The following is a 70,704-nucleotide window of genomic DNA, read 5'->3' as shown; positions in this document are numbered from 1 at the left end:
CTGCGTTTGTTTACGTCGAGTCGTTACGCAGCAGCAGCGGTACTTGTCTTAACCTGTTCGCGCCGCGTGAAACAGCAGCAATGAAGGAGCTAGAGGAACCGCGTGTGTGCGTGAAGTTTTGTTTCAAACTTGGCAAAAGTGCTACGGAGACATTTGGAATGATTCAGCAAGCCTTTGCTAATGAAGCTACGAGTCGAAGCCAGTGTTTTTAGTGGTACAGTCGTGTTAAATCGGGCAGAACCTAGACATTTTGATTCGCGAACGGGGCGGTCTTCCACTTCGGCAGACCCCAACCATGTCAAATTGGTGAGCGATTTGGTACGGGAAAATCGCCGTTTAACTGTTATGGAGATAGCCGAGGAAGTGAACATTAGTTTTGGACCCTGTCAGACAATTTCGACGGCCATATTGGGCATGACGCGCGTCGTATCAAAATTCGTCCCGCGGGTGCTGACTGATGAACAGAGACAAAAACGTGTGGATATTTGTCAGGAACTCTTGGATCGAGCCAATGCCGACCCAGTGTGTCTTAAAACCATCGCAACAGGGGAAGAAACCTCTGTTTACGGTTATGATGTTGAGACAAAGGCCCAGTCTTCTCAGTGGAAAGGTCCTCATTTTCCGCGACCAAAGAAAGCTCGCATGTCCCGGTCCAATGTGAAGGCCATGCTGGTGTGCATCTTCGATTGGCAAGGGCTGACTCATTAGGAATACGTCCCTCAAGGTCAAACCGTCAACATAGGTTTCTACTTTAAGGCTATGAAGAGGATGAGGGTCGCAGTGAGCCGAAAGGGGCCGGACATGTGGAGAAACAATGCATGGCGTTTCCACCACGATAACACGCTGGCTCACACGGCGCTGATCGTGACAGTTTTTCGCCAGAACCGGAACTTCCGTGATCCCTCAGCCAACCTACTCTCCAGACGTGGCTCCATCAGACTTTTTTGTTTCCAAAGGTAAAATCAACCTTGAAAGGGCGCCGATTCCACTCTCTTGCGGACATGAAAACTAATTGTACAGCGGACCTAAAGAGGATCCCCGAGGCGGCTTACCAGGCAGGGTTCGAGAACTGGAAGAAACATTGGTAAAGGTATGTCGTCAGCCAAGGTATGTGCTTGAAGAGCGATAAGTTAGATTAAGCTGTATCCATCGAAATAAGCAAATTATAAAGTCAGTCCTGTCCTTTTTGATCACACCTTGTTTATGCCTATCATCCTGTATCAATGACCATATTTTTCACATAACCACGCTAAATATCAAAGTTTTGATGAGAATTTCCCAAACATCCTTACTCAACGTCCCTGTCATCAATTCTCTCCTTCTTTTGAAAGTTTCTTTTCCTAATGCAATTCTTCTTCTTAGGCTCCCAATACATCGGCCATTTTGGTCCAGAACACTTCCAAAAAAGAATTCTACTTCAGCTATTATCTATTTTGATTAATTATACGCTGAATTTGGTTATTACTTCGGGTATTTCATGTTGAAACAGTTTCTAAAATAAGTGAATTGTGGCTGTTCTCATTTTTGTCCCAGCCCCTCATTGCAACTTCAACGTTGAATTTTGACTTTAAATCGTTTATGTCATTACTATGGTTTCAAAAGGCTAAGGAAAACGAAAACTCATTGCGAGCAGCGTGAAAATCGAAATAAAACAGCCGTGGTGTGGTGCAAAACTTAGTTTTTCCCTAACCAAATTCGTTTAAAAATAATTCTCAGCTGTTAAAAAATAAAAGCCTAACATAGGTTCGGGAGAAGGATTCATCAGGGTTGACAATACATCACTCCATTCCTTGGACACCCCTCGTCTTCCTCTATCTCCCCCCCCCCCCCCCGCTCCACAGGAAGCGTTGCCCTGGTTACGAGAAAACGAGGCCGTTCGATGAAATTACGTCGGAGAAAAAGAGGTCAAGGCCGTCTTCAATGGGGTCATCAGATTAGGGCACGAAAAGGTTAATGGCCAGCCCAAGTGGTCACCGAGGCGTAAACGATTTGAACCGAAGATCTATCGATTGATGACGGTGTAAATGGAGTTATTCTTTTTTTAGTGTAATATCATTAACTTATTTAAAAAGCTGTGACTTTATTTTGTTAGAGTTAGTTGTACTCTTCGGTTTGGCTCGTATAACTTCTTATTCAGTAAACGTATTTTCATCAACAAACAATTGGCTCCATATTTAAACAACTAGGTCCATAAAAAGTCGTCATCTCGGAACTGCTCTCGTATATTATCTACTAACATGGTTTTTACTTTACGTGGTGTCAAAGGTGTGTCGTCAGCCAAGACATGTGCTTTGAGGGCGAAAAGTTCCATTAAGCTGTATACGTCGAAATGAACAAGTCATAAAATCAGTCCTGTCTTTTTTTTCTTTCTGTCTTAAACACCGGATCTTTCCACTTGCCGGGCGGAGCATCACGTTGAAAGATCCGTGGCTCAAGTCCCGGTCAAGGAAATATTTTTGCGCTTGTGATTTGGTAGATTCCTCCTTCCCAACCTCTCCTGTATTCGTCCTCTTTGTGTTCCTACCCTTTTTCTTATATCTATGTCCATGTGAATGAATATTTGTTCGCCATACGGCGGGATTCCGTATTTGAATGTGTGTGTCTATATATATATGTGTGTGTATGTATGTGCACGTGTGTGTGTATATATATATATATATATATATATATATATATATATATATATATGTATGTACATATTCGTGCACATACATACAGGGTCGCACCCAAAAGTGGTAGGACTGATTTTCTCTGGCGCGAACGGAGCGGTGGAGGGGGATCTGCCTGGCAGGGTAAGGTAGAGGGGGCTCTTAGCAACAGACCGACACCAACCTCAGTCGCCTGCGGGCTGTCGTTGAGTGAGGACACCGTTTTTAGTGAAGCAAGTTTTTTGTCCTCGTCGAAAAACAAAATGAATCTGAATTTAGAGCAACGTTATTCTGTGAAGTTTTGTGCGAAACTCCGGAAGACGGCAACTGAGACCCTCGATTTGATCAAGCAGGCTTATGGGGACCCTGCCTTAAGCCGTTCCACAGTATTTGAGTGGCACAAGTTGTTTAAAGAGGGTAGGGAGCTCGTTGAAGACGACCATCGCTCCGGACGGCCGTCGGCGGCAAGAACCGACACGAATGTGGACAGAGTGAGGACACTGCTGAACACAGACCGACGCTTAACCAGTGAAGAAATTGCAGACCAGTTGGGTCTGTCTGCATCCAACTTCCAACGCATTATTTCACAGGATTTGGCCATGCGCAAGGTGTGCGCCAAGATGATGCCGAAAATTCTGCCATGGCGCGCTCGTCGTCAGACAGCTCCTGGCACCTGCCCTGTTCTCCCGATCTGCCACCACCGGACTTCTTCTTCTTCCCCCTGATGAAAAGACAGCTCAAGGGACGACGTTTTGACTCGATAAAGGCCGTTCAAGAGTCTTCGACGAGGGTCATCAACGGCATCCCCGAAGAAAATTTCCAGCGGGCGTAAGGGGAATGGGAGCAACGTTATACTAAGTGTGCAGCAGCTCAAGGAGCATACTTTGAAGATTATTAAGTCGATGTAAGTATATCGTCAATAAAATTCTTGTAAAAAAATCAGTCCTACCACTTTTGGGTGCGACCCTGTACACACATACAAGCTACATACTACTTGTACAAACATGTTACCACTAATACTGTGAAAACCAAGGCAAGGTTCTCAGATAATATGAAGAATATAGTAATGGAATATTATGTGTTGTAAGAAATAATCGATGACAGCAGTCATTCTGTAATAAAAAACTAACCGCGGATGAAGTGTGTCCGGCACCGGGTGGGTTCCGGGTATAACCTATCCACGACCAAATCTGGTCGTGGATAACGTCGCTCCGGTCGCAGCTCGACCCCGGGCGACGAGTGCTTCGCCGCATCCCGGGACGCCTCGTCAGGCAGGTCGACGAGCGAGGGCGCGGCATGTCGTCGCATCACCCCCCCCGACATCGTCCGAAGAGTAAGAGCCAGCCGTGGTCTCCATGAAGAGCGGGTAATTCGGCAGCATTCCACGAGGGGCTTATTCTAGAGATCACCAATGGGGGCCGTCACGGGGCAGGAGGTGGCCTCTGGGGGTGAGAGTCGGAGGGGGGGCTGGAGGTCATCTGCCGAAGGGGTGTGTTCGGGAAAAATCAGGTGAGATAGTCCGATGAGTTCCGCCTCTTGACGAGCGTTAGGAAGAATCGTCGACACCTTGGCTGTCCTCAATGCTGAAGGTCGATGGGGTATCTGGGATTTTTGACATAGGGAAACTTGTACTCGTATGTGTGTCGACTTCCGGGGTCGGTGACGCTTCCTTTATGGTCAATGCTAAACTGGTCCAGGGACGTACTGTTTCGGACGGGAAACAATCGCAATCAGATGCATCCTCCTCACCTGTCACTGGAGGTTCTCTGGGTGTTGGAAGCCCGTGATGCAATGATTGCGAGGAGAGGGTATCGATGATGTGGGCAGGGAAAAGAGGGGTGAAAGATGATCCCTCCTCACTTGTGTGATCACGGAGACGGGGGTCGGAGGTCTTATGAAACTAGGCAAGGTGGTAGGGACTTGAGCTACTTTCAGATTGGTATTCAAGACCAGGAGCTTTGGGTCGTCTGTCCTCTTCTTTTACGGATCCCTTTCTTCCGTTGACGATTTTCACTCCTGTTGACATTTTCCCTCCAAGTGGAGGGGGATGCGGGGGAACAACGGGAGCAGCCGGGGCCATCGCCAGGAGAGGGGAAGAGACAATGTGTAGGAAGGAGAGGATTATGGAGGAAGGGCGAGGGTAAACAAGGAGGTTACGAATGCAATTTGTTCAAGGACGAAGAAACTTCCAAAAGAGATCTCTCAAAGACATTTTCGTTGACCAAATGTCCAGTGATGCACTCTATTCTTATCTCTAATTCCTCCGGTGTGCCCATTTTACGTCCCTATTTCTCGAGTTGAATTCTGTCCGGAAAAAAGTCACTGCCATGGTCCATCTCCAAAAAGGGTTTGGCGGAAAGGGATTGGGTGACATTCCCGTTCCAGATATTTTTCTTGTGTTCCTCCACGCCTCGCTTGAATAATCTTCCCTTTTGTCCTGTGTAGACTGCGCTGGATAAAGATATCATCTTAAAAGGAACATCATTTAATTTGGTAAATGAAACTTTTTTTTTCAAATTTGTCCTCGGTCGTATTCAAAAAAAGTTCGCGAGTTACTTTTGCTGCAGTATGCAATCCTAAATTTGTTTAAAAAAACAGATTTTCGGAGATGTTTCCGTAATATGGAATTTTACATTAACGATATTTTTCCACCTCATTTCCTTGGAATGAATACATTAAATTTCTTGCTCTGGTGGAGCTTTTTTTTATTAATAATTCTTTCAATTAAGTCGTGACGGTAACCGTTTTCATCCAATTTTTCGGTGACGACAGCTGTGGAAAAACTTGTGTGTAATATAATCAAAGTTTCTCTACATCTCATCTACTCACTCTTTAAGGTCAATGTAATGAGTAAGCTTGCAAAATTTAATGAACTTCTTAGATATCATTTGAGGAAAATCCCACGAGCTCGAGACAGTTTTGTCCATAAGCAATTGTTTGCTTTTCTTCTTACCAGGATAATGTGATACTTTTATTGCTTTTGTGCGTAGTACATTGCAAAACATATATGCAAATTAAATATATTTTTGCGCCATGTGCGAAAACTGATAAAGCAAATGATTTCTACTTGGCCGCTCAGATGTGACTCATCTGGTTGACCACTCGGGAATTGCCAGTACGTATTCTTACCTTTGTGTTCGTGCAGATCTTATTAAGGCGCGAATAAGGAGATATTGAGTTCAAATCATATTCTTCACGGTATTTTCAATTATATTTCGGTTACATTCGTTCAGTAGACTTTCTTAGGTATGTTAAAGTAATTTTTCGTATAACCGCAGACATGAAATGAACCTACGGATTCTTGAAGTATCCTTAATGATATGCAATTTTACAAGTCATTTATGAAAGCAGGGTTACATATGCACAAGGATACATTCAACGTAAGAACGAAAACTATCGAAACGCGTCGTTGCCGGGCTTTACTTCCCGGAAGGATATCCAAGAAATGTTTATCCATTTAATTTTATTATCTGAAGCTGTGGTTTACATTATTTTAAGTTCCTACTACTGTTATATCATGTGTGTACTTCTATTAATTACCTGCATTTATTTTTAACATCCCGTATACACTCATGCCTGCATACTCAATTTCATAATTTAAAACTGCATACCAACCCTACAAAATATTTCCTCCAAAAGACTTTACTTCCACGGTCATCCCAGACGATATTGCCACTAGTACCCTATATCGTAGTTATTACTTTCCCCTCGCCTTTTTCATCAGTTGTCAAATTACTCCCCCTTGTTTCCTTCGAAGTCGATATATGTACATTTTGTTGCTTCTAAAACGTGTTTTTTCATCTATTTCTTTTTGGGCAGTATTGCTTTGCTCATATTCTTTTAGTAATGCCATATTTTTGGATCATTAAAGTCATAGGGTGACCTCTGGACTTTTACGAGTTCTCTTCTACACTTAACCTCTCTAATTTTATTGACATGATCACTCCTGCCGTAGTTCGATGGAGGTAATAATGACTTCATTGCCACATCGACATCCTTCCAATTTATGCAAGAGATTTAATCTGTAATTTCACCTTCACTCCGTGAGTGATTCCCAGACAAGCTTCTCCAATAATTTGGATACTCTCCTTAAGTTTATCACAACAACGTTTTACAAATCTAGCTCCTCTACTCTGTACGCGATCAAATTCGGCAATTAATCCATAAGGGAATCCAGGATAGGGAAAAAGTGGAAGTTAAAACTCTCTTTCGATAGCAAAACAATCTTCATCAGGCTAAGTATGTTTGTGGAATGATCGCACAACAATTCGCGTGGAAGTAAGACGGATGTGGAAACATGGGATATGTGCGGACATAACATGTGTATGCTACTTCGCATCGGACAAAATCTGATGGTAGTATTTCATATTTGTAAGTATTCATATTCATAAGTTATTCATATTTGTAAGTATTATATACAAAATAATGTTAAAATGTGAAGAATGCATTCAAAATCTAAATGTAATTAATTGAGAAAAAATGGGGATTAAATATCCGAAAGTCTATCCAGCAAATATTATTCCAATTTCTAAGTTATTGCGGGGGATGCCGCAACAAAATCTTTAAACTGAGCTGTCCATTAAATTGAAAATTGATGCATTGAAAATATTACTCCGTTATTATGCACAACACGTTTTTGGACAAGGTCATCAACTGAATTGTAATAGGATCATCTTTGGGCAAATTGGTAATGGTTTGATTTGAACGGAAATTCTTTGGGCACTGTTTAAATATGGGATAAGATAATGATTCCTCTTTTTTACATCCCAGCATATCAGAATTTATTGGAAATTATTTCTCTACCATCAAAGCTAAATGAATGATTTCAGCCATAGCTCCTTGATGGGATGAGGTATTTATGAGAAATTTGAATACAGAATTGCAGCTTGAGGAAGGAAACTCCAAATATGTTTTGAGAAGACAAAATTTCAATTCACTTTAAGATAAAATATGTTCTATGGCCCAAAATTGAGTGTAAACAGTCAACAATTGAATTACTACTAAAGGTCATTGATAAGTTATCGGGCTATATCATTTACAATTACTCCAGAGTCAATTCATATCAAGTCCTTGAATTTATATAAATAAAATAATTTGGACTTAAAATTGGAATAAATATTACAGTCTACGTACGCCAATTGCAAGATATAATAGTTTTGATTAAATTCATTTGGTAGCTCAATAAACATTGTCGTTGTTCATGCTTTATTGACTCCTGCACTAATTATTTTAAATGAGAAAATTCTATCAGATCAAACCTACGATTACAATTAATCCATAAGGGAATCCAGGCACAGATTTTAAACATTTCATTAACTTTGCATGGCCCATCCGGTCCAAATCACACTTCGCAAGGGGGTGTATGCAAAGACACTAAACGCAGTTTAAAAAGGACGAATGTGTCACTGAAATTGTGTAGTCTTATAAAAATTTCTAATTTTTTTTCGTTTTCCTACCTATTCACTGTTTTTATACACAGCATTACTATATATGTCAACGGCCCATCCGATCCAAATCATACTTTGCCACGAATCACAGTTAGAAACTCTTGATTTAAATGTATCACTTAAACGGTTTAGTCTTCTGAAAATTTCTTGTTTCTCTCGCTTTCTTACTAATGCGCAGTGTTCTACCATTCTCATAAATTTTAAACGATGAATCCAATCCAAATCTTACTTCGCCACGAATTTGAAGTTAAAAACCCTAAAAACAGTGTAAAAATGTAAAATGTGCCACACAAACGGTGTAGCTTTCTAGAAAACCCTTTGTTTATTTTTGGTTTTCTAATTTTTCACAGATTTAAACATTTTTAAGGCTCTTTCGATTCAAATCATAGTACACTTTGAGTTTCAATTATTATATATATAAACACAGTAAAAAAAGTGACAAACGTATTCCTCAAACAGTTTAGATTTCCGAAAACTTCTTTATTCTTTCGCTTTCCAACTTTCGCACAGTTCACTACCATTATGATAAAATTTAAAAGTCCTATCCGATCCAAATAATACTTCACAACGATTTACGGATAATAACTCTCAACGCAGTGTAAAAATGACCCATGGTTTATCTTCTGAAATCGTCTTGTTTCTTTCGCTTTCATATTTTTACATAGTTTTAACCATGCCATAAAAATTCAAACGGCTCACCCGGTCCAATTCATACTTCGCCAATAGTTGCAGTTAAAAATATGTCTATAAACATTTGAAAATGATAAATATGTCAAATAAACGGTTTACTCGTTCGAAAACATCTTGTTATTCGCTTTCCTCTTTTTGCATAGATTTCTACCGATCTCATAAAATTTAAACAGCACATTCAATCTAAATTTTTCATCAAAATTAGTTGCGACTGGAAACTCTCAACGCAGTGCAATAATGAAAAACGTGTCACTCAAACTGTTTAGTCGTTTGAAACCATCTTGTTTCTTTCACTTTCCTGCACCTGCAAAGATTTTATCTGTTTTGCAAACCATAAACGGTGCATCCTAACCAAATCTTAGTTCAACCCGAGTTAAAGTTAAAAATTCTAAATACAATGCAAAAACGACAAATGTGTAACAGAAACAGTTTAGCCCGCTGGACATTTCTTGTTTTTTTCGCAATTTTTCACAGATTTTTAACAAACTTTAAATTGAAAATACAGCGCAAATGATACTTCAAAATGAGTTTTAATTAAATCTCTCAACGTAGTGTAAAAAGAACAAAAGAGTCACACAAACGGTGTAGTCTCCTGAAATCACCTCACTTTCCTACTTTTGCACACATTTGAACCATTTCTTAAGATATTAATCGGCCTATTCGGTCCGATATATACTTTGTAACGAGTTGCAGTTAAAAACCTTAAACGAAGTGTGAAAATGGAAAATAAGTCTCAAAAACAATTTGTTCTCTGACTGACTTCTTTTCTTTCGCTTTGCTACATTTACACGGATTTCTACGATTCTAATAAAGTTGAAACTGCGCATCCGATTTAGACCTTTCTTTTACAACAACTTGCAGTTAAAAACTCTCAACGCAGTGTAAAAAGGATGTGCCACTGACGGTTTAATCTTCTCAAAGCGTGTTTTTTCTTTCGTTTTCTTACTTTTTCGCCATTTTTCCTACCGTTGCCATACAATTTAAACGGCGCGTCCAATCTTAACCATACTCTAGATCGAATTGAAGCTAAAAACCCAAAGCAGAGTTTTCCTACATTTGCACATATTTTAACAGTTCTCCTAAAGTTTAAGCGGTGCCTCATAAAGTTTAAACATTCGATCTAAATCATACTTCACAATTAGTTGTAGTTAAAAACTCTCAGCGTAGTGTAAAAACGGAAAATGTATCGCTTTAACGGTTTGGTCTCCTGAAATCGTATTTTTTACTTCTCTTTCCTATTTTTGCACAGATTTTATCCATCAAAAATTTTTGAACGGCCCATCCGTACCAATTAATAGTTCGCCTAGAATTCCATTTTAGCACTCTAAAAGAAGTGTAAAAATGACTAATGTGTCGCACAAGCGGTTTTCTCGTTAAAAACAACTTCTCTTCTTCGTGAATAAAAGTTATACCAACCACTTACCAGGTCATTACACACACGTTCCCTTCAAAATCACAAAGGAGAATCATGTTTGCACAATGATCGTCATTGTTTATCTCAGGGAAAATCATTTCGGCAACTTAAGAGGAATTTTGACCTGTGAAAATATACAGTACATATGAATTTCATATCACTAGACTCTATGTATAATGAGATAATAAGAAGGGTGTCTTGTGGCAATTAATTTACAGGCTCAACCGTCCGTTGACACTATTGGACAAGGTTTTGTATACTCATTTGGAAGATCCAACTGGTCAAGAAATAAAGCAAGGTACCAGATACCTGAGACTACGGCCTGATCGTGTAGCTATGCAGGACGATACAGGACAAACAAAGATGCTGCTAAAATATGAGTTGCCTTGATTTTTTATGGCCATCTATGAGAAATTTTGTGAAATTACAATTAATGCTGGCAGTGTTTGTGTTCTCATTGCATAAAGCATTCTGGCAAATGATGTATGGTATTTGATTCAAACAGAATGGAAACAAACATTATTTACAGTAGATGCACCCAGCACTGTTGGCATAATGAGTCTTGAAATATTGTAAATATTTCATGTCGCAAATTGATGTTTTTTCATTTCTCAGTCCATTAGTTGTAAATAAAATAATTGGTTTCGTTTATTAAAAAATCAATAAGGTTGGGAGAGAAAAATATTTGGTTTGAGCAAATGACTTCAACAAGAAGGTACAAATAATCTTTTCTGAAGTCTGCGGGTGCTAAATATGGTGTCGGTTTCTGAAAATATGGGTATGGCCTCATTCATCAGGTATTTCAAATTTTGATGTTTGTCACGATTTCCAAGACCAGCATTGTTCCAATAAAGACCGGTAATAATGTAAATGATCTGAAATGATCATTTGAAAAATATTTTGCCGCATTCAAACTTATAGCAGCAGCCACTGAAGCAACGCTGGAGACAATTCAATAAAACTTGAACCAGTTAAACCTTTCACTTAAAGCTAATATTATGCCATAAAGTTAAATTTTTGCACAATAGATTCTATTAATCAAAAATATATTACCACTATTTATTGAAAAATCCATGCACAGTTTTAACGGAAATGCTAAAATAGTATAGATTTTATTTTTGAAGTTTCACATTCTTAAGAAATTATTGCAAGCAATGTTCCCTCTCTCTGTTTTTGCCAATTATAAGGTATTGTATTTTAAAGGAGATATAAAATGCTGTTTTTAAAATAAGGAATATTCAATATTTTAATTATGATGCCCTTTTTTTGCAAAACAAAAACATTCCCCCTCTCCTCTGACCCTCCATCCAACCCAACCCTCCCCGTAATGTACAAGTTGCCATGCACTTATGTAATAAACTCAAAGGAAATATTCAGGTTTATTCTACCTACTGAGGAATAGTAGTTGCCAACACATTTATTTTACCGAGTTCCTGATGAAATTTCCCTGACCGCAATTTATCGCCAATTTAATTGGAACTTGAAAATTATTCTCCGGGTCGCAAGGCATTAGCATCATCACTTGGCTCACTTACTCACTTTGTGTGTTACGGCTTGTATTTGATTAGTCATGGACTAAGAATAAGACCAAAGTCTGGATTCACTGAATGGTCACACGATGGCTCGTTTAATGACGCGCGCGCATTTCTGTAGGGGCACGCAATTGCATTGATGGCTGGTGGCTTTGGAGGCAGCTGTGCACTCGGCACTCAACCTTTCGGCGAGAAAGGGAGCGGTTGACTGTAGGACTCCAGTTCGCAAAGCCCTGCGAAGATGCGCGAAATGCGCACATTCGGAATTGAAATGGGCCATCAATTCCCCCCGCCTCCTTTTCCATCGTCCCAATTCGATTTCACTCTCTCTTGTGCGAAGTCCCGCGCTCATTGTACCCCCCTAGCTTCCCCCGCCTTCCCCTCAAAGTCCTCCCCTTACTTGCCGACGGGCATTTGGTCTCGCCAGTTCGCTTTGAGGGCCAGGATGAGCCAGTCGATCGAAGCGGATGGACTCATCGCTATCCCGGAGTTCGTGGAAGCGGCGAGGGGTATGTCGTCGAGCTACTAAGACTAAGCGGTCGAAAATATCGGCAGCTCTATATCATTGGTGAGTGACAATTTAATACAAGCTCACGTGCAAACATACAGTGGCTTCCTCATGAACGTGTTCAGTGCATCAAGTTTCTAAATGCGAGGTTTCGATCATCTAGATCTTAGATCCACTTTCCAAAATTGGCGGTTGCATGTTGGTACGTATGTTTTCTGCCTAGAAAAATTATGTTGAAATGTGCTTTCCCTTGCATACATCGTAAATTCATATATCCATATATACACTGACCCAAGGGTTGAGGTACGCGGTAAATCCGACCTTCAGCTTTGCTCGATTGTCGTTCTTTATTGTCCTGGGGATGTATAAATGATGGTCCCGTAATTACCATCACTGGGAATCGGGATGGTGCGGTGGGTAATGTATTGGCTTCCCACCCAGAGAGTCCAAGTTTGAATCCTAGTGGCGGAAGATATTTTTCTGTCGTATCTCGATCCCTACGATGAAGGTGCTTTGTGGAAGGCACTTTGGTGAGTACACCGTCCGTCGTTTGGAATTTTAAACTGCGGACCCCTTGGCGCCTTTCTTTAAGAGTGGACTACGGCCAAAATCGGGTTTCTCTGAACCCTTCCTCCTTTCTCAGCCACCCCTAGCGGCGCTAATGACCTCTGCTTTCGGCCACCTACCCAAAAATTACAAATATCGTCGGTCCTCTGCAATACTGAGGTTACTAGCTCGGCCGCGGTAGATTCCAATTCTTTCGTGTCCCCCATTGAAATTTCGATTTGCGATGTCCAACTCTTCGTCATTGTAAACGCTCCACAATTAATAACCTGATTACCTTCTGGTCTACCCCTCGCTTGGTATGTGATTCGGAATGGGGAGGGACTGCAGATTTCATCCCGTGTTAAGTGGATAACAATTCAACCTCAATTTTGTAGTTTATTCCTTCGCACACGACGGTGGCACCCTAATTAATATCGCGCTCGCCATCCAAGCACAGAGGCTGTGCGCTCTAATCTAGCATCGCATTTTGCGAGCGACTGGAATGTACATATTTCCCAGAATGTCTTATAAGGAAAAGAAAGGTACCGTCGCGGCGCGTTGGAGCTGGTGAAATTAGCCACCAATTCCTTAATTTTGTCAGTCTTAAAAAAATATTATTTTGAAATTCCTTTCTCTACAGATACGCTTTAAATGAGGTCACTCCTTGACTTAAACGTGACAAGCCTCCCTCGTCGTTTCATCTTAAGCCCATTGCAGGAAAATCATCAGAAAAAACGTCCACCTGCAGCCGATAGGAGAAAATATGGGAAAAATCTTATAACTTGAGGTTGGGCAGTCTCTACTGAGACGATTTGACAAATATTTTCACTCACTTCACAAGTATTATAAGTACGATAATGAATTACTTGTATTATGTCTTAGCAAGTAGAAATGGTGTTAACTTTGACACTGTAGAATAAAAGATTACTATGTACTTTCCACAAAACTTTAAATCTGGGACAAATAGTTTTAATGCAAAGTCATAATTCTTGGGTAACTGAAGATGACACCTGTCTGTTGAAATTAGATGAAGCAAATAAGTTTTGTGGGATACACATTGCATTCTCATTTCATTCAAAAATAAATTTTCATGCAATCAAGCCTGATATTGAGTGTATTAAATGGGAGAATGTTAGTCGGGACAGGTGATTGTAGAAATATACTAGGAATGTTGGGTGGAATGAAGGGAGGTACAATGAATGTGGAATAGAAGGATTTATTGTAGTCTATGGTATCGCGTATTCCTTTTTCACAAGGTTGAGAAGTGGCTGTATTTAAGCATCTTTCCAATACCAACTTTAAACTTTGTTACAAATGAACTAATATATTAGTTACTAGTTAGTTTTCTTATCTAACAATATTTGTTAAAAGTATGTTTTACCTTTCATTTTGAAATATTTTACATAATCAAAAAATCATTCCTCAATGAAAACTCGCTTGTAAAATATGGCACCAATTTCTGGTGGTGGCAAAAGATTTTGTAAGACCACTTCTTGAATGTGTAGTATCTGCCAAATCAAGTGAGTTCATCTGTCAGTTCAAATCAGTTTTGTGACACCTAAGGTGCAATTAGTTTTAAATTGGGTTTTTTAGAGGAGAGTAGTCCATGTTGAAAGCATCAAAGCTTTGGAAAAACAATGCAAAAAGTAACCAAAAAAGCCCAATTTGTAATCATCCCAATGATGCAGGATTGTTGATATCTTATTATTTATTGAAAAAAGTCAATTTACAAATTTCATCATTAAATTAACCAAATCTTATCATGGAAATTTAGTATGCAATTATTTCTTTTGGGAGGTGTGTTATCCAAGGGATTAGATAATTCAGTTTAACTCTGAAGGGCCAGGCCTGATTCCTGGTGACTTTGGAAACTTCCCAGCTCCACTGTAGTTCTTTTATTTTTAGGGTGCTCAACCTGCAAACCACAAGTAGTCCAAGGAAATGAACTGCCTCCAATTTTTGGTTTCCCAGGAAGATATGGTGCTTGAAAAATCCCACAGCTTGGATGGATGGCAGAGGGTCTCAAGAGGCGTTACTCTGAATCAAATCTGGGCCCCAAAGGCAATAAACCAACATGCTACCCATTGGACTACCACACCCCCTGGTTAGTTGGTGTGTAATGTATTTTACAGAGAGTTAAGTTAAACCAAATTAAAAATTTCAGTAAAATGAGAATTAGCTTTAATCCCTCGCCTTAATTTAACAAGTATTTTCACCCACAGTAAATGTTATGTCAAGAACTTGATCAATTTCTCTAGGAGAAAAATAAATCATTATGAAAGCTAATGCAAATTTAAATTACTCTAAATAATGTGAAGGTGTCATCTTAAAGTTTGGGGCTCATTTAGGAAAAACTATGAATCCATCAATAAGTCTGTCAAAACATGTTGTGAACTTAATTATTAGCCCAGGTGATTTTCCATTAAATAAACATATTTCATGCAGTAAATTATATGTTGTTCCAATTTACATTGTACCTCCTATCCCTTTTCTTGCAAGGAAAGAGATTGCATAGTTATTTTAGCTTAACCTCATAATTTCCACATTCATATGACAATATTTAAATATATTTTGAAATATTTGAAATGTGAATGCTTTAAAAAAATTTATTTAATCAAAAAGCGCTAACATATTATTGCATTTTAGATTCAAATTTCTTTCATGGTATTTATTATGGATGGTCTGAAGTTATTCATTTCAGCGAGCCATTCTTAACCATTGTGTATAACGGATATATTAATTTAAAGGTGTTCCACGAGATTAGTTTTAGACAAATTAATAAAATGTTGATCAAGTGAAGCAAAAGCAGTTGCCAATCAAACAATTTCCAATAAATTGTCAAGGATGAATTGCATCTGGTTCACTAAAAATTCAATTTGTATGAAATTCATTTCCATTTTAATAATGCTAAATATCTCTAATATGTCAATGTGGTTGTGTAGATTTCAAGAGGGTCCATTTGTAAAAATTTTTATAGGGAAACCAATCTTTCAATGTTAAACCAGTAAATATTTCTTTAGCACTTATGAATACACGAGTATTTATATTTTTTCTTAAAATGCCCTAAGAGTAGTTGTATAAAAATCAAATTAGTTTAAACTTCATAATCATGCTTCAATTGTTTTCCCTCAGGTCTTCCATTGGATGGTTATGCTGGGTGAGGAGGGGAGCATCCATGGGATTAGAGATTGATCAGCAAGCTTTCTTCACCAAAGGAAATGAGGAACAAGGGTGTATATTTCTTGCCGGTGCAATGATGGAGAGTAGTGGCTTCCCACCCAGAGGGCCTGGGTTCAAATTCCGGCGGTATTGAATATTTTTCAGAGGTATCTCGATCCCTACTCAAGGTGCTTTGTGGAGGGCACTTTGAGTGAGTATGCTGTCCGTCGGATGGGACATTAAGCTGCGGACCCCTTGGCGCCTTTCGATAACAGTGGGCTAATGCCGACGCCGGGTTTCTCTCCACCCTTCATCCTTTCCTGTCCATCCCCTATGGAGCAAATGACCTTAGCTGACGGTCGCCTCCCCGAAATACTACTACTACTTGGGCAGTTCCTTCTCTTGTGCAACTATTTGGTTTCCCAGGAAGATCTGGTGCTCAAAAAATTCCACAGCATGGATGGAGGGCAAAGGGTCTCAAGAGGCGTCACTCTTGAATCAAATCTGCGCCCCAAAGGCAATGAAACCAACACTCTACCCATTGGACTACCACACCCCCTGCTTGTTTGTGTGTAATATATTTTACAACGAGTTAAGTTAAACCAAATTCAAATAATTTCAGTAAAATAAGAATAAGCTTTACCCACAGTAAATGTTATGTCAAAAACTTGATCAATTTCTCTAGGAGATAAATAAATCACTATGAAAGCTAATAAAAATATAAATCACTCTAATTAATGTGTAGGAGTCATCTTAAAGTTGCTCTTATCATTTTCCTCCTTTTCTTTGGATTGAAAATTTATTTCAATAAGAATCACCTTTTACGAGATGAATTAATTATTAATGTGTAAACTTGTGCTAGTTCAGTCTTTTAAAATACATTTTGACAAAATATCAATAGAAAACTAATTAAATCACTGAAGTTTACTTAACTAGGTATATTTTTGTCATCATTTTCGGTAGCACAATCAGTCTCTGAATGCTTATATACTAGTTTTGCAAAAAGACACTGGTCATTGCATTTAATCGTGCTATTTGGCTAGAGGATATTGATTTCAATATCTCTACAAGAAATAATTATCCACACAAGTTATCAAAAATCAGCAATTTCATGTAAAACCTCAATGGTAATGGGTGTGATAATTGATAACACATTACCAAACTCGTTGAAAAGGAGTGATAAATTATGTGGTTTCAAATCGAAACTTCCGGAAATTCCTTCAAATGGTTAATTTTTCATTGAATAATTTTTTAAATGACAAATAATTGCAATGCTTTTCTTTGCATTTCTGGGTTCACCACCTGTGTTGGTTGACTTTTGGTGATAACAGTTTAGATTTAAGACTAAAAATTTATTTAAATAAGTGATACTTTCCTCTGATAAAGGATATTAAGCAAGGTAGTTGTTATGATTGATAACTGGCGACACATTTCCTTGATTACCCTACTGTTTTCCCACCTCTCCTGCCTTGGACTGACCAAACACACTCCTCTACTTTCATTATGTCCTAATTCTCGCATGCCAATCTTCTTCATTCCTTAATTCATTTTTATTCACCTCTTGGGATATATACCTCAATGTGCTTAAAAAGCCCTAAAAGTAGTTTTAAAAAAATCACATTAACTTTAAATTAATAATCATATTTCAATTGTTTTCCCTCAGGTCTTCCATTGTATGCTTCTGCTAGGCGAGGAGAGCAGCTTCCACAGGATTCGAGGTTGATCAGCAAGCTTTCCCACTGAAGGAAATGAGGAACGAAGGTGCATATTTCCTTGCTGGTGTAAAGTTGGTCAGTGCTGTCGGCATCTAAAGAAGTGCACTTCATGTGGGTGTCAGCCTCGGAGTAGACTGCAACTCATCCACCGCTAACTTGGACAGTGACTATGAGGACATTTCAGTAAAATGTTTTGGTTAAAAAAGAAAATTTAGAATACTGATGTAATTTCTAATACAGATGTATGTCAACAAATGTATTTATGAGTAATAAAGATGAACACAACAAAAATGAATGTTGTCTAATTTTGAAATATCTTTCCCTTTGTGTATATTTTGAATACCTAATTTTGTCTTAGTCTGCAGCTTAAGAATTAAAAGAATAAATCTGTTTTTCTGATGTAAACACTTTTAAAAATATGGATTTGAATTGCTACCTAAAGTGCAGACAACTGTAAATGAATATATCCTAATAATCTCCAAAAAATGGCAGTCTGAATATATGTACACCCTCTGCCGTACATTCGGCAATGCGGGTTATTCAATTCGTTATGAATTAAAATTATGAATAGATTGTTTAACTTTAATGGAATGTCGGCATTACCTGCAAATATCTTTTCGAAACAATTCGTTGTCGAATTGATTGTTTAAAATCCAAACAACCGCGAAAGAGACATTATTTCAATTGATTATCAGCATGAAACAGTTTACTTGTAGCTCTACTGCATGTAAAAATGTATTGTGTGCAGCATATAGTATGTAAAATATGAATAAATGGCTTAATCCGTATCTAAACTTTTGTCGCATTATTCTAAAGTTATTTTATCCTATCCTGCATAGCAACATTGTGTGCACTCTGAACAATTGTTCTTTGGTTATTAAGGTGTGATTCGTGACTACAATAAACGTACGAGCTACATTTGCTCGCACCGAGTCAAAAATTACGTCATGCACCGAACTGAGTAAAGTCCAATAATTAGAGTTAATTGGTCCGTCACATGCGAAAAAGCATGGTATCGAATGATTTCCGAGAACCGGCTCAAGTTTAAAAAAAAAGAGTAGCTCCAAAGACGCCAAACCGCTCACGAGCCGTCTCTGAGTACCGTGAGGCCCAAGGTGAGGTGCTATGCCTCCCCGAGAAAATATATTAAAGTCCCGAGCCAGTCCACCCGACGAAAAATATTCTAAGTCCAGAGCCCCTCCCCAGGAGAGAGAGGCGCCGAGGCAGGCAGATCCCTCGGATTCGGCAGGTGGGAGAGCCTCGCTGAGTTCGCGTTGATTTTGAGAAAAAATCGGCGAAGTCCGTAGTTTTGCAGATTGAATATTAGTTCAGAACCTCATTTTTCAAGAAACCCAGTAGCCTGGGGGATAAGAGGCGGATTGCGGGGAAGAAACTATAGAGAATGTTACTGCGATTTACTTTTGCGGCCGAATTTTTTTTTTTTTTCAAAATATTTTCGATTCGATAATATGCACAAAATTGTCACCAGAGATTTTGCCAGCAGGTGCAGGACGCCGCGGGAGATCAGGAAAACAATTAAATATTGAATATTTTTGTGAGGAGGGCTGCCATTTTTTCCAGCCGGGCGGCCGGGCGCCGGGAAAAATGGCAGCCCCTTTCACATAAATATTCAATATTTAATTGTTTTCCTGATCTCCTGCAGCATCCTGAACCTACCGTCAAAATCTTTGGTGACCATTTTCTGAAAATTAATGAACAAAAAATTAATTAACGGATTGATTGAGAATCCAGCCAACAGATGGCGCATGCCTTCACTAATTGAAACCTCCTCAAATACCAGCTCATCCTAATACATCCATTTCCCACGTGAGATACCAACGTGTAATTTCGAAATTCAATCTTTAAAAAAATGAATAATCATAATGGAATTTGTTCGAATCGTTGTACGGTCAGTATAACATATGACGCACCCTTCAGATTACTTTCATCACATTCTTATAGAATGTGTTGGAACTTCATATATAATATTAGCGAGGTAATTTTTAACCAATAGCAAGTATTAGGTCATGCTCAAATTAAAAATGGGGCGGCAACCCTAATTGGTTGTAATATTTACTAATTCATGACCTGTGATTTATGTAATTTTTTATTTGTTAAGTATAGGGGAATTATATTTCATCCACACACTTTAATATTACTAATAATGTCATTCGCCCAAAATTCCTCGAGAGCTTTATCTCAATGCGGTTTATATGGCGCAGTTGATCTATGCAATTCTCTCCACTCGACTGGTTGCACCTTTAAGTGTGCTCTTTCTTGCTGCAGTCATAGTAGTTAACATTTTAATTATACATAAGAATCATTAATGCAGGAATATATTCAAAAGATTTATTAGTTTTGAAATTATGGAATACACAAGTGTCAACTAAATAAGTCTAATTTCTTCTTTAAACAATGCAGCAAACAAAACTGTTTTCTGAAGAGACTTTGCATATGATAAAACCCATGTCCGTGATATTTCTGGGATGATATTACAGTGTCTCCGGCTAAGTTTCTTTGGAATTCACCCAAATTCAAATCGTATACATTTCAAAATGTTCACAAAATATTTTGTCGACCCAAATAGTTGAATAAATAATTTACTCTCTTAAAGCATGACGTGGAAATACTATTACGTATACTTTCAATTGTACCAGAAAATTAACTTTACAAGCTACAATCAATGTGTCATATTCTTAAATTATTTAAGTTTACCTAACCTTGGGATTCATATAAAAATCCTAATAAAATTTCGTTGCTTAGTTTCACATGCATGAGGATTTGAGATTGTAATGAGTTACCCAACTGCATATTATTAGCCCACTAGGTACCATGAACCATAGAAGAGGGGATTTAGGGAATAACCAGGCAGGAAAGGTGGATGCAGGCCATTTTGATTAGCAATGGGGTGCTGCAAATTTTAATGGAGGGGAGAATGTTTGGCGAGGAAGGGGTAGTATTACTAGAAGCATATTAGACAATGGAATAAGGAAATTGCATAAATTGAAGAGGGGTCTATTGTGGTGTTGGATACTGGGTTTCTTATTTAGGCGAGGCGAAGAAATTGTCGCTGTACTATTTGGTAGCTGCTTTTCATCATAAGCCTACCTTTACCAGTAGAATGATGTAATAATTATTATTATCATTAGACATATGTTGAAGAACAGGAAATTTAGCTATCAAATGAAAACAAGATACCAAGGAGTTTAAAATAAAAAATATTATAATCAAGTAGTAGGTTTGCTTTGTATGCGGTCTGACATCAAAGCAAGCATTATGAATCGCGTAAATGTTGATCAAAACTATTTGTGAATAATTTATTGGACCATTTACCTGACAATTACAGAACTAGATAACATGATTTTGATCGTAATTAAATGGCAATTTTTTGGGGATCTTGTTTGCCGCAACAAAAGATGTGACTAAAAGTAGGAGTGGACAATGCTAGAGCACTTGAAAATGTAATCAATGCTCTTCATGTTTCATTGAATCTCTAAATTCATATTCAATCATCCAGTTTTAAAATTAAGAATTTGGACCTTGAGAAACTGATGGAGGAAAAAGACAATAGAAAAAGCCTTTGGAAGGATTGGAGAACATCAAGCTTTATGCCTGACAACTGTTAATTGGAAGATACATTTGAAATAAAGATGAACTGAAAATAAACTATCTACATACCAGTGGATGATTAAGGCTATTTGGGTTTCATGTGGTCTAAAGGGCCATTTCAAAGGGCAACTCTACAATTGGTTCTTGACTATGGTTACTTCATTGCAATAAACTCATTGGTGTTTGTTTACTTTTTTCCAGATTGAATGACTTAGCACATTAAATCACACTTCAATTTAATCAGCTGAAATTCATATTTTCAACCAAGGGCTCCTACCTACCTGGTCTATCTGTTGGAGCTGGTTTCTGGCAGTGAAAAAATGAAAAAAATATTTTTTTAAACATTTCATTACTCCACCAATAGATAGGAATAGTCTTTATTCACATGTTCCACGTTAAAGATTGGAATACATTAAATAGGGATAAATCAATTGATTATAAAAACAAAATTATCTAGCCACCTCATGAAAAACCACTAAATACTTGGATAATAGGCACCACTGTGATATAAACCACAAAACGTCACAGAGATCAACTCAAAAGGAAAAGGTCTGCTTGGATAGAGATGGTCGAGATCACTCAATACTAAGCCAGTTGGGGGGTCAGTGCCTTTTCTGTGCCGGTTATGGTTTCCCAGGAAGAGCTATTACCTGAAAAATCAGTTTGGGTGGGTCTGAATGCACCCTGAGAAGCATGACTTCGAAACAAACCCGGGCCCTCCAGTCAGCTGTCCAGCACTACTCCTGTACCACCACGTTGATGTGCATTTGATTTCTTCCTTTACCACCACCGTAGGGTGAATTTTTGACACTTACCAGAAATGTTAGAAGCAATTAGTTTATAAGGTGCCACTGACTCAGTTTCTGTAAACAATATCTTTTACGATGATCAAGAACAAAATTTTGCATAAAAAATGTGCAGATTTGAAAACTATTCCATTCAAAATTCTTTATAAACCGTTACAGACTGATTGATCACCTGTGCGATTTGTCAGTTAACCAGATCTCCCTGGGAAACCAGAGCTGGCTCAGGGAATGGAACTAGCCCCATCATTTTATCCTGTTGTGTGAATTTTCCACATGGTACAAATAATATTTATTAATTTAAGTAGATATCTCTTTACAAACCAGCCATCAAAGAGAATTGCATTGTTCTGATTTCAGATTAATAAGGCAGTTTCTCACACAGAAAGTAGAAATTATAGAGTCTGGCAGAAAGGATATGGTTTTCAACCTCTTACAGGCGCACCCATCTTCATTTCAATTCATTTTTGAAGATACATTTGAGAATCTCTCTTTTTTCTTACTTGATACTGATTGGGTTGGACAGGGTCTAAGATTAACAGATGAAACTTAGCATTTCCACAGTTACCATATTTGCCATTCATGAGGTAGCAAAAATCTACGATTTTATTGACATATCTGGGCTTCCTCATGTGATACGTCCAGAATACCTGTCATATCCCTTGGCTGAAGCTCTTGTCACTGAACAATAGGGAGGGTCCCACCATGTATGCCTGAATCTTGTGTAATCCAATTTTCTACTCTGCCCCTGAATTGTTACTCAAAATTTCCACATTTTACATAACTCTTGTGTAAGTAGTGTTTTGTATTTATTGAATGCTTAAGAGTTCATTCCAGTGGGGTAATTTTAATTTGAACTTCTGAACTTTCATGAAATTCATGTTCTCAGCAGGGATGAAAAGAAATTTATTCAAGCACTTTCAGCAGTGGGTATCAAGTTATAAACAATCATCATATATTTTGATTTATTCAATCAATAGTTAAACCACTTCCTTCAAAAAATCACCATTTCCACGAATACTGCCCATATAATGACACTATAATTGCTTGCTTTTACCACTTTTATACTGCAACAATCAGGATTCAGAAGAAGCCATAGTAGAAGTCATAAACATGGCATCCCTATTACAAAGCTACAACTGCAATGATTTTCAAAATCAGACCTTGTTGAAGTTTAACTCTGATTGCAATTTTTTTTAATTACTACAAATACCCTCTTGCTCATGCAGGACAACCCTTCATTTTTTTCATTGAAATTTTCATTTGGCCTCCCTCGTGGAAATTTACAAGCATTCAGGGGAACAAGGTCGTCCAGAGAAATTATCTTCATGACTCCCAACAAGGATATATATAAATCTAAAGTCAAACCTTTTCTCAGACAAAGAATCATTATGAAAATATATCATGATCATATTCCTTACAGTAATCCAGTTGATAAGACAACAAACAGCACCAATCCACTGTTTATATAACATATGTTCTCTTGATGAATTTTGGTGATGAAGGCCTTAGAGAAGACAGGAAATGCAAAAGAAGGGAGGAATGAGAGGAATGGAGAAAAATAACCGGTGATGAAGAAGGTGCTCTGCCAACTGTATCCCATTTGTTCCCTCCAAAGTCCCATGACAAGTCTTCCACCTTCCCTTCTGCCTTCTCCATTCAGCCTCATACCAAAATAACTTGGGTCATTTCCCTCAGTCCCTATGCTTTACAAATGAAACAACAATTCAGTGCTAAAACATTAAAGAACACTTTTAGAGGATATAATATCAAGGAGAGTATTGTTGGGAGTAACAAAGAACTCTTTTCCCTCTTAGAAGAGACAGAAAACATGTAATTGTGAATTTCTCAATGGATTTTATCGAATACTTCAAATTATGATATTTATCAAACCATGATGCTGATTGAAATCCAAATGGCTCAAAAACCATTATCATTTTTAGTGTATTTCAGCAGGCAATCTCACATTAAAACCCTTCAAACCCCCATTTGGGGTCACAATCTATGGGGCCATGAGAACCTGAGTATTAAGGTCAATAGACATAACTGATTTGTAACACAATGATCCTGTTGGGTAAGATAGATTGAATAATTCTCACAACTCAGATAAAGTATAATAATTTTCACTCTAGGCAAGTCTGCATATATGTCAGCAGTCAGTGACAGTGGAGTTTTGAAATTTCAAAAGAAGTAAGCTATAATTAATCATTCCTTTCAATACAGACATGCGAGTTTCAGGAAACATCAATTGAAAGACAAATATCTTGTTCATTATAGATTACCTTTCATTGAGATTCTGCAACAGTTTAACGGACTTTCTTGGACAATATGACCAAGCAAACCAAGGAAATGAAAAATAGGGAAGTACAGAGAAAAAAGCAAAGATTTGAGAAAGAAGTATGTGGAGAGAGGGGGCTGGGGCTGATACAGAGGTAAGAAAAGAGGTAACAGAAGGGTTTAAGGTGTTTTTTTTGCATTAACCGAGAGTCAATGACTGGTCAATGATGAATTATTCGTCCTGGGTTTTCCACTGCTTTGGTCTATCTGGTCTGAAAGCAGTTTTGCAACTAATCCAAAGAATTTTATAATCAAAAACATCCTAGAAGGCATTTGCAAGGTGATAGATTAATGTGGCAAGTCTTACAGTGTCCATTCATACAGAAATCAACTGACACTTGCAATAACACAATAGAGACATTGGAAAAACAAGCAATTCTCTTTGTTGGTGATTGCATAATATGGTCTTTGCTCAACATGTAATTTTAGAAAGGCAAATTAATGGCTGTTGAGAGCAGATTCTAACTTGACATCATAGAAGCCACAGAAATCATTCAAATTTGCTAAGAGTTTCAACAGATTGATGCCCACCAACTCATGAAAGTGAAAATTCAAATTCCCAAAACTAAGGAAAACAAGAGACAATTTCACATAGTCACTATTGGTCCATTAATGCCTTTGAATTTAATATAAACTGTGATTATTTTAACCTTTTTCTAAAAATAACATACCCTAGCCAGTTCCTTTACAAAAATTTGAAAGAAGGATGTGGAGAGGCTTTTTAAAATAAGTTGAAAGAGAAAGGCGTGATTGTGCTTGCGTGCCACACTTGTGTTTTAACTTAAATTTATGCCAAGGTTCAAAAAAACCTTTGTTTCACTGAGCACATAAGATGACTCGCATCCAACCAGCTTAAGGGAAATATGAGATTGAGTTGGAAAAGTTTTTCTTTGATGGAAAGATTCATTTGAGAAAGAAAAAAAGAAAACTCATTCTAAATTTTAATAATGAAAATGAAATGCTTTCAATTTATTGAAGAACAAATACTCATCTTTGGCTTGAAGATCTACATATAACGCTCACTACTTCTTGTAAAAGCACTGCAAAGATCTTGAAGTCTAGTATCTCCAAATATTCCAAGAAGGAATAAAGTATATGAAGATTCAAAATAACTTACGTCACTCCTTGCAGTGTGAACCTTGCTCTCTTCCCTGTCTCCTATTCTGCCTCAGAAGACCTCATGTGGTCGAGCACACATCAGAGCGTGGCTTCTTTCAGTTGACAGCACACACTTGATGACACCAAAGTCAAGCTGATGAAGAATAGGAGATGTTGCAGACATCAAAAAACAGTTTCTTCCAAAGTGGGATCCATTCTAGGCTTGGGGTAAGAGTTGATGTCCATTAATCTTATTTCTATAAATGAAGCAAAAATTAAGGAAAGTACAACCATGGGATGTATGAGGGAGTTTGTGATCAAAGTATCATTCAACCACATGATCAGTTTGGGGGTCAAGGCAACGAAGAAAAATTTCAAGAATAAGTTACAGTACTAGGAAAATTTGTTTAAAAAATATCCCCATTTATGGATATTTGTATTTGAGTTATCATTACTTTCACCTTTTATCTACATGGCATCAGAGCTGAATGGCTGATGGTTAATTGAATGTGGTTAAGTAAAAAAAGAGACTAAATTAAGTAAGAAAAGCAAGGTTTTCGAATGCAGATTGACATGAACGGTATGATTCGAGTGTTTTGATTTTATTTCTCTAAATTGTTCAATACCTATATGAAAGTTATCTATCATTAAAACTGCTTAATTTTAGAAACAACTACATACTGATTACATTGTCAGTAACAGTATTTTCAATTACTATGAAATGCAACATGATGAAAATTCATTAAATTTTGATTTACTCACAGTCTATGATTTGTACATTAAAATTATTTCCACAAAATCTTTCCCAAGATGACAACCAAACTACCTGAACAAGTACAATGAAGTACTGCATTTCCCCCAGTTATATTTTGTGGGTGAATCTATATTTGTATTCCTGTAGTAGTAGGTACCTTTGTTCACATGTTCACCTGAAGATGGCACAATAATGTGAAAATACTTTGTACATAGTCATAAAAGGGTGATTCGAATGGTAGAAGCCACAGCACAAGCTATCACTCAGTATATACATTTGGGCTGACAGAGCACTGATGAAAAAGAAGATTCATAGCTTGCACAGATAGGCACACTGGACCTATCTATCTCAGACCTGAGAGAAATATTCGATATATTTAATTTTAAGCCTCACTGATCATTTAAAGAAAAGCAAACATAAGGATAAAGGATCACAGAGTAGGTTCATCTCCATGACCAATATTGGAGGTAGACGTTCATGAATCTTCTCATTTGTGCTTGAATAACTACCCTAGGATATCAATCTGGGAATGAAGGTGGGGAGAGGATGCCATTGTCAGCATTAGTCTACTACGAGTATAAGGGAGAGATGCCAAGGGGTCACAAAATGTAATGCTCCATTTCATGGATGGACTACTCCATCATAGCATACTATATGGCACCCAAGTAGGGACATGGACATCTCAGAAAAGTTATGCCACTACTGTGATTCGAACCCAGGCCTTCAGCATGGGAAGCCAGTACACTACCTGCCGCACCAACCTTATCTCCTTCGTTGAAGTCACGTTATTTGACTAGTACCCGAGAATGCAAAAACATTCTAAAAAATTTGATTATATGGACATTTCCTTGCCATGTAACTGCTCCAAACATTTGATATACTTATTGCATCAATATTCCAAATAGCGACGTGGTTGTCTGGAAAACCGAAATTTAACCTACTGTTCAGTGGTCCCCGGAATGAAATCCTGGTCGATATATTCGGAGAAATCTAAAAATCAAAATAAGAATATTATTTGGTGTTCATAAATTGAGAAAAACGATATTATAGGACAGGGATACTATTTGAATGTTCTTTTCACTTGATTCTAGAGTTTCACGCGGGCAAAGAGAGTTCACCGCGAGCTTTACAATCATCATCTTTCAAAATATCCTTTCGGATCTTTTACTGGGACATAAATCGACGGTGAGAGTTGGTAAAAATCATTCAAGCCCATCTGGAATACGCGGAGTGGCGTCCAGTAATACCATTGATATACTGAAGCGGCTCAATCTTCCCTCAATCCGAAATTTACTCCTCGTCCTCCGCCGCTACGAACAGAATGCCTCCAGAGAGCTCCACCTACGCACCGCTCGAGCGAAGGAAGGCTGCCAGGCACAGAAGAAAGCAATGTTGACAAAAATGCAGTGAAAGAAGAGCTGGAAGAGCAAGTGTAATAGGAGACTATGACGCCAGCCTGCGACAGGGAGGGGATGTGAGGGAGGAGGGTTGGGGCGAGAGATGGGGGACGAGAATGAAAAAGGGGAGAAACTCGTCCACCCTAGATGACCTGGCCGATGAGTGCGTTGGAATGGTGAAATGAGGGAAGGAGGAAGGGGGGGACAAGGTTTTTGGGTTGGAGGTCTTTTCACGTTGACCTATCCGATTGCTTCGCTAGTGGGAGGGGAAATAAGTGGAGGGGAGGGAGGGATTTCAACGAGCGCTGGTGCATTCGACCATTGCAAACGCAGCGACTGAGTGTGTTTCGAGCAGATTCCCAAGTTAGTAGGCTGCCCTTCCAAACGGAATGAGTTGGGGCTGCTGTACTTCAATTTGACGCGAGGATTTTGAGGGACGGTGGTTTGGGCCATTTCATTAAATCTCCTTACTGTGGACATGAATGAGGTGGCCCGTGCCGAGAGTATTTCCGACGAAGCAAGCCTTTACAGACACAGGTGAAATGTAGGAAAGATTTCCATCTCCTTTTCGAAGGTTCTATAAGCGTAGAAGGCAAAAGTTTCCTTTGTTTGGTCGCTCAAACAAGGGAATTTTCGAATTTGAATGAGGTTTTTTTCCTCTCTCAGGCGGAAAAACAAGCGATCACGGCAAATGAATGCGAAGACTAATGGTGCGTCTCGGTACAAGCCTAAAATCTTACCATAATTTTATTAATGCTTTGTTTTAATAATTTTAATGAAGAAAATCTTTATGAGCTTTTATTACCAAAGAACGACGGCCCGATGTTCACGTGCAAAAATATCTCTCAGAATCGTCCAAGAACTTGCAGAGTGCAGTGCAGAAGAAATAGATGTAAGATGTAATTTTTCCCATCCAAAAATTAAGGATCAGAATAAAATGTTTGCCGAACCGCTTTAGGAGGGAAAGGTGGTCTGGTGTGTAATCATCCATCACCACACATCCTAGTTATGGTTCGCAGGGTACTAAATAAGAGTAAAATTTAACTTCAGAAAAAAATGATGAAACTCATTCATGCCCACCAGGAATACGCGGAGCAGTGTCCAGTAATTCCATTGTCCCACCGGAGCGGCTCAATCTTCCCTCCCTCCTCTGGAAGATTCGTGCGCGGGAAGCAGCGGAGAGCGAGCAAGTGCAATGGGAGACTATTGCGCCCGTCTGGGACAGGGGGGGCCAGTGAGCGGGGAGTGGAGGTGAGCGAGTAGGGGATGTGCGGGAGGAGGGTTAGGACGAGAGAGGGGAGGAAATGAATGAAAGAGAAGAAAAACTCGTCCACTACTCTAGACGACCTGGCCGATGGCGTTGGACTGGTGAAATGAGTGAAGGAGGGGGGGAGGGATAAGTTTCTTGGAGTGGAGGTCCTTTCACGTTGACCTATCCGATGGCGCTGCGCGTGGGAGGGTAAATAAATGAGGGGTGGGAGTGATTTCAATGAGCGCGTGTGCATTCGACCATGGCAAACGCAGCGATTGAGTGTGGTTCAAGCCGAGCCCCAAGTTAGTAGGCTGCCCTTCCAAACGGAGTGAGTTGGGGCTGCTGTACTTAAATTGAACGCCAAGGCTTTTGGGGGACGGTGGCATGGGCCATTTCATTAAGTCTCCATATTGTGGACAAGGCTGGGGTGGCCCGTGCCAAGAGTATTTCCTACGAAGCGAGCCACTAGTCCTACCCACTAGTCATGACCATTCCAGGAGATGCGCTTTCTTTGTCGCTGAACGACTGGGTCCCATCTTCTGTTTCGACTGCTGTTTCATTTCTGGCGTGTGGTGATGGACCTATATTTCACCCATGGCGACAAATCGCCGCACTAAATCGGTCAGCTCCCTCTTGAATCGGTCCAAACTTTGCTGCGAAAATCGTTTGCGCATTTGCTTTTGATCGGCATTCAGAAAATGCGGCACCCATCTGGCGTATAGCTTTTGCATCCCAAATTCTTTTTACAAGATGTTCCGCACCCTTTCTTCCGATATTCCCACGGCCTTAGCTATCTCAGTCGCCTACCCTCCAACACGACATCTATCGTGCACCTTTTCGATGTTTTCCGGTGTGGTTGCGCTTTCTGGCCGTCCTTCAATTGGGAGATCTTGGAGGGATGAGCGACCACGTTTAAATTCAGCTGCCCACTTTTTAACGGTTGATATTAAAGGAGCAGGGTCCCCGTACATTTTAGTCAACTTAGGATGAATTTCCTTAGGGGTTAATCAATCAAAAACGAGGAACTTTATGACCGCACGAAATTCAAGTTTTTCATTTAAAAGAAAAACACGAAAGACGTTTACTGAAACAACTCGTGTAAACAAACTACTTGAGAGAACAAGTTGAAACTTGTCTTGAGAAATAATGACAGGTGCACCCAGGCAGGATACAATTTCGATGATTGGAACGCAATCTCTGTGTCAGGCCGAGAACTTTTCACCTTACTCTCGTATACTGGAGTGATATGGCTATCCAGAGGGAAGGCACGGTTACAACTTTATGAACTCTGAAGTGAGGTATTGGAATTCCTGAAGACAAAATATTTCAGTACAAGTGCAAACATTTTTTTTGTTACAATTTTTAATACAATAGATAAAATTGCATCTTTTGATGAAAAAGTTATTTTGTATTTGATCAAATTAATCTAATTTTTTGGATATTTTCCTGCCTTACATTAATGTTGGAATGAATTAAATTTAAAGAAGATTACGACGTTTCTAAAGAATTTTTAGAGCACTTACAAAACTTGAAATCCAATCTTTTACAATCTTTTCCAGAAGAGTACCCCAATTTATCAAAATAAGCTATTATTGCTTTCCTTCCATTTTCTACAACCTATTCATGCGAAGCGGGAATTTCTTATTATGCTACAACGAAGTAAAAGTGCAGTAAACAAAGGCCCGAAATAGACCAGATATTAAAGTACAACTTACCAATATTGTGTCTGACATTAAAAATATGTTTCAAAACTTCAAAATCACAAAATTCATAAAATAATTTATTTATTCATATTTTTTGTGAAATTTTATTTATTAATATTCACCAAAAAGTAATTTTTTTAATACAACGTTTTAAAATTAAAAAAAAGTAGAATTACCCAACCTAAAAAGAAAAGCTATGCATTCAGTAAAACTTCCCAGGCTTGCGAAGTGTGCCATTATAGAAAACGTTTGGGAAACCCTGATTGAGAACAGTCGGTTATTTGGTAATCTCTGTAAATATTTAAGAGACTTTGCTTCGACGTTTTCTCTGCAATTTTGTAAGGGGAATCGTTTTGTGGTACAGTGTCGTAGCATTAAATAAGAGCAGAAATCGAAAAAGTATTTCCAATTTTAGATGCTGACATACACTGACCCTGTACATTTGGGTTTGCAGACTTCGGAATCCGAGGGTGATATGGACATTCGAGTTTTCCTTTCATAGCATTTACACACGAGACAGGTAAGTTAAACGGAGGAGTATTCATGGTCATAAAAAACAGTTTAAAAGCTATACACATGGCCATATAAAACAGTTTAAAAGTCATTTAATTTGACGAATAGATTGGGCGTGTTCAGTGCACAACAGACAAACCGGAAAACATACACGAATACTCAAATAACTGGCCACGCGGATGCTCTTAAGTCGCGATATTCGCCTCCGACAACTAAGTATTGCACATTGGTCACGAGAAAACGAAATTCAATGGTTATAAGAACCTGATTTTACTACACTGGGATAACTTATGTATTGATAACGCATGCGAAACAACACTTAATATCCTCACCGCCCACTTAAATTTTCATTCGCATTCGCTTACCCCATACTCATTGCCTAGTTTACGATCCAGAGCCCACTATCGTCACCAGAGTCGTCCTTTCACACCAAAAATCAGAAAGTACTTTAAAATATCTTCTAAACTAGGACATGTTTTCTTGAAAATCACCTGAAGCACTCGTAACTCCTTCCTCAAGGATCAGCGGGTACACAATTACCCTATGCTCATCGCCTTGTTCAGGGTCCAGCAACTTTGACTACGACACGACACAGAACTTGGCCTATGGTAAAGGGGTATCTAAGCGGATTATTCAAAAAGTTTAAAATATCTCCTAAACCACAACATTTTTTTCTTACAATTTAGCATAGAAACTAATCACAACTTACTCTGCCTGCCGGCATTCGCTTACCCCATGCTCAATGCCTAGTTTACCTTCCACGGCCCACTATCGTCACCAGAGTCGTCCTTTCACACCAAAAATCAGAAAGTACTTAAAAATATCTCCTAAACTAGAACATGTTTTCTTAAAATTTAGCAAAAACACCAAGCACAAATTACCTTTTCTGCCGGCATTCGCTTTCAATTAACCCATTGTGGGACTCTTCTCAATATCGCATGTGATATATCATGATTGACATACACTCACAATGGTATCTCATATCCAGACCTTCATTATGAATTGAAAAATGAATAATTTATCATAATATTTATATTCATAAATGCTTGCACAAAATTGTTACAGGAAATGCACTGCTACAAATAATCATGGTCAAAGAATACAATGTTTAGCTTTAATGAGGACATGAGCCGAGCACCATCATACTCACTCTTCTCCACATACTATTGCACCAGGGGCACTGGGAAGGAGAACGGGGAAGAGGTCGCAACAAAGTGGTCACTTTGCCTTCATTCTCTACCGGTTGTGTTACTTCAAAGGCCAACAGGAGGATCAGTGAAATGGAGATGCCCAAGCATGGATTTTTCTGCTGTGCCTTGGTGCCAGTTTTGAGGAGGAGAATGGTTTTTCCATACTGGAATTGATGAGAGTGAAGGGAGGGGAATCAAGGACATGGAGGTCAGTCTCAACAATGGCCAAAACAGTCATCAGATGGCCACCAATGGTCAGGGTGAATTCGAATGCAGCGAACAAAAATGGCACGGAGTGCATTGGCAAAGAAGGGGGGAAGAGGATGTCAAGGAGTCTTTCGTTCACAGGCGGCTATGGGTCGCACTTAGGGTATATGTTGCCCTTGCCCTCCAGAGACGGCATTGCTACAGAGTATGACAGATAATCAGGCAATTGGAGATGCGCAGATACGGATATTTCCGTTGCACAATGGTACCAGATTCAAGGAAGAGAATGAGTTGTTCATCCTGAATTTGATGAAAGTGAAGGGAGCAGAATCAGGGACATGGAGGTCAACCTCAACAAGGATCAAAACAGTTTTGAGAACCACCAATCGACGTCAGATTCGATCATCGTTTGAGTTTCATCTAAGTGTAACAAAAGAAACATTAATGAGTGTTGAATTTTGGCGAGTTTAATTAAGTCTGCATTCATTTATTAAATAATTAAATGTTTATAAATATTTACATTTCTTTAAGTAACGATGCATAATAAAACAGTAAGTCTACTACTTGTGTTGCTCAATATTAAAGGCTGGACAAATTTATTCGTAACATACCTTATTATTGTAATGTAGAACTGATTAAACAAAAATTGAAGCTGAAGGCTTTTGTTGTGCAGTTTAGGACGCTGTATGGGTATAGCGGTTTTTCTGCTGATTGGGTCCATTCTGTTCTGCATTTAATCGCTATCATTTTACTGACACGCTGCTATGATAAACTTAGTAGCTTATCCAAAATATTAGAGCAACCAGGCATAGTATCACTCTCGGAGCGAAGGTTGGATTATAGATTAAATCTCTTGCATACCTGACGTCTCTTTAGCAGTGATGTTGAAAATGTATTATTACCCCCATCGTACTACGGTAGGAGAGTTCATGTCAATAAAATTAGAGAGACCTAAAGATTAGAAAGTATAGAACAGATGGATTTCAGATGCAATTTTCTCCACGAACGAAAAGAGATCAGAATAGCATTGTCCGACCGCGGTAGGGTCATATTCTGGTTAAAATTAGTCTGGTGTGCATTCAACCCCTATCTGAGAGCACACTGAGAGCAAACGCGGGTAAGCGTTTGCTCTCAGTGTGGGGGTTTGCTCTCTAGGTAAGCCTAAATTTGTTCACACCTAAAGTTTCGTGCAAAATTTAAAACACTACTTTGATATGTCTGTGGCCTCAACAGGTTCGCGAATTTTGATTCATCGATCACTCAAAATGTATCGTGGATTGAATCGATCATTTCTGAGGATATCAGTTCCACTGGTTGCGCCAAACGATGTTCATTATTTGTAGATATACGGCCACGTGTTAACTTATTTACCCTCTCGTAAACAGTCGCAAGCACAGAAGCAGATGAACCATGAACTTCATCCAACTCGGCTTTGATATTTTTCGGTGTTATAAGCCTCTTGTGTTAAGCCTTCGGTGTTAAGCCGCTCGGTGATTTTTTTTCATTTTTCTAAATAAACAAACATTTTTGCTTCAATAGAATATGAAAATGAGATCGTTTGATGGAAATAACTGAAAATTTAACAGCAGCCTATTGAGATATGAGTCTTGCAAAAAGTATGCCTTTTCCCATCAATCGATTTGGCACAATCTCTTGGGCTGTCTACGAATTTATTGAACGACCTACCCAGTACGTATTTGATGTCACGCTATTTATTCTTAGAAGAGGCAAGGGAACTGCCGCTGCACCATTTTCGTAGCTTATGTCCGTTCATAACCACCTTAACTAGTAGGTTATCGATAATATTCGAGGGAATATTGAATTTTTTGACATATCAATACGGGGATAACACCCTTTAGTTATTCAGTGAATGTTATTAATCCGCGCCTGCTGTTTTTCTCTTGCTTGGAACTAATTTCAACTAATCACAAAAATATGACTGGAAACGGGTTTTGGAATAATTGGGATTGAGTTTACATATGAATTGATAGAATCTAAGAATTGTCTTCTTTGGTTTCCCTTAACCAGTGCTCACCCAATCTTAATAACCACAGTTTTTAACCATAAGCTACAAATACGTTAAACACGACAGGAGATATCGCTATGCATGTTAAATGCCCACGGATTGAGAGAAATAAGAATTAGATTATGATAAGTTTAGGCACAAATTTAGGAATAGAATAATCGATGTGCCATATAATTGACATTACGGTTTTTTTTAATTTTAACGAGGATCGTCATCTTATTAATATTGAATCCCTTGCAAATGTTTCCGTCCGATGCTACCTGATTCATGTTAAATAACTATTGCTAGCACTGAACCTCCCTTCATTTAAAGCTACCTAATTTGGCAAAGAAGACTTTATAAAACGCTATTTGATATACATGTTGACCTACACTTTAATTTAAAAACAACCTGCAGGGCTCGAATATCCTACCCGCTACACACCTGGCGGCCTCAGACGTGTAGTGAACACCAGAACGGTTCAAGGGGTTCCTACACGATTGGATCGCCGGCTGAAGGTCGATGATGGACTCCCCAGTATCCCTGCAGAAAGTATGCAATCTCTGATTGATGCCTTCCACTCGGCTCCAAACCAGAGGTCCACGATCAATCCTCGGGACAAGGCTGTAGATCGAGAGCATCACATCAACCCCCTCGACACCACCCACCCGCTTCATTTCCGAGTTCCTTTTCCTGAAGGAATTCAGAATCTCTTCATATCCACGGTGGACGGCATCTTTGACGTCCACATGAGCCACAACCCGCAGCCTGGAACACTTCATGCCCGCAGCCGCCGCTCTAACTGCCGTCGTCACCTGGAGAACGCCGCTACTACGAATGCACCATGCCGTCAGGCGCTGGCTCACACCCTCCTGGCCTCCTCTCCCACAACGAGACTATTACACGTCCGACGTTACTGCTACCTTTCTCTAGAATCCCCTCCTTCCCACTCTGACGGTTCCTTCTGGGTTGTGCTCTCACAGGGGCGGAGGTAGGGGCTGCAGATACCGCTGGGCTATCCTCTGAAGGCATCTGATACCCGTTGGAGACGGGGATGAGGTTTGCCTTCGCATCTCCCCTCCCTCACTGCAGCGATAAATTCCCCCCTGCTGCGCGAGGCAACCTTCCAATCCTCCGGTTTCTGGAATGGCACCTCTTCTCCATCAAAGGATCGGACTCCGGGCAGCCTCTTGATCACTCCGTTACATGCAGCATTCGGACAAATCCGTGCGGCCCCATTGGCGTGGCGAGTTTTCGCAACTCCACCCAGAGTCGGGTAGAGTCAAATCATTTTGTGTAAAGACAATGCTAACGGGAATATTTTAGGGTTTCATTAGTGTTTCCTAACCTCATATACACCTTCCTTCGGAAGAGAAATGTCCCTCTTTCGCTAGGTTAAACTTGGATATAATATCTGATATTGGTGTACAATTGGCATACTCTCTTAGGTGGCGGGAAGAAGATGAGTTAGGCAAGAGTTTAGAATTGAAAAGAAAATTTAAAATCGATGAGAATGCAACCCGATTAACAAAATGAAAATCGTGGTAAAATAATTGGAAAAAATTACGAAACAAGAATTAGGAAAATATCGTACCCCCTTTGATATTTTCCGTTGGGAGAGGTTTTGAGTCGGGTGTCTAGGGAATCACGAAAGGAAAGAAGATCTTTTAGTTGTGTCGGAATGTATGTCGACATGGACTTATAGACGACGCTGAGTGACACCCTTATCCGAGTTCTATCGCTGGGGAGCCGCTATTCCGGGGGAATTTTTCTCAATTGTCCAAATTCATCCTTTCGGCGACCATCATGAGGAAAAAGGGTAATGCAACAAACGAAAGTCTTTAAGGCACTTTATTTTTCAATAACGATGTTCCCGTTAACTTTCAGCGTGACGCGCAAAAGGGCTCCGCTTCCCTTACCCTTTTACATTCCCACTAGAATATGTACCACTGTAGTATATACCACTGTCGCTAAATTCAACAAGGCGACGACCAACAAACCACGACGCCCCAAACCCATTTCCAATTCTCCAAGGGGGGATCAAGATGGTGCGGTGGCTATCGTACTGGCTTCCCACCTGGAGGACCCGGGTTCAAATCCCGGCGGTGTTGAACATTTTTCAGAGGTATCTCGATCCCTAGTCGAGGTGCTTTGTGGAGGGTAATTTTGTGAATACGCCGTCCGTCGGATGGGTTGTTAAACTGCGGACCCCTCGGCGCCTTTCGTAAAGAGTAGACTAATACCGATGCCGGGTTTCTCTCTACCCTTCATCCTTTCCTGTCCAACTCTAATGACGCAAATGACCTCAGGACCAGACCAGACCAGAACCCCATTTTGTCTGGGCGTTTGCCCTATCTTGTAAAACTGCTTCGGTGCGACATCGTCCACCCCTTCAGCTGTAGTGGTTGTACAATTTCACATGGGATATAATAACGAACGAAAGTGTAAGTGACGAACGTGTACCTTTCCAGTGTTAGTGAAGGAGAAGTTGAAAGAAAGACCACTAGTGGGTTGGCAATTGGCCGTAAATTAAGAAGAGAAACTAAATTAAATTACCTTAACTTAAGGGCTGGAACATGTTGCCCATTATCACGTCAACACGACGTTAATTAATCCTAAATATTTTAAAATTAAACATATTACTATAAATCTGGTCTACAAACAACTCTTTTTTTTTTGTTTTGCATATACAATTTATATTTATGTATAAATATATATATATTTTTTCAGTCTTTTTTTTTATTTTGTTTTTTTTTAATTGGTTTTTTTTCTTTCTTTTTTTTATATCAATAATTTTGTTTTTTTATTTTCTGTTTTTTTTCCTCTCCGATAGGCATTTGGTTGCCCGACAAGCCCGTAACATTGATTCGAGCCTGGGCCATCTGGCAAAGAAATTATAATTTTAATTATAATTATTATTTGATTAAATACTAACAAGTATTGTAATACTTAAAATATAAAAATAAGAAGTAAAAGTCATAGGAAAGAATTCGGTTTTGTTACCGAAATATGATTTCTTTTGGAAGTCTGTAGCTCGGACGGCGTTTTCTATGTAGGGAGTAATCCCATATGTTTTTTGTAAGCGTGTTACGTGGAAGGGACCTCTCGAGTCGTTCAGCTTGCGTTCGAATGAAGTCGTGTACTTTAGGTATTTTGTGTGCGTTTCTGATCTCTTGTATTGGTACGAGTTTACTCTGGTTTGTGAGGTAGCGAAGTGTTTTATTCTGGAATGTTTCTAAGCGATTTCTGTCTGTTTTTGTCGCGTTTCCGAAAATTTCGCAACCGTACAGCATCCTGGGGCGAGCATATGTAAGGTAAAGTCTAATCTTTGCCCGGTGCGTGAGGCGCGATTTGGTACACAAGAGTGGGGATAGGAGTGATCTAGTGCCCCTTGCTATTTGTAAGGCATGCTGTACGTGCGTGGCCCATGTCAGTCTGTAATCGAAATGTATCCCTAAGAATTTGTGTGAGGATTTCGTCGGAATACGCACGGATTGAAAGGTTAGAGGTTTTTTTGGGAAATAGCTTCGTCTCCTCCGAAAGTCGACAACAACACTTTTCTCAGCATTAATTGTTACTTTCGAGTCGACGGTCCACTTTTCAAGTAAAGAGAGGTGGTTTTGTATCTTTCGGAAGGCACACGTGCCGCTCCAAGATCTTGCCGCGATAGCAGTATCGTCGGCGAACATGAAAGTTTGAGTTTGTGGAGAAGAAGGAAGATCGTTGACATAGCAGTTGAAGAGAGTAGGAGATAATATGGCGCCCTGCGGGACGCCACAATTTATCTGTTTCCCGGTTGACAGAGCTCCGTTTTCGGCGACATGTATAGCTCGTGAAGCGAGAAAACTATGGAACATCTTGATGAGATGTATTGGAACCCCGATTTTAATTAATTTAAGTATCAATCCATCATGCCAGACTTGGTCGAATGCCTTGGCCACATCCAAGAACAACACTGCAATGTGTTGGTTGTTCTGCATGCCGTGGCTGATATACTCTGCTAGTCTGAGTATTTGCAGGGAGGTGGAATGTCCTTCCCGGAATCCCATTTGTTCCGGTCGTATTACGTCATTGGTCCGTAGGAAGAGGTCTAGACGGGCTTTCAAAATCATTTCAAACAGTTTAGAGATAGAGGAAAGTAAAGATATAGGTCTGCGGTTAAGAGGAATTGTCGGGTCTTTGCCTGGTTTGGCAAGCAGGCAAAGTTTTGCTATTTTCCAGGAATCGGGAAAATAGCAAGAGGAAAGACAGTTATTAAATAAGCCCAGCAAATGACGAACGGCCGGCAGTGGCGCGTTCTTTAAATGCCTGTTTGAAATGTCATCAATACCCGGGGCTTTTTTCGGGTTCAAGTATTTAATTGTCATTCTTAGCTCCGTCTCTGTAACTGGTTGGAAAGGCGGAGTCGGAAGGAAACTTAGGCTACTTACAGCAGCCTTAGCCTCCCCGTCCTCCACAGTTCTTGGCCAGTCATTTCGAAGAGTCATGGTTCCCTGAAATGCGTTGGCGAGGATTTCTGCCTTGTCATTGGCGTCAAAATACAAGTTGTTATTGTGCCTGATGGGCTGGTCAGGACGTCCTTTTTTGGTCAATTGCTTAGCAACCTTCCAAAGGGAACCGTCGTCGAAGGAAAGGTTGTCGAGTTTGTCTCTCCATTGGTCATTGAACCGATTTCTGATCTCGCGTTTGACGCAGGACGCGAAAAAGTTATAACGCCGTTTATAGGCGCCATCCCTGGTTCGCGCCCATTGTCTGCGGGCCTTGTTACGCTGTTTTATGAGCATCAGGATGTCGTCGGGTAGGGCATTTGAAGGGGATGGATGAGGGTACGGGAGTGATGCAAGTGCATGCGCTTCCCGCATTGTTTCTGTAATGGCAAGGACATGCGCGTTAATATCCTGCCTGTCTGAGGAATGTGGGATGGGGATTGCTGTGAAGGCGTTTTCTGTAAGGGTGGCGAACTGTTTCCAGTTCGTTCTTACAGGGATGGAAGGAGGTTGCTCATAAGGGACAGTCGCAATGTTGGCTTTAATCGGGTAATGATCACTGGAGAGATCGGGTAGTACCGTTGGAGTCTCTATGACAGGTAAGTTTTTGGTAAGGCAGAAATCGAGGATGTCCTCTCCTCCACGACTGTCAATGTGCGTCGCCGTTAGTGGCACTTCAACGTCTAGCATGATGGAGTTTACAATATTAAGCAAACGCCGGCCATTAGCAAATGACCTCAGGTGTCGGTCGCCTCCCCTAAATACTACTACCATTCTCCTCTGAGCTAGTGGAACAGTACCCCCGACCAACCCCTCCCCCTCGCCCCCACTCCCAGGGGGATGGGCCGGATAACCCGTTTGTGAAGTCCGAGATTTTACTTAGGGGACGGAGGTTGAGGACGAGAGGGGCATGCGAGCCCCCCTCGTCCTGGGTAGGTACAAAGGCAAACCTTGTCCTTGAAATGGTGAGCTGACCCACAAATTAAATTAACAAACATAGTGAGGTTTTTCCAAACGGTTTCACGTTCTTCGGGAAGGACAAGCCAAATGGGCATTGTGGAACAATATTAATGGTGAATGCTATGACAATGACATGGAAAGAGTTTGGTGTAACTTAAAGGACTTGAACGACAGATGCCTATTCGTTAACTCATTTTACAGACCCCCAGATTCCAATATGAATGTTTTACATAAGCTCGATGAACAAATGTCCACATATCCACACCCGGCAACAAACATAATAGCAGTATATTTATAATCGCTGGTGATATTAGCCTACCGTTAATTAATTGGGACTCGTACTGCCTGGGAACATTCCAAAGGAAACGAGGTTCAAGAATTTCCTATGTCTTCGCAAAGCACCCTTTAGATCAAGTACTTAAATCAGCAACAAGGGATCTGAGCATACTTGATGTTGTCGTAGGGGCCGAGACGGCCTGGGGAGCTTTGAAATCATACCAGTGGATCAGTGGCGAAAGATACATTTATTGACCCTCAGTTCCCATGGATTGGCACTGCCATCGTACTCACTTGTAGCGCGAGAGAGAGAGCGAGAGACCGGTACGCTGGGATGCACGAGCGGGCGGCGGTGGGCGCTGGGGAGAGTCGGCAGACACGGTCACGGCAAGCGTATCCAAGTCGTCTGTCGAGGGGCGGTGGGGGCTGGAGAGAGTCGGCAGACGCGGTCACGGCAGGCGTATCCAAGTCGTCTGTCGAGGGGCGGTGGGGGCTGGAGAGAGTCGGCAGACGCGGTCACGGCAAGCGTATCCTAGTCGTCTGTCGAGGGGCCTTCGGATCGTCTTGCACGCAGTCACGGCGAGCGTAACTAAATCGTACAGGACGCGGTCACGGCGAGCGTAACCCGGCGAATCCTGATGACCGCGGCAGTGCGTCCGTTTAAGTATGATTTTCGGGCCGACCCTTGCCCTCCGCCGTGCGCCATCCCGGTACCATTCTGCACGGGACCTCCCCCGCAACCCGTGTGCGTCAGGGCGGCCATTGCCCCCTTATCTGCGCTAGTCATACCCCCGCTCTTCCTGGTATTGAAGACCGAATGAGTAGGAGCGGGTGGGTATCGGAATATCGAGGGGGTGTCTAGCATCCCCTCGACAATGTCTTTGCGTCATATTTACCCGAGATAATCACAAAATTTGCAAAAATGGACGGGGTCAGCGACAATTACGCTATTCTTGTAGAGATAATAATTTTATTCGTGAAAGTAGAGAAGGAAATTCGTAAATTATACTTTTTCAACAAGGCAAAATTTATAGGACGAATTCAAAATAGCAACCCAGACCGCCGATATGGTGACTCCCGCATTTTCTTGGAATTATACAGTTCGACTTTTTAGTTAATAAGTCCTATTACAAACCCCCCCTTACCATGGACTTCAACCTTCACGTGGTGGAAGGACTTGTGCGTTCCGATTACCCCCCGAGCTGTGCTGGCAGGAGCAATCATCATTACTCCTGTCAGCACAGTTGCTAAGACGTCTGATCCCAGTTGTGCAGCTAGTGATGCTGGTTGAATGATGTGATCACATTAAGAATACTATTAAAGAAGGTAGCGGGAAACCATCTCAATTATTAATCGCATGGTTTTCATGAAGGGCAGTTTAGAGAAAATGAGTCCTGGCAACTACAGGACGGCCCAATCGGCCGTGTGTCGTGCCTGGCGGCGGGATTTCGGCAGTCGTCAACTCACGAAACCCTTGGAAAACAAAACTGACAGCACAGAAGACACGGAAGAAAGAATCAGTTAGAATGGAAGCTTGGAACGTTAGGACAATATTGAGGACTGGAAAATTAGAGAATAGAAAGGGAGTGATGGAAAAAGTAAATATCTGTAGATGTCTATGCAAAGTGATATTGAAGGATAGCGTGGGTTACTGGAGTGATAGTTATAGAGTAATTTACAGCGGAGGGGATGAGACAATTTACGCCTTCCACCTATTAGAGAGGGGCTTCTCGCTTGTTGTATTCCAGAAAAAATATTCCCGCTGCTTAGAACGCTTAAAAATCCTGCGAGAAAGCGAAAAGGGAGGTTCAGGAAACTTCTTAACAGAAAGTGAAATTGCAGCGAGAGGTCACCGACGAACAAAGTCAAGAGTTGTCTGCTCGCGATAACCTGGCCAACAGTCGCTTGTCTTCTTTCGCCCTAAGGTCGTCCAGTCCATTTGGGATAGCGCGAAAGGTGATGTTTCCTCCGGGAGGGCAAAGCTGAAATGGGACAGAGAGAGAAAGGGAGAGTGGATGAGATGAAAGGCCATTTTCACTCTTACACCCGAGTAGTCGAGCTTGTTCCCATCTGTTTGATTGAACCCGAAATAAGAAAAATGAAAAAGCACATATAAGTTTCATGGAAGCGCTTTTCACTGCCATCATCTACTGCTGATTTCAATTAATGTTTTTCTAAAGTTAAATTTTACTTTATTTAGTACCCTGCGACCCATAACTAGGATGTGAGGTGATGGGCGATTACACACCAGACCACTTTTGACCCAACACACCTTTCCATCCTAAAGCGGTTCGGCAAACATTTTATTTTGATCCTTCATTTTTGGATGGGAAAAATTACATCTTACATCTATTTCTTCTGCACTGCTCTCTGCAAGTTCTTGGACGATTCTGAGCGATATTTTTGCACGTAAACATCGGGCCGTCGTTCTTTGGTAATAAAAGCTCATAAAGATTTTCTTCATTAAAATTATTAAAACAAAGCATTAATAAATCTATGGTAAGATTTTAGGCTTGTACCGAGACGCACCATTAGTTTTCGCATTCATTTGCCGTGATCGCTTGTTTTTCCGCCTGAGAGAGGAAAAAAACCTCATTCAAATTCGAAAATTCCTTTGTTTGAGCGACCAAACAAAGGAAACCTTTGCCTTCTACGCTTATAGAACCTTCGATAAGGAGATGGAAATCTTTCCTACATTCTCACCTGTGTCTGTAAAGGCTTGCTTCGTCGGAAATACTCTCGGCACGGGCCACCTCATTCATGTCCACAATAAGGAGATTTAATGAAATGGCCCAAACCACCGTCCCTCAAAACCCTCGTGTCAAATTGAAGTACAGCAGCCCCAACTCATTCCGTTTGGAAGGGCAGCCTACTAACTTGGGAATCTGCTCGAAACGCACTCAGTCGCTGCGTTTGCAATGGTCGAATGCACCAGCGCTCGTTGAAATCCCTCCCACTCCTCCACTTCTTTCCCCTCCCACTAGCGAAGCAATCGGATAGGTCAACGTGAAAAGACCTCCAACCCAAAAACCTTGTCCCCCCCTTCCTCCTTCCCTCATTTCACCATTCCAACGCACTCATCGGCCAGGTCATCTAGGGTGGACGAGTTTCTCCCCTTTTTCATTCTCGTCCCCCATCTCTCGCCCCAACCCTACTCCCTCACATCCCCTCCCTGTCGCAGGCTGGCGTCATAGTCTCCCATTACACTTGTTCTTCCAGCTCTTCATTCACTTCATTCATCCATCTCGCCTTTTTGCCAACATTGCTTTCTCCTGTGCCTGGCAGCCTTCCTTCGCTCGAGCGTGCGTAGGTGGAGCTCTCTGGAGGCATTCTGTAGGTAGCTGCGGAGGACGAGGAGTAAATTTCGGATTGTGGGAAGATTGAGCCGCTTCGGTATGTCAATGGTATTACTGGACGCTGCTCCGCGTATTCCAGATGGGCTTGAATGAGTTTCACCAACTCTCACCGTCGATTTATATCTCAGTAATAGATCCGAAAGGATTTTTTGAAAGATGATGATTGTACAGCTCGCGATGAACTCTCTTAGCCCGCATGAAACACTAGAATCCAGTGAATAGGAACATTCAAATCATATCTCTATCCTATAATATCGTTTTGCTCAATTTATGAATACCAAATAATATTCTTATTTTGATTTCAGATTTCTCCAAATATATCGACCAGGATTTCATTCCGGGGACAACTGAACAGTATGTTAAATTTTGGTTTTCCAGACAACCACGTTGCTATTTGGAATACTATATTGATGAAATAAGTATATCAAATGTTTGGAGCAGTTACATGGCAAGGAAATGTCCATATAATCAAAGGTATATATAATCAAATTTTTTAAATGTTTCTGCCTTCTGAGGTACTAGTCAAATAACATGACTTCAACGAAGGAGATAAGGTTGGTGCGGCAGGTAGTGCATTGGCTTCCTATGCTGAAGGCCTGGGTTCGAATCACAGTGGTGGCATAACTTTTCTGAGATGTCCTGGTCCCTACTTGGGGGCCATATGCTATGATGGAGTAGTCCATCCATGAAATGGTGGATTAAATTTTGTGACCCCTTGGCGTCTCTTCCTTATAGTAGACAAATGCTGACAATGGTGTCCTCTCTGCACCCTTATTCCCAGATTGATATCCTAGGGTAGTTATTCAAGCGCAAATGGGAAGATTAATGAATTTCTACCTCCAATATTGGTCATGGAGATGAACCTACTCCGTGATCCTTGATCCTTATGTTTGCTTTTCTTTAAATTATCAGTGAGACTTAAAATTCAGTAAAAATCAGTATGTAGTTGTTTCTAAAATTAAGCAGTTTTAATGATAGATAACATTCATATAGGTATTGAACAATTTAGAGAAATACAATCCGAACACTCTAATCATACCCACAATATCAATCTGCATTCGAAAATCTTACTTATTTTACTCAATTTAGTCTTTATTTTTATGTTAACCACATTCAATTAACCATCTGCCATTCAGCTCTGATGCCATGTAGATAAAAAGTTAAAGTAATGATTGTTCAACCACACAGATCCATAAATGGGGATATTTTTAACCAAATTTTCCTAGTACTGTAACTTATTCTTGAAATTTTCCTTCGTTGTCTTGACCCCAAACTGATCATGTGGTTGAATGATACTTTGATCACAAACTCCCTCATACATCCCATGGTTGTACTTTCCTTAATTTTTGCTTCATTTATAGAAATAAGATTAATGGACATCAACTCTTACCCCAAGCCTAGAATGGATCCCACTTTGGAAGAAACTGTTTTTTGATGTCTGCAACATCTCCTATTCTTCATCAGCTTGACTTTGGTGTCATCAAGTGTGTGCTGTCAACTGAAAGAAGCCACGCTCTGATGTGTGCTCGACCACATGAGGTCTTCTGAGGCAGAATAGGAGACAGGGAAGAGAGCAAGGTTCACACTGCAAGGAGTGACGTAAGTTATTTTGAATCTTCATATACTTTATTCCTTCTTGGAATATTTGGAGATACTAGACTTCAAGATCTTTGCAGTGCTTTTACAAGAAGTAGTGAGCGTTATATGTAGATCTTCAAGCCAAAGATGAGTATTTGTTCTTCAATAAATTGAAAGCATTTCATTTTCATTATTAAAATTTAGAATGAGTTTTCTTTTTTTCTTTCTCAAATGAATCTTTCCATCAAAGAAAAACTTTTCCAACTCAATCTCATATTTCCCTTAAGCTGGTTGGATGCGAGTCATCTTATGTGCTCAGTGAAACAAAGGTTTTTTTGAACCTTGGCATAAATTTAAGTTAAAACACAAGTGTGGCACGCAAGCACAATCACGCCTTTCTCTTTCAACTTATTTTAAAAAGCCTCTCCACATCCTTCTTTCAAATTTTTGTAAAGGAACTGGCTAGGGTATGTTATTTTTAGAAAAAGGTTAAAATAATCACAGTTTATATTAAATTCAAAGGCATTAATGGACCAATAGTGACTATGTGAAATTGTCTCTTGTTTTCCTTAGTTTTGGGAATTTGAATTTTCACTTTCATGAGTTGGTGGGCATCAATCTGTTGAAACTCTTAGCAAATTTGAATGATTTCTGTGGCTTCTATGATGTCAAGTTAGAATCTGCTCTCAACAGCCATTAATTTGCCTTTCTAAAATTACATGTTGAGCAAAGACCATATTATGCAATCACCAACAAAGAGAATTGCTTGTTTTTCCAATGTCTCTATTGTGTTATTGCAAGTGTCAGTTGATTTCTGTATGAATGGACACTGTAAGACTTGCCACATTAATCTATCACCTTGCAAATGCCTTCTAGGATGTTTTTGATTATAAAATTCTTTGGATTAGTTGCAAAACTGCTTTCAGACCAGATAGACCAAAGCAGTGGAAAACCCAGGACGAATAATTCATCATTGACCAGTCATTGACTCTCGGTTAATGCAAAAAAAACACCTTAAACCCTTCTGTTACCTCTTTTCTTACCTCTGTATCAGCCCCAGCCCCCTCTCTCCACATACTTCTTTCTCAAATCTTTGCTTTTTTCTCTGTACTTCCCTATTTTTCATTTCCTTGGTTTGCTTGGTCATATTGTCCAAGAAAGTCCGTTAAACTGTTGCAGAATCTCAATGAAAGGTAATCTATAATGAACAAGATATTTGTCTTTCAATTGATGTTTCCTGAAACTCGCATGTCTGTATTGAAAGGAATGATTAATTATAGCTTACTTCTTTTGAAATTTCAAAACTCCACTGTCACTGACTGCTGACATATATGCAGACTTGCCTAGAGTGAAAATTATTATACTTTATCTGAGTTGTGAGAATTATTCAATCTATCTTACCCAACAGGATCATTGTGTTACAAATCAGTTATGTCTATTGACCTTAATACTCAGGTTCTCATGGCCCCATAGATTGTGACCCCAAATGGGGGTTTGAAGGGTTTTAATGTGAGATTGCCTGCTGAAATACACTAAAAATGATAATGGTTTTTGAGCCATTTGGATTTCAATCAGCATCATGGTTTGATAAATATCATAAATTGAAGTATTCGATAAAACCCATTGAGAAAATCCCAATTGCATATTTTCTGTCTCTTCTAAGAGGGAAAAGAGTTCTTTGTTACTCCCAACAATGCTCTCCTTGATATTATATCCTCCAAAAGTGTTCTTGAATGTGTTAGCACTGAATTGTTGTTTAATTTGGAAAGCTTAGGGACTGCGGGGAATGACCCATGTTATTTTGGTATGAGGCTGAATGGAGAAGGCAAAAGGGAAGGTGGCTTTGGAGGGACCAAATGGCATGCAGTTGGACGAGCACCTTCTCCATCACCGGTTATTTTTCTCTATTCCTCTCATTTCTCCGTTCTTATGCATTTCCTGTCTTCTCTAAGGCCTTCATCACCACAATTCATCATGAGAACATTGGTTATATAAACAGTGAGTTGGTGCTGTTTGTTGTCCTATCAACTGGATTACAGCAAGGAATATGATCATGATATATTTTCATAATGTCTCTTTGACTGAGAAAAGGTTTGACTTTAGATTTCTAATATCCTTGTTGGGAGTCATGAAGATAATTTCTCTGGACAAACTTGTTCCCCTGAATGCTTGTAAATTTCCACTAGGGGGGCCAAATGAAAATGAAAATTTCAATGAAAAAATGAAGAGTTGACCTGAATGAGCAAGAGGGTATTTGTAGTAATAAAAAAAAAATTGCAATCAAAGTTAAACTTCAACAAGGTCTGATTTTGAAATTCATTGCAGTTCTAGCTTTGTAATAGGGATGTCATGCTTACGACTTGTCCTATGGCCGCTTTGGAATCCTGATTGTTGCAGTATAACAGTGGTAAAAGCAAGCAATTATAGTGTCATTATATGGGCAGTATTCGTGGAAATGGTGATTTTTTGAAGGAAGTGGTTTAACTATTGATTGAATAAATCAAAATATATGATGATTGTTTATAACTTGATACCCACTGCTGAAAGTGCTTGAATAAATTTCTTTTCATCCCTGCTGAGAACATGAATTTCATGAAAGTTCAGAAGTTCAAATTAAAATTACCCCACTGGAATGAACTCTTAAGCATTCAATAAATACAAAACACTACTTACACAAGAGTTATGTAAAATGTGGAAATTTTGAGTAACAATTCAGGGGCAGAGTAGAAAATTGGATTAACCAAGATTCAGGCATACATGGTGAAACCCTCCCTATTGTTCAGTGACGAGAGCTTAAGCCAAGGGATATGACAGATTATTTCATGTGAACCTTGGGTTGCTTCCTCATGTGATACCTCCAGAAGGATGTAAATGTCATTGAAATGCTAGATTTTTGCTACGTCATGAATGGCAAATATGGTAACTGTGGAAATGCTAAGTTTCATCTGTTAATCTTAGACCCTGTCCAACCCAATCTGTCCCAAGTAAAGAGAGATTCTCAAATGTATCTTCAAAAATGAATTAAAATGAAGATGGGTGGGCCTGTAAGAGGTTGCAAACCATATACTTTCTGCCAGACTCTATAATTTCTACTTTCTGTGTGAGAAACTGCCTTATTAATCTGAAATCAGAACAATGCAATTCTCTTTGATGGCTGGTTTGTAAAGAGATATCTACTTAAATTAATAAATATTATTTGTACCATGTGGAAAATTCACACAACAGGATAAAATGATGGGGCTAGTTCCATTCCCTGAGCCAGCTCTGGTTTCCCAGGGAGATCTGGTTAACTGACAAATCGCACAGGTAATCAATCAGTCTGTAACTGTTTATGAAGAATTTTGAATGGAATAGTGTTTTCAAATCTGCACATTTTTTATGCTAAATTTTGTTCTTGATCATCATAAAAGATATTGTTTACAGAAACTGAGTCAGTGGCACCTTATAAACTAATTGCTTCTAACATTTCTGGTAAGTGTCAAAAATTCACCCTACGGTGGTGGTAAAGGAAGAAATCAAATGCACATCAACGTGGTGGTACAGGAGTAGTGCTGGACAGCTGACTGGAGGGCCCGGGTTTGTTTCGAAGTCATGCTTCTCAGGGTGCATTCAGACCCACCCAAACTGATTTTTCAGGTAATAGATCTTCCTGGGAAACCATAACCGGCACAGAAAAGGCACTGACCCCCCAACTGGCTTAGTATTGAGTGATCTCGACCATCTCTATCCAAGCAGACCTTTTCCTTTTGAGTTGATCTCTGTGACTTTTTGTGGTTTATATCACAGTGGTGCCTATTATCCAAGTATTTAGTGGTTTTTCATGAGGTGGCTAGATAATTTTGTTTTTATAATCAATTGATTTATCCCTATTTAATGTATTCCAATCTTTAACATGGAACATGTGAATAAAGACTTCCTATCTATTTGTGGAGTAATGAAATGTTTAAAAAAATATTTTTTTCATTTTTTCACTGCCAGAAACCAGCTTCAACAGATAGACCAGGTAGGTAGGAGCCCTTGGTTGAAAATATGAATTTCAGCTGATTAAATTGAAGTGTGATTTAATGTGCTAAGTCATTCAATCTGGAAAAAAAGTAAACAAACACCAATGAGTTTATTGCAATGAATAACCATAGTCAAGAACCAATTGTAGAGTTGCCCTTTGAAATGGCCCTTAAGACCACATGAAACCTAAAAAGCCTTAATCACCCACTCGTATGTGATGACTTCCTTTCATTTCATCTTCATTTTAAATTAACAGTTGTCAGGCATAAAGGTTAATCTTCTCCGATCCTTCCAAAGGCTTATTCTCTTGTCTTTTTCCTACATCAGTTTCTCAAGGTCCAAATTCTTAATTTTAAAACTGGATTATTGAATCTGAATGGAGAGATTCAATGAAACATGAAGAGCATTGATTACATTTTCAAGTGCTCTAGCATTATTCACTACTACTTTGAGTCGCATCTTTTGTAGTGGCAAACAAGATCCAAAAAAAATTCCCATAAAATTACAATTAAAATCCTTCCATTGGTAGAAGATATTATCTAGTTTTGTGATTGTTAGGTAAATTTGTCCAATAAATTATTTCACAAATAGTTATGATCAATATTTACGCGATTCATAATGCTTGCTTTGATGTCAGACCGCATACAAAGCAAACCTACTACTTGATTATAATATTTTTATTTTAAACGAATTGGTATCTTGTTTTAATTTGAAAGCTACATTTCCTGTTCTTCAACATAGGTCTAATGATAATAATAATTATTACGCCATTCTACTGGTAAAGGTATGTTTATGATGAAAAGCAGCTACCAAATAGTGCAGCGACAATTTTTTTGCCTCACCTAGGAGAAGAAATTACTTATTTTTAAGAAGAAATTACTTATTTAGTTGACACTTGTGTATTCCATAATTTCAAAACTAATAAATCTTTTGAATATATTCCTGCATTAATGATTCTTATGTATAATTAAAATGTTAACTACTATGACTGCAGCAAGAAAGAGCACACTTAAAGGTGCAACCAGTCGAGTGGAGAGAATTGCATAGATCAACTGCGCCATATAAACCGCATTGAGATAAAGCTCTCGAGGAATTTTGGGCGAATGACATTATTAGTAATATTAAAGTGTGTGGATGAAATATAATTCCCCTATACTTAACAAATAAAAAATTACATAAATCACAGGTCATGAATTAGTAAATATTACAACCAATTAGGGTTGCCGCCCCATTTTTAATTTGAGCATGACCTAATACTTGCTATTGGTTAAAAATTACCTCGCTAATATTATATATGAAGTTCCAACACATTCTATAAGAATGTGATGAAAGTAATCTGAAGGGTGCGTCATATGTTATACTGACCGTACAACGATTCGAACAAATTCCATTATGATTATTCATTTTTTTAAAGATTGAATTTCGAAATTACACGTTGGTATCTCACGTGGGAAATGGATGTATTAGGATGAGCTGGTATTTGAGGAGGTTTCAATTAGTGAAGGCATGCGCCATCTGTTGGCTGGATTCTCAATCAATCCGTTAATTAATTTTTTGTTCATTAATTTTCAGAAAATGGTCACCAAAGATTTTGACGGTAGGTTCAGGATGCTGCAGGAGATCAGGAAAACAATTAAATATTGAATATTTATGTGAAAGGGGCTGCCATTTTTCCCGGCGCCCGGCCGCCCGGCTGGAAAAAATGGCAGCCCTCCTCACAAAAATATTCAATATTTAATTGTTTTCCTGATCTCCCGCGGCGTCCTGCACCTGCTGGCAAAATCTCTGGTGACAATTTTGTGCATATTATCGAATCGAAAATATTTTGAAAAAAAAAAAAAAATTCGGCCGCAAAAGTAAATCGCAGTAACATTCTCTATAGTTTCTTCCCCGCAATCCGCCTCTTATCCCCCAGGCTACTGGGTTTCTTGAAAAATGAGGTTCTGAACTAATATTCAATCTGCAAAACTACGGACTTCGCCGATTTTTTCTCAAAATCAACGCGAACTCAGCGAGGCTCTCCCACCTGCCGAATCCGAGGGATCTGCCTGCCTCGGCGCCTCTCTCTCCTGGGGAGGGGCTCTGGACTTAGAATATTTTTCGTCGGGTGGACTGGCTCGGGACTTTAATATATTTTCTCGGGGAGGCATAGCACCTCACCTTGGGCCTCACGGTACTCAGAGACGGCTCGTGAGCGGTTTGGCGTCTTTGGAGCTACTCTTTTTTTTTAAACTTGAGCCGGTTCTCGGAAATCATTCGATACCATGCTTTTTCGCATGTGACGGACCAATTAACTCTAATTATTGGACTTTACTCAGTTCGGTGCATGACGTAATTTTTGACTCGGTGCGAGCAAATGTAGCTCGTACGTTTATTGTAGTCACGAATCACACCTTAATAACCAAAGAACAATTGTTCAGAGTGCACACAATGTTGCTATGCAGGATAGGATAAAATAACTTTAGAATAATGCGACAAAAGTTTAGATACGGATTAAGCCATTTATTCATATTTTACATACTATATGCTGCACACAATACATTTTTACATGCAGTAGAGCTACAAGTAAACTGTTTCATGCTGATAATCAATTGAAATAATGTCTCTTTCGCGGTTGTTTGGATTTTAAACAATCAATTCGACAACGAATTGTTTCGAAAAGATATTTGCAGGTAATGCCGACATTCCATTAAAGTTAAACAATCTATTCATAATTTTAATTCATAACGAATTGAATAACCCGCATTGCCGAATGTACGGCAGAGGGTGTACATATATTCAGACTGCCATTTTTTGGAGATTATTAGGATATATTCATTTACAGTTGTCTGCACTTTAGGTAGCAATTCAAATCCATATTTTTAAAAGTGTTTACATCAGAAAAACAGATTTATTCTTTTAATTCTTAAGCTGCAGACTAAGACAAAATTAGGTATTCAAAATATACACAAAGGGAAAGATATTTCAAAATTAGACAACATTCATTTTTGTTGTGTTCATCTTTATTACTCATAAATACATTTGTTGACATACATCTGTATTAGAAATTACATCAGTATTCTAAATTTTCTTTTTTAACCAAAACATTTTACTGAAATGTCCTCATAGTCACTGTCCAAGTTAGCGGTGGATGAGTTGCAGTCTACTCCGAGGCTGACACCCACATGAAGTGCACTTCTTTAGATGCCGACAGCACTGACCAACTTTACACCAGCAAGGAAATATGCACCTTCGTTCCTCATTTCCTTCAGTGGGAAAGCTTGCTGATCAACCTCGAATCCTGTGGAAGCTGCTCTCCTCGCCTAGCAGAAGCATACAATGGAAGACCTGAGGGAAAACAATTGAAATATGATTATTAATTTAAAGTTAATGTGATTTTTTTAAAACTACTTTTAGGGCGTTTTAAGCACATTGAGGTATATATCCCAAGAGGTGAATAAAAATGAATTAAGGAATGAAGAAGATTGGCATGCGAGAATTAGGACATAATGAAAGTAGAGGAGTGTGTTTGGTCAGTCCAAGGCAGGAGAGGTGGGAAAACAGTAGGGTAATCAAGGAAATGTGTCGCCAGTTATCAATCATAACAACTACCTTGCTTAATATCCTTTATCAGAGGAAAGTATCACTTATTTAAATAAATTTTTAGTCTTAAATCTAAACTGTTATCACCAAAAGTCAACCAACACAGGTGGTGAACCCAGAAATGCAAAGAAAAGCATTGCAATTATTTGTCATTTAAAAAATTATTCAATGAAAAATTAACCATTTGAAGGAATTTCCGGAAGTTTCGATTTGAAACCACATAATTTATCACTCCTTTTCAACGAGTTTGGTAATGTGTTATCAATTATCACACCCATTACCATTGAGGTTTTACATGAAATTGCTGATTTTTGATAACTTGTGTGGATAATTATTTCTTGTAGAGATATTGAAATCAATATCCTCTAGCCAAATAGCACGATTAAATGCAATGACCAGTGTCTTTTTGCAAAACTAGTATATAAGCATTCAGAGACTGATTGTGCTACCGAAAATGATGACAAAAATATACTTAGTTAAGTAAACTTCAGTGATTTAATTAGTTTTCTATTGATATTTTGTCAAAATGTATTTTAAAAGACTGAACTAGCACAAGTTTACACATTAATAATTAATTCATCTCGTAAAAGGTGATTCTTATTGAAATAAATTTTCAATCCAAAGAAAAGGAGGAAAATGATAAGAGCAACTTTAAGATGACTCCTACACATTAATTAGAGTGATTTATATTTTTATTAGCTTTCATAGTGATTTATTTATCTCCTAGAGAAATTGATCAAGTTTTTGACATAACATTTACTGTGGGTAAAGCTTATTCTTATTTTACTGAAATTATTTGAATTTGGTTTAACTTAACTCGTTGTAAAATATATTACACACAAACAAGCAGGGGGTGTGGTAGTCCAATGGGTAGAGTGTTGGTTTCATTGCCTTTGGGGCGCAGATTTGATTCAAGAGTGACGCCTCTTGAGACCCTTTGCCCTCCATCCATGCTGTGGAATTTTTTGAGCACCAGATCTTCCTGGGAAACCAAATAGTTGCACAAGAGAAGGAACTGCCCAAGTAGTAGTAGTATTTCGGGGAGGCGACCGTCAGCTAAGGTCATTTGCTCCATAGGGGATGGACAGGAAAGGATGAAGGGTGGAGAGAAACCCGGCGTCGGCATTAGCCCACTGTTATCGAAAGGCGCCAAGGGGTCCGCAGCTTAATGTCCCATCCGACGGACAGCATACTCACTCAAAGTGCCCTCCACAAAGCACCTTGAGTAGGGATCGAGATACCTCTGAAAAATATTCAATACCGCCGGAATTTGAACCCAGGCCCTCTGGGTGGGAAGCCACTACTCTCCATCATTGCACCGGCAAGAAATATACACCCTTGTTCCTCATTTCCTTTGGTGAAGAAAGCTTGCTGATCAATCTCTAATCCCATGGATGCTCCCCTCCTCACCCAGCATAACCATCCAATGGAAGACCTGAGGGAAAACAATTGAAGCATGATTATGAAGTTTAAACTAATTTGATTTTTATACAACTACTCTTAGGGCATTTTAAGAAAAAATATAAATACTCGTGTATTCATAAGTGCTAAAGAAATATTTACTGGTTTAACATTGAAAGATTGGTTTCCCTATAAAAATTTTTACAAATGGACCCTCTTGAAATCTACACAACCACATTGACATATTAGAGATATTTAGCATTATTAAAATGGAAATGAATTTCATACAAATTGAATTTTTAGTGAACCAGATGCAATTCATCCTTGACAATTTATTGGAAATTGTTTGATTGGCAACTGCTTTTGCTTCACTTGATCAACATTTTATTAATTTGTCTAAAACTAATCTCGTGGAACACCTTTAAATTAATATATCCGTTATACACAATGGTTAAGAATGGCTCGCTGAAATGAATAACTTCAGACCATCCATAATAAATACCATGAAAGAAATTTGAATCTAAAATGCAATAATATGTTAGCGCTTTTTGATTAAATAAATTTTTTTAAAGCATTCACATTTCAAATATTTCAAAATATATTTAAATATTGTCATATGAATGTGGAAATTATGAGGTTAAGCTAAAATAACTATGCAATCTCTTTCCTTGCAAGAAAAGGGATAGGAGGTACAATGTAAATTGGAACAACATATAATTTACTGCATGAAATATGTTTATTTAATGGAAAATCACCTGGGCTAATAATTAAGTTCACAACATGTTTTGACAGACTTATTGATGGATTCATAGTTTTTCCTAAATGAGCCCCAAACTTTAAGATGACACCTTCACATTATTTAGAGTAATTTAAATTTGCATTAGCTTTCATAATGATTTATTTTTCTCCTAGAGAAATTGATCAAGTTCTTGACATAACATTTACTGTGGGTGAAAATACTTGTTAAATTAAGGCGAGGGATTAAAGCTAATTCTCATTTTACTGAAATTTTTAATTTGGTTTAACTTAACTCTCTGTAAAATACATTACACACCAACTAACCAGGGGGTGTGGTAGTCCAATGGGTAGCATGTTGGTTTATTGCCTTTGGGGCCCAGATTTGATTCAGAGTAACGCCTCTTGAGACCCTCTGCCATCCATCCAAGCTGTGGGATTTTTCAAGCACCATATCTTCCTGGGAAACCAAAAATTGGAGGCAGTTCATTTCCTTGGACTACTTGTGGTTTGCAGGTTGAGCACCCTAAAAATAAAAGAACTACAGTGGAGCTGGGAAGTTTCCAAAGTCACCAGGAATCAGGCCTGGCCCTTCAGAGTTAAACTGAATTATCTAATCCCTTGGATAACACACCTCCCAAAAGAAATAATTGCATACTAAATTTCCATGATAAGATTTGGTTAATTTAATGATGAAATTTGTAAATTGACTTTTTTCAATAAATAATAAGATATCAACAATCCTGCATCATTGGGATGATTACAAATTGGGCTTTTTTGGTTACTTTTTGCATTGTTTTTCCAAAGCTTTGATGCTTTCAACATGGACTACTCTCCTCTAAAAAACCCAATTTAAAACTAATTGCACCTTAGGTGTCACAAAACTGATTTGAACTGACAGATGAACTCACTTGATTTGGCAGATACTACACATTCAAGAAGTGGTCTTACAAAATCTTTTGCCACCACCAGAAATTGGTGCCATATTTTACAAGCGAGTTTTCATTGAGGAATGATTTTTTGATTATGTAAAATATTTCAAAATGAAAGGTAAAACATACTTTTAACAAATATTGTTAGATAAGAAAACTAACTAGTAACTAATATATTAGTTCATTTGTAACAAAGTTTAAAGTTGGTATTGGAAAGATGCTTAAATACAGCCACTTCTCAACCTTGTGAAAAAGGAATACGCGATACCATAGACTACAATAAATCCTTCTATTCCACATTCATTGTACCTCCCTTCATTCCACCCAACATTCCTAGTATATTTCTACAATCACCTGTCCCGACTAACATTCTCCCATTTAATACACTCAATATCAGGCTTGATTGCATGAAAATTTATTTTTGAATGAAATGAGAATGCAATGTGTATCCCACAAAACTTATTTGCTTCATCTAATTTCAACAGACAGGTGTCATCTTCAGTTACCCAAGAATTATGACTTTGCATTAAAACTATTTGTCCCAGATTTAAAGTTTTGTGGAAAGTACATAGTAATCTTTTATTCTACAGTGTCAAAGTTAACACCATTTCTACTTGCTAAGACATAATACAAGTAATTCATTATCGTACTTATAATACTTGTGAAGTGAGTGAAAATATTTGTCAAATCGTCTCAGTAGAGACTGCCCAACCTCAAGTTATAAGATTTTTCCCATATTTTCTCCTATCGGCTGCAGGTGGACGTTTTTTCTGATGATTTTCCTGCAATGGGCCTAAGATGAAACGACGAGGGAGGCTTGTCACGTTTAAGTCAAGGAGTGACCTCATTTAAAGCGTATCTGTAGAGAAAGCAATTTCAAAATAATATTTTTTAAGACTGACACAATTAAGGAATTGGTGGCTAATTTCACTGATCTCCAACGCGCCGGGACGGCTGCTTTGTTTTCCCTATAAAGATCCCTGGGAAATACATTCCAGTCGTTCGCAAACCCAACGCTTGTGCTTGGATGTCGAGCGCGATATTAATTAGGGTGGCACCATCGCGTACGAAGGAATGAACTACAAATTTGAGGTTTAATCCACTTAACACCTGATCGAACCTGCAGTCCCTCCACATTTCGAATCCCAGACCAAGCGAAGGGTAGACCTGAAGGTAATCAGATCATAAATTTTCTACAATAACGAACAGTTGGACATCGCAAATCGAAATTTCTATGTGAGCACAGAAAAGAATTGTAAGCGGCCGTGATTACTACGTCAGTATTGCCGAGGATCGACGATATTTGTAATTATAGGGGAGGTGGCCGAAAGCAGAGGTCATTAGCGCCATTAGGGGTGGATGAGAAAATAGGAAGGATGGAAAGAAACCTAACGTCGGCAGGTAATAACTCTTAACGAAAGGCGCCAAGAGGTCCGCAGTTTAACGTCCCAAACGACGGACGGTGTACTCACTCAAAGTGCTCTCCACAAAGCACCTTCATCAGAAGGATTGAGACACGACAGAAAAATACCTGCCACCTAGAGGATTCGATCTTGGACCCTCTGGGCGGGAAGCCAGTAGGTTACCCGCCGGACCATCCCGATCCCCAGTGATGGCAATTATGGGACCATGATTAATACATCCCCAGGACAGTAACGAAAGAATTGAGCCAAGCTGAAGATCGGATTTGCCGCTTACCTCAACCCTTTGGTCGGTGTATGTACGGATGTATGAATATACGGATGCATGCAAGGGAAAGCACATTTCAAAATAATTTTTGTAGGCTGAAAACATACGCACCAACATGCAACAGTCAATTTTGGAAAGTGGACCTAAGATCTAGATAATCGAAACCTGACAATTAGAAACTTGATACACTGAACACGTTCATGAGGAAGCCACTGTATGTTTGCACGTGAGCTTGTATTAAATCGCCACTCACCAATGATATAGAGCTGCCGGTGATTTCGTCCGCTTAGTCTTAGTTGCTCGACGACGCGGGTTCCACGAACTCCGGGATAGCAATGAGTCCATCCGCTTCGATCGACTAGCTCATCCCGGCCCTCAAAGCGAGCTGCCGAGAGCAAATGCCAGTCGGCAAGTAAGGGGAGGACTTTGGGGGGGGGGGCTAGGGGGTTACAACGAGCGGGGGAGTTTGCACAAGAGAGAGTGAAATCTAATTGGGACGATGGAAAAGGAGGCGGGGGGAATTGATGGCCCATTTCAATTCCGAATGTGCGCATTTCGCGCATCTTCGCAGGGCTTTGCGAACTGGAGTCCTACAGTCAACCGCTCCCTTTCTCGCCGAAAGGTTGAGTGCCGAGTGCACAGCTGCCTCCAAAGCCACCAGCCATCAATGCAATTGCGTGCCCCTACAGAAATGCGCGCGCGTCATTAAACGAGCCATCATGTGGCCATTCAGTGAATCCAGACTTGGGTCTTATTGTTAGTCCATGACTAATCAAATACAAGCCGTAACACACATGTCAGTAAGTAAGCCAAGTGATGATGCTAATGCCTTGTGACCCGGAGAATAATTTGCAAGTTGCAATTAAATTGGCGATGAATTGCGGTTAGGGAAATTTCATCAGGAACTCGGTAAAATAAATGTGTTGTCAACTACTATTCCTCAGGAGATAGTATGAACCTAAATATTTCCTTTGAGTTTATTACATAAGGGCGGGGCAACTTGTACATTACGGGGAGGTTTGGGTTGGATGGAAGGTCAGAGGAGAGGGGGAGGGAGTTTTGAGGCGCAGGTTGTCAATCCAGCCTCGGACGTGCGATGGTAATGGGGCAGGGAATATGGTACTTGATATTTTCGTTTTACAAAAAAAAGGGCATCATTACCAGTAGATTGAATATTCCTTAATTTTAAAAACAGCATTTTATATTCCTTTTACAATAAAATGCCCTATAATTGGGAAAAACAGAGTGAGGGAACACCACCCGCATGAATTTGGCAGGCATATGCAACTTCAAAAATAAAATCTATGCTATTGTAGTAATTCTGTTAAAACTGTGTATGAATTTTTCAATAAAGAGTGGTCATATATTTTTTATTCACAGATCTATAGTGCCAAAATTTAACGTTATGGATGCAATACCCAGGTTACCAGAAGCCAACACCATATTTAGCACCCGCAGACTTGAGAAAAGATTATACGTACTTTCTTGTTTAAGTCATTGGCACGAACCAAATATTTTTCTCCCCCAACCTTATTTTTTTTATAAATGAAACCAATTATTTTACTTACAATTAACTGAGTGAGAAATGAAAAAAACATCAATTTGCGACATAAAATATTTCCAATATTTCAAGACTCATTATGCCAACAGTGCTGAGTGCATCCACTGTGAATACTGTCTGTTTCCATTCTGCTTGCTTCAAATACCATACAGCATTTTCCAGCATGCTTTACGCAATAAGAACAAATACTGACAGCAGTAATTGTAATGCCACAAAATTTGTCATAGATGGCCATAAAAAATCAAGCCAACTCATATCACATAATGAGGCTGCAATAATTAGTTTGCAATTGATGGTGGATGGTACGTCGACTCGTGGCAATCCAGAAGAAATGAACTGTAGCATGGTTGTTTGTTCTGAAGCATCCTGCACAGCTACACGATCAGGCCATAGTCTTAGGTAACTGGTACCTTGCTTTATTTCTTTTTGGGTGTTTACATGCAGGAAGATTAGATGGTGCCCTTTGCTTAGGGTGGTAATGACATTATGTTCGCAAAGTGGAAAGATGGACAATGTAATGATGAAAGTGTAATAAAAGCAATTAAAATAATGCACTTTCTTGCATTTTAAGGCTGCTGTAAAAGAAATAATCATGGAGAAAGAGGATTTGGAAGGTGGGTATGTTGATGAAGTGGTAGGAGATTTGGGGGGTACTTTGAGGGGGGAGTTTGGGGATGAGATGGGGTGTAATTTGGAGGGTGGGTTTGATGAAGAGAAGGCAGAAGAGTCAGGAGGTGGTTTGCTAGGAGAATCGGGGGGTAGGGACGTTTTACAGCTGGAGGGTGGAATTTTGATTTTTGGGTTGATGATAACAGCGAGGATGAAGGGGAGGAATACATAGAAGAGGTGCATATGGTGGCCATAGGGATGATGTTGTTGGCTTAGATAATATAAGGTGATTAAATTTTGATGGTTTGTGGGGTACAGGCATTATGGCCACTTCAATGAACCTTGCTGCATAGTCTGCTATTAGGAATACAGGAGCACCCCCCACAAATTCCCTGACTGCAACGATACCAGAGTGAGCTCACACTGCTGACACAAGCATCCCACCCCAGGCAAAATACCCTTTGCATAAGGTCAGAATCTAATAGCAGATAAAATGCTAACGCAGTGTCAACCATACAGACTTGAGCAATATTAAACTTTGTTGTTAGTAAATTAAAATGTCTCTCATTGAAATAGTAACCATAGACCTTAATCAATATTGCTACATTGAAATATCTGTATGAAGGACAATTTTACACTAAAATAAAGAGAGTAATTTAAAATCGGTATCCAAATCATTAAGTGTCTCTCTCTTATTCTTAGTTGCAATTAATGAAGCTTTTAAATATTTAGAAATACAATGAATGAGAAGAATTCAGTATCCACTAATCAAGAAATTATACGTTTTATGGCAATGTTTTTTGACTCATAACTCTATTAATTTGATTCTCACACACACACACACACATATATATATATGTAGAGAAAGGAACTGGCCCCCCACCCTGATGTGTGAATTTCACATGCCCTCGGGCTTAGTACTGGGTGAACTCGACCATCACCTACCAAACCTACCTTCAGGATGATTACTGTGTTTATGCTTTATATATATACATTATTTATATATATATATATATATATATATATATATATATATATATATATATATATATTTATATATATACATTATATATATATATATATACATTATATATATATATATATATATATATATATATATATATATATATATACATATATATATATATACGGACCCTGTATATACAGGGTCCGTACAATAAGTATCGTGACTGGTTCGCTGTAGCCTCAACAGAGTGATGGATGGGGGTCCAACTGGTCAGCTTGGTAGAGGGGTCCCACTCCACTCAGGCCCACTTTAGTTCAGTCGCTTCCGGGCATGCATTGAGACAGGAGATGGATTTTTGTGATGGGTGAGTGTCTGTGATGTCGTTGCACCAGCATGGAGCGTACCATCGAGCAAAGCTACGCTTTGAAGTTTAGCGTTAAACTTAGGAAATATGCATCGGAGGCCCTTGAACTCATTAAACAGGCTTACGGAGGTGATGCCTTAAGCTGCACAAGAGTTTCTGAGTGGTCCAAAAAGTTTAAGGAGGCCAGGAACTCGTCAAAGACAAGCTCCACGTCGGATGCCTGACAACTGCTTGAACCGATGCTCAGGTAGACAAAGTGAAAAGTATTTTGGACTCAGACATGCATTTAACCATCGCCCCTATCAGCAAGGAGACTGGTCTTTCAGTCGGAACATTCCACACCATTACAACAGGAACTTCGGATGAGGAAAGTGTGCACGAAGCTGGTGCCAAAAGTCTTGAGCAAGGAACAAAAACAGTCGTGGGTGGAAATTTTGGATTGTGTCTAGGAAGATGGAGATTTTCTCGACAACGTCCACCTGACTTTTTCTTGTTTCTGCAAATAAAAAGGTAAATAAAAGGATATCGGTTCGACTCAATTGAGGTGGTTCAACGGGTGATGACAAAGGCTCTCAATGGTATTCTGGAAATCGACTTCGAGCAGGCTTTGGACAAGTGGCAGACGTGCCGAACTAAGTCTATTGATGCAGGAGGAATATATTTTGAAGATCATTAAGTCATTGTAATGATAACTGCAATTAATTTTGATTTTTGGAACCAGTCCTGATACTTATTGTACGGATCTTGTATATATTCTGTGACATGGAATATGTTGTGATAGTGGGCAGGCGATTTCCTTTACCCAAATTCCCAATATTTCCAGGTTCCTTTTGACTTTGCAACATATCACTAGTTTCAAGGCAGATCAACGCCAAGCATTCTGATACATATGTGAAAAGGTTGATAGGAATAACTAAAAACAATTTAGGGAGAAGCAATGCATTTTCCTGCTAGGTACATAATACAAAATATGAGAGCTCAAAAACATGTAAGAAAGTTCAGAAGTTGATGTATGGGGGGTAAGAGTACATATATAGTGATACAAATCCATAAATGAAAAATAACCACACCCGGTGTTGTAGAGTGGTGACATGTTGGATAAAATAGACCCTAAAATAGAGCACACTCTCAAGCAACATTTGCTTTTTCCTGGGCTTGCAAAATGAATGCAATTGTAAGAGATATGAAGCACACAGCCAACATTGTGAGGGAGGTAGGTTGAGTGACGAAAGCAAAGGGCTAAGAGTATACACTAGCCTATTTCAGCAGAGTGGTGGCCCTTCAACAAATGTTTATTAATGGAGTCTTATCCGTAATTCAATAAACATACCAATTCACTTGAGCCCTTTAAATATTTTCCCTTCTGTAGGTTTTCAAAATTTATCATCACAGAATAAATATTATTTCATGAAGTTCAATGAATATAAAACAAACTCGAATTCTTGATTTGAAATTTAATTTTATATCTTTTTTCATATGCACAAAAATGCTTCGAACAAAAAGTTCGCCACCTACATTGTTGCATCAGAATCAAAGATGGTGTGGTGATTGCCATTCATTGAAAGAACATGGACTGATTCTCAGGCTCTGAAATTATATTTCCAAACATAATTTAGAACAAGAAGTCACTAAAAAATACGTATAGAAGAAAATGAGAACTTTTTATGTCTTTCCCTCACAAATATTTCGTTTAAAAAAATTTTCACAGAATATACTCACTGTTATCTCTATCATTACACCACTATCATCCCCTATCATTAGAAGACATCAGTGAAAATACCTTGAATGGCAATAAAATATGAACTTAGCAAAAGCTGCACATATATTTTTACCTCTTCAAACTCTTTACATCATGTCGTGACATTATTAGATATGTACATCAGCCATGGGTGCCAAAAAAGCTTTTCAATTGAATGACAGCATTATCATTTTTATCCTTTGATCTTTTAAAACCATTACATTTACCTCGGGTAATGGCAAGATTCCTCAAATTGATAAATTTTACACCAAGGGAAGGGATATGTTGGGGAAACATTCATTTGTTATTGGGAGAAATACATATATTTTAAAGCTTTCACTGTTTCCTTGAAAATATTCAGAGGCGGTAAAATGAAGATAAATTTTATTTTTCATGTTGTATATTCATCCTTCATGAGTCAATTAGAATTCATGAACAACTTGACTGTAATTATTTCCTCACGAAGTGCTTTATATAAGAACTGTTTCTAAAGTTATCCCAATAGAGTACCAAAGAGTTGGTTAAAAAACAGAAAATAATATTGTAGCATGAATAAAGGCCTCTTTGGAATGAGTGAAACAATACTGCTGTGCCAGTAACATCACTGATAATCTTTTCACACAAAAGTCATATTCAATGAGCACAGAAATATGTTTTTTTGTCCACCTACAGTAAGTGCACATCAAAGACGTCTCCCTCCTCCAAGCCAAGCTTTTCAGCAGTGAGTTTGCCATCGACGACTTCTCCATCCAGGGTCAGTTTCACCTTGGCCTCGTCCACTTCCAACTGCTCAGCCACCTTCATCAGCAGCACTTTCATCGTCTGCTTAAGGCCGATCATCACAGGGAAAGAGCGGACGCCCTCCAACTGCACCCTCACCTTAACACCGTTGCCCTCCTGACTACCAGCAAGCCCCCTTGAGCGCTGGCCCCTCGACTCATCCTCTTTTGACAGCAACCCACCCTCTGCAAGCAAACAACAACACAACTCACTGCAGACACATTACACTTCCCTAAGGCTTGGGATTAACTCATGAAATGTTCATGCATTTAGTTAAAAATGTTTATTTATTTAGAAACTTCTAACTAATTTAACTTATTCTGCTGCTAAAGGAAATCCTCAATAACTTTTGACCAGAGCCAATGCTAGGCTAGAGTAGAGAGAGTTAGAAGACTTCTTCAAGGCACTTCTATTCTAACTCAGAGAAATGTAACTAATCATGCATCATCTCTGAAAAACAGAAAAATTTTAAAACAAATTTTCACTTGAGAATATGTTTGTTAACTTGAAAATTAAATTTTGATTTAAATAACTAAAATTATTTTCATCTTAAACTTCATCATTTATGATTATTTCTCCTCACATTAGCATCTCACTCCAACGCCAGGTTTCAAAGGCTACTAATTCATCTATGATTTGCCCAACCAATGGAAGATGTCTCTGACCCACAGAATTTAATTCACATTAGAAGAAGAAAAGAAAAAGTGTCCTGATAAAAAATTAACATGCAAGCCTTTTTACAAAAATGACATCTGTAAACACTTTTACTTTTTTAAGGCCACATTTGACACTTCCTTATTAAATATTCCATTTACTTACAATGTGTCTTTCAGTACAATTATTTCACTCTATTTGCTTCCTGCCTTGGTTCATTATTTGATTCTTTGAACCTTCTTCTGCCTAACTCTTTATGTTTACATTATTCTATTTCCTTATCTCAATTATCTCTCTAATAATCTCATATATAATCATTGTTTTCTTTCTTTCTTAGTTCCATTTGGCATAAGATGGAACTAAGATGGGCAACACATTTGATTTTGTAATTAGCCTTTGCTGGATGCAAAATCTAAAGTACTAAGGGCCATCAAAAATGGGGTGGAAAAGAGAGCAATTGATGACTTAGGTGAAGATCATAAGGGATTTACACAGGGCGGGACTGAAAATATTCCACCAGGATTTCTTTATTTGCTTCATGGATTTCTAGAATGCATTCAACACAGCGAATTGGGTATAATTTATGAATATTGCAGAATATATACTGGATGCAGAATATATATAACTGGAGGGATAAGAATAATTATCTGAAATATAGTCACTAGTGGTTGGCACAAACTTCTTTTCAGAATGTGGTTGTTAGTTCGTAGGCAAAAAAGTTATCTTTGGAGACAAAACAGAATGCAGTCATTTTTTTCAGAACTTTTATCAAACATCCTGTGTCTCCACCTTTCCAGGTGAAATGTCACAGTTTTAGACAATTATGGTAAAAAGGTCAATCAAGTGGAAGAGAGTACCTTTGGTTACATATTCACATGAAACTAATGGAGAACCCAAAGATGAAGGTGAGTCTAGAGATTGTACTGAAACAGGAAGGTACAGTTTAGGAAGCAAGAATTGTCAGAAAGAGAAAACAAAAGTGACTTCAAGGAAAGGATTTCATAATAGCTAACACCTCATTCACACACTACAATAGACAGAGGAGCATGCAGGAAATGCTACCAAGTGAGGTAGGTAGATAACATTAAGGCCAGGCATAGATTTTGATATAGTCATTAATGTACAGTTTTTCAAGAGCAATTGCAGATACAGAGAATTCCTTAGTTGTTGTCAAATACTGTGACTGATACTGTGCAAACTTTACCTTCACAGCTTTTCCACAACTGTAGACCATTGAGCTTATTTGTGCCTAATTTCATTCGGTGCAATTCTACATTTGAGGTCAGCCACAAGGCACATGTGTTTGCTGCAATACAACCCAAGAACAGCAAATGGACTCAATATGTCTGCCTGGTATAAAGTGAGAGAGCTTACTCACCTAATATATCTGTGACTGTTACTCCAACTGTATCTGGCGTATCAAAAGACTCGATCATTCTGCAATTGTTTACACCTCCATACAGCACCACTTTCTTCAGTGGGACACCCTCAAGTTTTGCAAAATGTTCCAGCAGCACCTTGAACTTCTGATGCTGAAAATAAAATTTTAATTTTACTGACATACGTTTTTTTAATAACAAACAACACAATACACACAAAAAACAGGTTTAATTACAACATACATAGCGAGTATACTTTAATTATCCATATTTCAATAATCTGAATTCATTTCTCTGCACCACAATTTGGGCAGCAATAGAAATAATAACATATTTCTAAACAATTATTTTTTAAATTTCTCTACCTGCAATTATGTCCCTTTGCGTGTGCTATAACTTAATAATGGAACAAATTTAACCATGTTGGATTTGGACACCAGTGAATGTGATGATGAAATTTACAATTTGCACAATCGGCTATTGGTAATTAGTATTAGCAGAAAATTATGCTTTAATGTTTGGCACTTAATAGGATAGGACAAGAGAGAAATACAGGACAGGGTATATCTCACCAACACCATTTCCATTAGTCTTAATGTTTCTAGTTTTTGAACGTCAAAGGATACTTACAGAGTGCAGCAACATAACTTTCTTCCTTCAAATGCAAAATCCCTTAAAAAAAAGGATGCTATGTTTCTGCACCCTATACTTCCCAAAATTGCAACATTTTTCTTTTTTAAGTGCCATTAATTAAAATTAAATGGTGCATATTCAAATAATGTTTCATATAAAGAAAATTTCCATGAGCCAAGAGTTTTTGCTTGAGTTTATCCTCTTCTGCATAAGGAATGTGAATTTGAGGCAGCAATATCAATGCTAAATTCATTTGAACGTGTTTCCAGAAGCAAAGCAAGGTGTATCCCTCTAATTAGAGGTTTAAACTGAATGGTATGGCTAAATTATTATTCACTATTATATTTTCCTTAAGTTTTATTGAGTACGCTATCCACCAAAAAACAGCTGCAAACTGCATTTTACAAAAACCTTGTGAGATCCTCAGAACCAATTGCATTCCATGCATTTGATACTGTGCACCATGAAATTTTTCTAAGTTAATGTGAATATTATGGTATCAGGGGAATTGTCCATCAATGGCTTAAATCATATTTAAAGGACAGGAGACAGATTGTGGAGGTTTCTGGCATTGGGGCAAACAACATTATGATAAAGAATTTATCATCCAAGGAAACAACAAGTGTCGGGGTACCACAGGTAACATTCTTGGGCTAATAAAACATTTTCAACATGAATGCTAATGAGATTTCCTTCCAATTAATGCAGGTTTCGCAATATGCAAGTAAGTAACCTGCCCTCCTCTGCAATTCGACCCAGAGAAGCACAAAACAGGACATGAAACTTACCCTTCTCAGTTGGAATTTCTGAATAGGCTGTAACTTCCACGATATCTTGATTGACATCAACTCATTTTCATCGTTCGCCACCGCGTCTGGGGATATGACGGCGATTTCGGGGGGTTGGAGAAGTTCTACTTCTGATGAATCGCTGACTTCCACATATTCCTAGAGTCAAATTGGAAAATATCGTAACACTTTTTAATTCAGTTGGCAATATTTGAAGATTTAATTTCAACGAAATAAAGCAGTAATTATATTCGACCTACCTCCGAGTGCACATCACTTCCAATTTCCTCAGAACTGAGGTTAATACATTCCACCACACCATTCCCTGTTTTGGAATTTAACTTGGATGATGGGATGGCTGTGGGTAAACTGGAAGAAAAAGAATAGATATGGGTTTATAATACAGTACTACGGAGGGTTGCAAACAATATTCGTGCAGAAATGCATAATTTAAAAGGAGACGGTTTAATGAGAAAAGTGAACTTATTATTCGTCAATGCAACAAATTACAAACAGCATCACTTACACAGTCGAGTCTTCGTTTGAATCATAGTCAGAGGAGCTAACACCAAGTCCTTTCCTACTCTGAGAATCGCTGCCAGAACTAAGAACCTTATAGCTTTCACGTCTTAACCTCTTACTTTTTCTTGCAGCTCTCTGCCTGGCACTCTTTCGCTTGGGCCGTGTCGCTGTTTTTGCTTTAACTGGTGACGGTTCCCTAATTTTCCTGTTGTCTTCTGAATCCGATGAAAGATCACCAATTAACACAACCGAGTCTAATGGTTTAACAGCTGCAATTTTCTTCCTGGCAGCTGTTGTGGAGAATAGAAATTGAGTAGTTGAAAGTAGTAGAATCAAGTAGTTGAATAAGTGAACACACTGACTAAATTCTATCTAACATAAAAAAATTTCCCAAATAAGGCCCAAATAAAATATTTACTTTGTAAAGCCCTCTTCGCTGAGTTTTTGTACGAAAATGAATCATCAGAGCTGTCCTGTAAATCTTCGCCTTCCATTTCCCAGGAATATAATTGCCCGTTGGCTCTTAACGAAATTCTTCTATCGCAAATGCTTTCGCTCTAATCCATTGATACAATACATCCACACTCCAAGACCAAGTTATACGCACATTTTGATGCTAGAGCCAACAATTACTAACGTCATGGTACATCACGGAATGCAATAAGATCTTACAACTACTGATATTTCTGCCTCGACATAAATAACACAATAGATAACAAGGTATAGCGAAATTCTGCAAGAAATAAGCACAGTACATACAAATACGCATGTGATTACGTATCCCAAGAAGACTGGCTCTTCTCCTTTGCCAGATAAAATCCTTGTGCTTCGAAAATTGCCGCGAATTCTAATGCCAATCAACAAGGTCTCATCGATCCTAACTCAGTTTCTAACATTTCCCAAAACTCTTCCAAAGATAGAAAACAGTGTAAAGAACTTAAATTGGCAACAGAATGAATAATACAACTAAACAATTTTCCCTATTGTCAACACCCGCTCACCTAACGTACTTCCGGTAATTCCACTCAAAACAAACAAGGAATGAACGAGTCGGGGCAATAGTGACTGACTCTTTCCAGTGAACGATAACTCAATTAAATATTGGAGCGACAATGATCAATCAAAACAACCTTGCCAACAATTGCCACTCAAAAAGTCGCATCCAAATATTTAACAGCATTTTCAGAGAGGAATCCACTTCTAGTTGCCTTAGCTCCATGGTATCCATATTCCAGCAGTAATACACGGATCAATTAATTAAACTGAGGCGGAACCGTACATTAGTGTCGATAGTCGCATGGATATATCGATTCTTCAATTGCTAATCGATCTTTCTTAGCTCTCTAGGTTCGCTTTGTGACTACGTAAGAAGGACACGAGGAAGAGTCAGGAGGTAAATTTCCATTTATTTCATTTGTACTAATTATCACTCGTTGTAATTGGTTTTTGCATTTTTTAATCATGAAAAACTAAGAACTACTTGGCAAAAGTTCGCATTACTCTTTTTTCGCCTGCACATTATTTTGACAACGTGTTCTCTTGGGTTACAGAGTCTTTCAAAATGCAGATTTTTGTTAAAACTCTCACGGGTAAAACAATTACCCTGGAAGTTGAGCCTTCCGACACGATCGAAAATGTGAAGGCGAAGATTCAAGATAAGGAAGGAATCCCTCCCGATCAGCAGAGACTTATTTTCGCTGGAAAGCAGTTGGAAGATGGCCGCACGCTTTCTGACTACAATATTCAGAAAGGTATTAAATTAGCACGTGTTACTCTTCGGCTCTTATCACTTAGTCTGGAAATAAGAAATAATGTTAATTTTCGTTTTTTTGTGATGTTGTAGAGTCGACGCTTCACTTGGTTCTTCGCCTTCGAGGTGGTGTAATTGAACCGACTCTAAGGATCTTGGCACAGAAATATAACTGCGACAAAATGATTTGCCGTAAATGTTATGCCCGCCTTCATCCCCGTGCAACTAACTGTCGGAAAACCAAGTGTGGTCACACCAATAACATCCGGCCAAAGAAGAAGCTGAAGTAGAAATGCATGGTGAAGCCCCTGCTTTTAAAAACACCCATTTCTCTGTTGTTAAATGTGGAGTTTCTCTTATGTAAAAAGATCACATAAAGTTAATATTCGCCCATATTGAATTCTTTATTTTTAAATACTTAAAATTTAATGTCCAAGTACCCAATTATATGTTTAATATTGCAAGGTCACTATTATTTAAATACAATCTCCATCTTATGACAGGATAAATGTTTGGAAGAATGTGATAATTGTCACGAAGCTGTTCTGCGTGTGCGTATTAACCCTGCAATTCTCTATGCTGGAATCTGTCGATAAGGTCCTATCCTATAGTTTTGTTATTCGCCAGATTTCTAGTAAATTTAACACCACCTGAAGTATCTAGATTATGTAGTTCCGGCATAAATCTCATTTTGATAAATCTAAGGAATCGAATTCATCCACTCCGCCACCATATAATTTTATTTGCATTGGTGGTTTGGCATATAATGGGAGCCTCACAATTGAGTAACTGTTGACGAATTTCGATGGAAATTCATTATTTGCTGCCATAAGCTTAAAATGATTCTAACGGGTAACTTTGCGAGATTAGGAGTCATGGTCATTCAATACATGCTGTACCAAATCATTCTATTCTCTGTAGAATTAGAACAGGGACAGTGCGGACCAAGGTAAGTCGCTTTTAAAAGAATTCCTTGCTAGGGTACCTAACGGAAATGAAGCTCGTTTTGACGCACTTCAATTCAAACGTATTTTGTTACAAATTCTTTCACGTTAGAGTAGATTGCCCTTGCCATCCCTGTGGATGGATAGAGCTTTGGAATAAATGAAGAAATTGTACATCATACTTATATAAGAACGGTGTATATTATATTTAGTATTTCTTGGATTAACCCCGAGTACTTTTCAAGTTATTACAATCACCATTAGTAATCATCGTAACTTTGAAATTTATAATCCAATAAATCCTTGTCTTAACGCATATATTGCGCCTAATCATTCTATTTAATTTTTACGGCAAATTATTTTCACTGATGTCTTATTTTTTAAAAATAGTAACCCAAGAACTTTTATGTGGAGAACTGTAGGTATAGTGTTATTAAAATAGCTTAAAGCTACCTGTGAATGGATGATGCAGCGGACTTAAAGTCAC

The 70,704-nt window shown here is 38.9% G+C and overlaps 2 protein-coding genes and 1 long non-coding RNA gene across 5 annotated transcripts; 2 read left to right on the top strand and 1 right to left on the bottom strand.

Moving 5' to 3' along the window:
* Positions 1-14,702: 14,702 nt before the first annotated feature.
* Positions 14,703-17,931, top strand: LOC139691361 (uncharacterized). Its single transcript, XR_011701590.1, has 3 exons — positions 14,703-14,889; positions 15,918-16,535; positions 17,608-17,931. It is a non-coding gene; the product is annotated as an uncharacterized lncRNA (long non-coding RNA).
* Positions 17,932-52,192: 34,261 nt separating this feature from the next.
* On the bottom strand, positions 52,193-68,785 carry Rad60 (DNA repair protein Rad60). Of its 3 annotated transcripts, none has more exons than XR_011701586.1 (9): positions 67,942-68,785; positions 67,528-67,813; positions 67,262-67,370; positions 67,002-67,160; positions 65,580-65,733; positions 63,438-63,732; positions 55,235-55,367; positions 53,589-54,206; positions 52,193-52,516 (listed from the first exon to the last, which is right to left on the bottom strand). XR_011701586.1 is itself a non-coding variant. In XM_071589086.1 (7 exons), exons 1-7 carry the CDS (start codon positions 68,015-68,017, stop codon positions 55,394-55,396), a joined length of 1,119 nt encoding a protein of 372 aa, XP_071445187.1. In that variant the 5' UTR covers positions 68,018-68,785; the 3' UTR covers positions 55,343-55,393. The 3 variants fall into 3 exon arrangements, 1 of the variants encoding a protein (XP_071445187.1); XR_011701587.1 differs by having other exon boundaries at positions 53,612-54,206; XM_071589086.1 differs by lacking the exons at positions 52,193-52,516; positions 53,589-54,206 and having other exon boundaries at positions 55,343-55,433.
* Positions 68,786-68,799: 14 nt separating this feature from the next.
* Positions 68,800-69,668, top strand: RpL40 (ribosomal protein L40). Its single transcript, XM_071589087.1, has 3 exons — positions 68,800-68,916; positions 69,074-69,274; positions 69,367-69,668. The coding sequence occupies exons 2-3, from the start codon at positions 69,085-69,087 to the stop codon at positions 69,561-69,563; spliced, it is 387 nt and encodes a 128-aa protein (XP_071445188.1). The 5' UTR covers positions 68,800-68,916; positions 69,074-69,084; the 3' UTR covers positions 69,564-69,668.
* The last annotated feature ends 1,036 nt before the right edge of the window (positions 69,669-70,704 follow it).

The sequence above is a fragment of the Hetaerina americana genome, unplaced genomic scaffold (genome assembly GCF_022747635.1).
Source record: "Hetaerina americana unplaced genomic scaffold, ioHetAmer1.1.p SCAF_33, whole genome shotgun sequence".
Lineage (NCBI taxonomy): Eukaryota > Metazoa > Arthropoda > Insecta > Odonata > Calopterygidae > Hetaerina > Hetaerina americana.
This window is presented reverse-complemented; position numbering and strand designations above follow the sequence as displayed.

Coding starts and splice junctions, on each gene's coding strand:
- RpL40 (XM_071589087.1), top strand. CDS start 69,085: ATGCAGATTTTTGTTAAAACTCTCACGGGTAAAACAATTACCCTGGAA. Junction 69,275..69,366: donor TGACTACAATATTCAGAAAG/GTATTAAATTAG, acceptor GTGATGTTGTAG/AGTCGACGCTTCACTTGGTT.
- Rad60 (XM_071589086.1), bottom strand. CDS start 68,017: ATGGAAGGCGAAGATTTACAGGACAGCTCTGATGATTCATTTTCGTAC. Junction 67,371..67,527: donor TCAAACGAAGACTCGACTGT/GTAAGTGATGCT, acceptor TTTTTCTTCCAG/TTTACCCACAGCCATCCCAT. Junction 67,161..67,261: donor GAAGTGATGTGCACTCGGAG/GTAGGTCGAATA, acceptor ATTTGACTCTAG/GAATATGTGGAAGTCAGCGA.